Raw genomic sequence first — 66,213 nt, 5'->3', positions numbered from 1 at the left:
TGTGGTGTAGGTTATAATTTGCCCATGCCGAGGATCATGCATCCAAAGGTATGATGCATGCATGTTGTGATAAATAGCCCTCCATTGAGGTTAAAAAAAAAAAAAACACAAGCTTTTGCACTTCACAACTCCACCATATCATTTGGCATCGCCTTGGAGTACTTTTGGACTACTACTTACATATTGATGCAAGGGCCGGCCAGCAATTAGTAGTCAAATAATTAATAAACTGTCAAGATTCGTGTGTGAGTGAGATGGACTGCAATTTTTCTTAGCTGGCTCCATTTGCTCATTTTCCTCCAAAGTTTCTGCACATTGTTTATAGGGCTTCAGGCGGGCTTGAGGCAATATGGTATAAGTTTTAATGTTAGACCTTAATTTTTCAACAATTTCTGTGAATCCAAATTTGGTCCCTTGCTTCTGGCTTAATTCGGTTCAATCTAGTGTAGGTAATGGGGTTCATGATCTACCTAGTTATAAGTTGGTCATGATTTATGGACCCGTACTCAGCTCATGGGGATCTAAAACCATGTATGAGTCATCTCTAAGAAATCATGCAGGGTTTAGCTCTCCCCATTATACTTTTAACTACCAAATTATCACCAACTAGAGTATTACATCTTATCCCTGCGTGGTTTGCACAATGAGAGATGATAAAAAAAAAATAGCGTCAAATAACTTTACTATTCAAAAAGTTTACCTTGCAACAACCATGGCCACTAATGTATTGCACCATCTTCCCACTGTGGTTAGTCTTTGCATATTACTAAAATAATTGTCAACTAACATGGTCAAGTTGTTTCCCACTCAAAAGATAGCATTAATTCTACCTTAGAGCTACCACCACCAAGCTTAGCATCGCCTCGTCCAAGTGACCAATCTGAAGAAGCCTAGTCAACTAACATTGTCAAATAATTTACTGCTTGAAATCAAGACATGCGACCACAATGGAGCAAACCAGGGAAAGAAATTGGCTATCGAATGTAGGGCAATGGTAATAGATGCGTAAGCATGAGGGAGTATCAATTCTTTCCTTGGGTTTTTACTTATTCAGATGGTGTAAGAACTAACTCTCTATTTTGATATTTACTGGTAATTCAATTGCATGATGAAGGTTAGATGATGCTGAGCAATATAACCAGCAAAAAGAGGGTAACACCCTTGCTTGATGCCAATCTTGATTGAGGGTGACTCTGCCACTATAATTGATTGAATCTGGGGATGAGCTAAGGAGGTGTGTACATACCTCCTGTTTTAGAATATATGAAATTTGGTGAGATGATGTATCTCCTTTGGGGTGAGATATATCTACCAGAAAGTGAACGAGACGGCAGATTAAATAGCCTCCCTTGTGGCTAATTACTCCGCTGGGGTGCTCTGAACCAATACAGCATTAGTTCCAAGTGCTTTCGGGGACCTGTTGCTTTCTAACTTTTTTAGATGTATTTATATTAGGGTAGTGTAAAATGTTCGTCTTAGAAAAAAAAAATGGGATAGTATGCACTGTGTGCAATCACACGATATGACAAATAGACCAAATCATGTATGGGCCTCTAAGGCGTAAGACAATAAGAATTTACAACAATAATATACACACACACACACACACACATATATATATAGTATATATATATATATATATATATATATATATATATATATATATATATGTATGTATATATATATATATGTATGTATATGTATGTATGCATGCATGCTTGTGTGTATGTATAACATATATATATATATTGTTGAAAATTAATGGCTAGAAATCGCTATATTGTTAATATAGAATAGTGTTATAAAAGAATAATCTACTAAAATAAATTCAGAAGATTGAAGAGATTTTGTCTAGATTGAGGCATGTGAATAGCATTACCCTAAGAACATGATTCGCACCCAACGTGCGGGTCTGCGGCGATCTTGTCTTCAAGATACAACAATCCAGCTCAACTCAATCCTTCTTTAGCGTGTATAATCGCTAAAAAAATTTGACCTGACCAACTCATTTAGATACCTAGAAAATAAAAAAAAATAGGAAGCAGAAAGTTGAAGAATGAAAAAGCTTTTGAATAATAAAAAAACTCTTTGCTTTTGAAGAATCTTTCAGAAGATAGAGGACGAGTGAGAGAGAGATCGATTTTTTTGAATTAATCCTGGAGGAGTCTATTTATTGACTCTATCCGGATGACCGAAGAAATGCGATAGTTCTAAAGATGCATAATGTTTTGGAAATATTGTATCTTTTTGGAAACCAATATTCTTTTTTGAAGACTCGGAACTCTTCTGAAAGAGATGTTTGACAAAAAAGTATTTTAAAGTATTTAAAATAACTAAAATTTAGAAGATAAAAAAAAAAAATTTAAATTAAAATATGTATGCCAGCTTGTGAGCATCGTTATTAGCAAGTTGGTTATTGCAAAGGCAAACATCTCTGTGTTCTAAAATTTTCTTGAATTAAAATGTTTAAGCTTGTAGCCCATTAACGTATAAATGTAAGTAAACCTACTTCTTAATGTACTAAAGTGTATATATATTATTCATGGAAAACATAATCTTGTGGCTCCCAGGGAACTTTTGATTCACCCGATCATCTTAGATTTATAGATATGAACAAAAAAGAAATCACATCACATACAAATATTAAATCTTAGATTACTATTAGTAGTAAGCCAGCTCTATTTGTTCATGCCCAATAATTTTTCAGGGTATTCCTTCTCTGTCTCTCTTTGAGGATCCGCTTGATTCGTGAGAAGAAGAGAAAGAAAAGTAAGGTCAATGAAAAACTAAAAAAAATACCTTCTATTTAGAGTTTTCAAAGAAGAGAGATAAGAAAGTAGCTTTTTTACGAGAATAAGATTTTCACATTTCATATGAAAGAAAAATTCATGCCAGATATAAAAAAGTCTAATTTCAACCGCCTAAGAATTGAATTTTTTTTTTTCAAAAGTATCCTTAAGCATTTAGATAGAATGAGCTAGGTATTATCTTTTTTTAATTTAGGATATAACATATATTTTATATAATACTCAACCAAACATATGTTATTCTGGAATGTGCTACTTTTTTATACTCAACCAAACATGCAAAAATTACTTTTTAATGCATCATACACTCCAGCATCAGCTTTGTAGTTCTAACGAGAGAAAAAAAAAAAAATCCTTGAACCAAACAAGTTTATAATCTAAAATTCTATGATGAGACTCAAAAATAATCACAAGAGTTCTGCAACTTTAAATCTCTTGGTCCTGACAATGGTTTCTGAAACCGGTACCAGCTGTCAAGCCAACTTATGCCCAGGTTTCCATTAGCCGGATTGGGCTCAAATCAGGCCCTAGGCTCGAGAAAGTTAAGCCTAGACATGCCCCAATATAGTTTGGGCCCAGTTGGGCGTTAGGCCATTAATATGAAGCTGGGCTTAGATTGTCAGGATTTCTTCCGTACGTTTAGACTTGCCAGGCCCACTGATAGCTTTAGGACTGCGTTTCTACTATAAGCTACGATGATGGATCCTAAATTGTGCACAGAGATCCAGGTTAAAAATATGGTATTTTCCTGTTCTTGCAATGATATTTTAAGGCACCTAAACTCTAGTATGTGCATGTTTGGAGCTGTGTTTGTGCTCGTCAAAAATGATTCTGGGTTCAAAATGTAGCTTTTGTCAAAACTTACTTTTTCGCCAAAAGCTACAGCATCCCCAAATTGACCCAATAATGGGTAATTTAGGGCCTTTCTCACTAAGAATTGCAATGCTCTGCAGTCTACAATCTGCTTGAGTTCCACCTGCCATGCATGCTATATGATCATGTCATCTGGTTAGCACTAATCATGTTAATGTTGGGGCAAGAGGGGTGTTTGGGTTTCAAATCGGACATTTTCTTTCAACCTATGATAAACACATCTTATAGCATTAGGGCTACAAATGGGTCTGGTCGGCCATCCAATCTGATTTGATCCAATTAGAACTTTTTCTAGAGCCCGGTGGATGAGGTCGGGTCAAAAGTTGAGCCAAGTTTGGAAACGGGATCATTTGGGTTTTACATTTTCTGACCCAAACCGATCCAATCCAACCCAATTCCAAAATCAATATTATATAAACCCCTTCTCCTTAGGTCTTAATATTTTTCAATCCATTGAATGAATATTTTAGGTCGAAGCCAATGAGATCTAAAACTGAATATTTTAGATTCGGTTTGAGCTATACTTGACCTTGACCCACCTAATTAACCCGTTGGGACTAAAATCTTTTCTCTAGGCTCGACTCGACTTACTCGATCAATCAATGTACTAGATTTAATCCAAGATCCGGACATGAGATTGGATGCCGTTAGGGTCAAACATGCCCCAGTCTAATCAATCCATTTGTGGCTCTATGTAACTCCTTGTGCTTTGTAGGATAGAATCAGGTCCTAAGGATGTTGTTCGTATGATTTGTCTTGGCAAACTGATCAGCGGGCTTACTTCTTTCGTGATAGACGCAAGCGGCCTCGAAGGTGTTCAATGTGCTAAGAGCCCATGGATGAACTAATAGAATAGAATAGTCTATCTCCAACTCAAAGGCTTCTTCCATAACCAAGAGATAGTGGTGCTGGAATAGTCCATAGATCTTGCCAATCCTTCCTTGTATCTGTTATCTCTGAGAGTTGTGTCAAAATTGACTCTACATTCCTAAAGTAAGGAGCCAAGAGGGGCCAAGGCAGTTTTGAGATCCTAGGCTTCTCCAGCAAAGGATACACATCAATGGTGTTTATATAATCCTCGGCTAGGAAGAAAAGACTAGATGTGAAGTTGGTTTCTTCTTGGAAGGCATACTTCTTACAAGCATTCTAGAGTAGCCCAAATGCTTCTGCTTTGTACGGCAACAACAACAACTTGTAAGGCTCGTTTGGTTCACGGGAAGCATTTTTTCTCATAGAAATATGATTTCTGGAAAACAAATTCCTACGAAGAGAATACCTAGGAAAGTACTTTTGGCATATTTGGTTGACTATGGAAAAATGACAAATTTTCAAAGTGCTTATGTTTGGTTGGCCATTCACTTTCGTAGGAAAGTTATGTATAATTGCTATTATGCCCTTAATAAAAATTAGATTTCTAATACCTCTTTAATGCTTCTTCAATGCTGAAGGGATTTTTTGGAAAAAAAAGTAAAAATGGAGTGATTCCTGCCTCATGGAAAAGTAACTTTCGATGAAATATGGGAATTATATTTTCATATGAATACAACTTTCTCTTCCCTCTCATTTGAAAACTCATCTCATTACTTTTTCGTTGACCACACTTTTTCTTCTGTCTTTTCTACGAATCAAACTAGCCCGTAATGCAACAACAGCAAGTTCAGACGTTGCGCAATTTGAAACGTGTCAACGAACATCCAAGATCTATGCCAAATTTCATTGGCATAAGGGCAGATGCAGATATTATGTTTCACTCTCTCGTTAGCTTCGCAAGAATTTGTGTACTTCCGGTGAGAAGATCGCCGCAGCCCGGGCTGTACGCTTGTCAGGATTAACACCGATTGGTAAAGAGTTGTACAATTGTACCAAAAAACGGGAAAAAAAAAAGAAGCTTGTACAAGCTCTTAATTGCAGATTGTTCCACATCTCCGAGTCCCCACCCCAAGGGGAATTCACGTGAAGTTAGAGGAGGCGACGAAGTATTGCAAATTTCTTATGTAGCCTTTTTATTTTTTATTTTTATTGGCCGCATCGTTGTAAAAAAAAAAAAATATTATAAATTTTACGCTCGAAGAATTATAAAGCACACTTTTAGGCTGCTAGTTTTATTTTTTAGTGTTTTCTTAGAACATGCCAGCTGGCATATGCCAGAAAAACTTGTTGGCCCTTGGAGGATCGATAATAAGTTTTTGTTGTCAAATTTGGTGATCGAGCAAAAACTTTTGCTACCATTATACTGTTTAGAAAAGAAGGATAAGAAGCAAGATTACTCTCAAACTGCCCTCTACTGGAAAACTAAAAGCAAAGAACTTAAATTTTTTTTTGAAAGGACCTGAAAGGATAAAAGCAATAATAAATTAAGAATAAAAATAAACTTTGATTGTTTGAGTGGAAAAAGATCCTTTCCCATGATTATAATATAATAATTATAGATGGATTCTGTTAACCAGTAAAATAGGTGCTACTATTTATTTTGATTATTTGTTCTCACCATTATGTACTAACCAATTGTTGCTATGTATTATAAATAGTGCTATCCCTTCCCTCACATCATAAGTATGAAAAAATCGGTACCACAACTTATTTTGAATATTTGTCTTTATTATTGTTTGCTACATAGGTTACTATTGCCGTGCATGATAGGTAGTTTGACTACTCCTTTATATATGGTTAGTGGTAACTATTGGTCAACTATTGTTTTTATACGTCCGCGCTACTCCTCCAAGGCCGATAAATCTCACTCCTTTAAATTTATACTTTCTGGCTTGCATCTTTGGTATATTGGCATGCATCTTGCTTGATATATCGGCCTTTAGATTAGAGTCCTCGGCGTGGATGTATAAACACCTATCACATAGTAATTGACCATCTCTGAACTAAAGTTCGTACGGTAAATCCCACGAATAGGAGTTCAATTCCAAAGGATGTTGATCCTTGCTTTGACTTTGATTGCACCAAGTACTAGATTTGTGAGTGAAGGCTCGGTTGGTCTGCGTGCTGGATACAGGGTAGATTTGTGAGTAAAGCCGGGAGTAGCCCTTCCTAGTCTGAAAAAAACATTGTGAATCACACCTGTGATCAACCTAAGACCATGATCTAAAATAATTTGCTATAACATTGTAAGATCCATTATAATAGTTTTAAAGGAAGTCTAATATATTATAAAACTCTATCCTATTATACATGTTACTTATAATGAATTATCTAAAAAAACGATCATTTTTTATCAGTTATATCATTATAATCGCCATTAGATAACGAGAATAAAAATTCATACATATTAACGAGCCAACACAGTTAATGCATGAGAATCACTCTGCTTGAGCCCATCCAACCGTTCTTTAGGGGATCTCTATCTTTTTTTTTTCTTCTTCTTCTTCTTCTTCTTTTTTTTTTTTCTCTTATCCGTACAACAGTATCTCACACACAACGGTGCATGAGTGTAGCTAACAAATAGAAAAGAAAAATTAGTACAAAATAGAAGAAGTGAATAGATGGTTCTCCTATATGAACCCTTAAGAGTGATGAGCCACCAAGAAAGTAATCTAGTCTATAATATTGTTTGTCTTGCGATAAACATGAGTGATCCGGAAGGAACCACGTACTCTCGAGAATATGCATATATTGTAAAGCAGTGGTAGCTCACTAGTACTGCTTCGCTGGCCACGAATCTATTTGATCACTGTAGTCAGTCTTTCTCGAGAAAAATATACTGGGCATTTAAAATAAATTTAGTATAGGTGATAACCTCTCATGCGGCTCTAAACTATACGGATCCTTATCTCTCTGCCTCGTACGCCCTTGAGCTGGCAGCCTGGCTCCATCAAGCCATGAGTCCTGTAAAAACCCAAACCAAACCGGTCAATAAACCGGCTAATAAAATCTGAAGAGTACTATAAATCCCTAGCCCAAAAAACAATTCGTGTCTTCCAAACCTTTTCGCTTCCTCTCTCTCTTCCCCGAAGCGAAGCGGCGGAAACTCTCTCCCTCTCTTCTCCTCTCCTCTCTTCTTGTCTCCGGTCAGGAAGAAGCCGGCGGTCGCCGGAACCCTAATCGTAGCCGTAGAAAGAAGGAGATGGCGTGGGGCGCAAGCCCAGCCCGTCGGGATTGATTTCTCTCTTCTGGAGCTCGTTTTCGTCCTAAACCCGCGGTCCCTGTTTTCTTCCCCATACATGGCGACCTCCGCGCTTTTCAGAGCCATGAGGCGGCCTTCCTCGCAGTCTGCTCTTAGATATGTAAGTTTTACTCCGAATTTCTTTCCTTCTCCCCTTTTGTTATTGAATTTTTCTTAAAATCGTTTAATGATTCAGTTTGTCAAGAAAACTGGGTTGCATCTTATGGGGGTTTCTAATTTTTACCTTAAGTATATAAATAAGGCTATAATCGACTTATATAGCAAAGGGTGTTCGTTTGGTTGGAAATATGTAGATAGCGGTGAAAATAAAAATATTGACAGCATTATAAGTTGGTTCCGAGTTTGTCGTAAAGGGGGTAATGATCTTTGAATCGATGTTCAAGGTGGTTACTGTCGCTAAAATTTTACTATCCATGAGAACATCTTACCCGATAGTTTGAACTTTCATACCATAATAGAGTATTAAAGAGTTTTGTGGATATATTAAATCTTCATGCTTGGAATTTCGCTTTTTTTGACTTGGGCCTGATGACAAATAAAGTGCGCTAAGCATAAAAATAGAAGAAATAACTTTGATGCAAATAAATAAAAAAAAGATAAATTATATCATCGCGTTTGCTCATTTTACAACAATAATGTGATTTATCAGAGATCAACAATAATGTGGTCATGTTCTTTTCTTCAATACTAGAAAGATAATGTATGTACTTTACCAGCTGGTAGGCCTGCACGAGGGTTTCATAACATTTTTCTGAAGAGGCTTTCTGAGAAAGTCTCTTCTGAGGAAAAGGAAAACAAAGAGGATCGAGGATGGGGGATAATTTTATTGGGATAATATCTGATTCAATAGATATGAAACTAAATGGTTTTACATGTGATTTGCATGATATACATATTATTTGAGTTAGTAAAATAGCAGGACACAAATATAGAGTCAAGGTAAAATTGCATACTTTAGTTGCGGCCAAGTTTTGAATAAGTGACCTACTGTTACAATTTAATCCCTTAGAGCATATAGGTCACACAGTTTTTTAAATAAAAATTACAAATAGAATGAACATTTTAACAAAATTTATACTTACGCAAAATTTAATTTATTGTGCGCAAAGGAAATAATGCAGTATACTGTCTGATTTTTCCCCTGGGCAATAAGTTCAGTCCAAGTTTTTGACAAAAATATTCTCTAGAAATGAAGTCCTTTGAATCCTTTGTCCCCTAGTCCTTTGTAGGGGTGTAAACGAGCAGAACACAAGTGAGCAAGTCCAGCGCTCGAGTTTGGCTTGACCTAAGAAAATCGAGCTCAAGCCTCGGTTGCTCGAAGTCAATCTTGGTGTGTTCTGGCTTGAGATTGTGGAGAGCCGGGGTTTGAGGATGTATTGTTGCCTCGTATGACATAAATGGAGAGGCTTGCATGGAAGATCTTAAGACAATATTGCTAGTGTTGGAGGCTGAACTTATGTTGCTGGAGGATATTGAGATGTCACTTCAAGAAGAAGCCTCACAATTTTGTCACAATTTCTTTATAGTTTTTTGTGGATTAAAAATTTAGGAGTGTAAGAAATACTCTTGGGCACATCTAGATGCCAACAATGAAGAAATTGTGGAATAAAGATGTTATTGTCAATGGGATCTTTAAATTTGTTATGGGATGTGTGTTGCTGTCTCCATCTCCAAGAATATTATATTGTTGACTGAGAAGGTAATACTTTCGGTGGATCTTGTGGAGAGGGCTTACACTTGTTATGATATAACATTGCATTTTATGTTCCCATTTCTTGTATTTATGATTTCAATATGTGGACCTTGGATATTGGTGAAATTGATTTTGATGATTGTATAAACAAATGCTTAGAATTTGAGTTCTAGATCAGACCAGGGGAGATTGATGGCTGGGCTGATGGGGCCCTTTCATGGAGTTTACAGTCAAATTTGAGGGGTGAATGCTTAATTTCCAAGACCTAAACCATGGATAGGCATGTGGGTTCACTGACTTTCCTGACAGAGAGGATAGATATAAATTATGCTTCAATATTGTTTGTAAAAAACTTTAAAAGAAAAATAGAAAGGCCACCTCATCTTGGTTAATTGGTATGATGTATATCCTCTCCTGACTAAGATGAGCTTCTTAATCTATCAAAATCTCTTAAAAAATCAATTACTATTATGGTGACGTGCAACTTATCACTTAAAAGAAAAAGTAGCAAGAGAGAATAAAAAAGATAGCATAAGATTTTTTTTTCCTAAATTGGTAGGACTATAGGTTTTGAAGAGTCCTAAGAACTTACGTCGCACCTTGTAGTAGCTTTTTTGGTTGCCTATAAAATGAAAGAAAATAGATCAACACAAGAAAAAGAAACTTACAATTTTTTTTTGTTTGGATGAATTGAGAAAATTGCAAAGAAACTTTTATGATTAAATTGCTAGAGTTTTTTTTTGTGTGATTTTCTCTTGAAATAACTACATCCTAAAGAAAATGTTAGCCCTTAATTTTTCTTGTTATTTTCACTCCTTGAATATTTTCTTTGTACTGCCAAATGGCAACAAAGTTTCTGCTCTTTCACTTACTCAACAGGCAAACATAGACAAAGACTTTCTAAAATTAAACCTATAATTTGTGAAGTCCAAGATGAATCAAAGATAGTTATGTCTAGCTCTTTACAAACTGATACATTCTTCTGTCATCTCAACACTCTTTAGTATATGTCCTTAAATATCAGATGGTTGAGACACATACCTTGAGTTCTAGACTTTCATTTTTGCAATACTATAGTTTCTTCATTTTGTGGTTACAAGGTTATGTTCTAAGGCTGCCACCTTGTTTTATGCTCTTGAAGATTATTGTTATATAATGGCCTTTCTCACTTGGTGAATCAAAATCATGTTACCAAGCATCATCCTGTCTAATGTCCTAAGTAATTTGAACTGCATTTCTAAGGAATGCGTGCATGACAGTGGCTGTATAAATTAAGCATGGAGCTAGGTGGGCCTCTTCAAATCATGGTACCATGCCACATACCATCAACATTAACCTCTGGAGACATCACATTGGGTATGCTGTATATGAACATCAGGTCCTCTTAGAGAGAGAGAGAGAGAGGAGGGTGGGGGGAGAAAAGCTTCCAAGATCACTTAGTGGGACAAAAACTGGATGCTTTTAATTCTTATTTGTTTATACATATCTGCTTAAAGAAGGGAATAGGAAAAGGGATAGGCAGCAAGTCCTGTCCGTTTGTAGTTAGGACTGTATTGTCTTGCCTCTATTATTCATTACAGTATATAGGAAGAGGTAATAATGCTTTCCTCTAGTAATTCTTTGTAAACTTTATTAATTATAAATGTAAAAATAATTTGTTATTTATTATGCTTATTCATTTTGTAGTTTGGATTTGTCTAAAGATAAATTCTCGGTCATAACTCTATCTGCTTACATCAATATGGTTTTGTCGGTTAGGTAGCAAATATACATTGCCGATTGGCCATGGAAAACAGAAATTTAAGGGCTCGTCAATTTAGTGTCTTCAATGAGTTCTCAAAGCAATTGAAAGGAGAAGCTAAAAGGTCTCGTCACTTTTACCATTTCAAAATTTCTTTAATATAAGTTATATAGCATTGAAGGCTGTGCTATATGGAGAAAGTAGCTCTTATCAAAGGTTTGTTCGTGGCTTATTTCAATGGCTTTATTGCTTCAAGAAAAACATGCTTAAAGTAAATCAATGATATTTTTTAAAAGCTTTAATTCATTTTTCTATCGCTATTTGTTGTTCTTCAAAGATGTAGTCGTTCTTTATAGACGATTTTAGCTGATTTTACATATTTGTCTCGATATCCTTTAGTCGATAGGTGTGCATATTTTTAATATTCCAAAACAAACTTTAATAGCCTGTTTTTGTTTATTTGTTATCTGTGAAGAATCTTTAGAAAAATCAGTCTTCAAAGGCAATATTTTCTTGAATGATCTTTTGCACCATGTCTTTATTAGATTTACTCTAGATCGGAATAAAGTGAAGGAAAGTTCTTGCTCTTAATGTTAATTACATTTTGAATTGCATATATCATGATATCCTATCCATCTATTGGCCTTTAAGGTTTTCAATGACCTGCCTTTCCAATGACTACAGCTGCCTTAGCTAGAATTTTGTTCAACCATTTTGAATGGTTGATGTCAGGTTGAGAGTGGATCGAAGATTATACTAACTTTAACGAATCAAGGCTTGTTGGTTGGTTCTTAAAGTATCAGTGTATTTTTTAGTTTTGATTCATAGGCAAATGCATTAATGAATGCTTTGGTATTTCCTTTAGGCCAAAAAGGGCAGTGCAAATTAGCTTAAATCTTGTTTATGTTAAATTGATCTCTTGTTCATTAGCTTAGTATTTTTCATTATAACAATGCTTGAAATCTTGTTATTGCTATTACAGTGCTTGATTATTTTGATGACTTGTAGCATCTTGGTATAAACCTTCTGGAATTCAATATTGTATTTCTTGTTTCAAGGTGGTGGGGATGGGGGACCTTCAGAACCTTATTGCCTTCTAAAAGTTCTTAGTTTCATAGAAGAGATTTTTGAGATGTCATCTTGAGGTGGAACAATTGTCTTATTCAATTAATTTGAGGTATTGTAATTTCTTAAATCTTAATAAGTCAATAAAATCGTCATAGGCTATGATAATCAGTCATGGAGGAGTTCTAATGTATTTTTTCCCTTTTTTTTTGGAGGGGTTGAGGGAGTTGGTTCATGTTGCCCTGCTTAATTCATGAAATGTTTTGCTTCGTCTGTATATATTTGTGGAGTTAGAATCAGATCACAATCAAATGATCATGTAAAAAATGTTAGGACCTCATCCTGTCTCCCGTGGACTTCCCTTGACCATAAATCTTGTCATGCATCCAGTACAATGCAAGAACTTGCGGATGGCTTCATGCTTATAATGTGACAGACCTATAAAATGGATTGAGTGTTATTCCCTATAATAAAGTATATTTTTGGAGGCGGTTAACATTTGTAGGGATCCTTTAGACAAGTTCTAAGTTTGAGTGAAAAATGTTAAATAAAGCACTCATTTAAATCCACTCCATTGAGTCTAATATTACTTGATGCTCCCTTGTTGATGTGAAAGAATCTTGCGGTTAGTATGCCAGGTTTGCGAGCAAAAGTTAAAAATGAGAATTAAAAAAAGATTTATCAATCATGGGGCAAACTGGGACCTAATTTATTGGTCTCAGTTTATTTGATATTTTTTTTAGTGGGATCATGTATTTTATAGTCTAATGATTGGTGGTTTTGGGAATACTGAAATTTCAAGATGCACATGAGATGTTTGATGAAATGGCTAAGAGCAATTTGAAGCAGTGGAACAACTTGATGTAGTCAATGAATGTCTATTGGGTTGGAAAAGGAGTTTTAAGTGATGTGTGGGTGTTGCTTGATGAGATGCCTGAGAGAACTAGCTGTAGTTGAACTATGCAAGAAACAAACTAATCATGCCTAATGGGGTTAGGGCTGGGCACAAATATAAGATTGGATGCTTTATTGAAGTCATGATTGACGTGTATGACATGGGATTTGGTAATAAGTGTGATTAGGGTTTTAAGTACTGTTGCTGGTCATTTGCTGGTATGATATATTTTGTGTCATGCAAGCACATGTGCGGCATTTTCTTGGGACAACAAAATAAGGATCTAACAGTTTTTTCCAATCTAAAATATATATATAAAAGAGTTAAATAGGTTCCTTGCTGACCCATGCTAAGTATGGCACTAGCCCCAATATATAATTGGCATATGAAACCATTAACGCGATCTAGTGTCAAACAGTATTCGTTTCTTTCTAATCCGTGTCATGCTATCATTTTCTTTCATTTTTTGGTTGCTTTAGTTGATTTATTTAAAAAGGACTTCTAAGTTTTGTTGAAATTAGTTTGGAATGTAACAATTGAGAACAAAATCTATGTTTCCTCCTTGTAGATACCTATCAGACCCCCATAGGAAATTTTGACGCTGCCACTGACTCTGATGGTGTTCCACCTGAGCTGGGTAATTGGATCTTTTTAGTTGAAATCTTCCAGCCGGGTCCTTGCTCTTGCTCTAGCACATATGTCTTGATGCTTATACCCCACTTCCAATTAAACATTTTTTCATTGTTATTGAATATATCATTAAAGTTCATGAGCAAAATAAAATCATTGTAGTCATGATATTTATTATATTGTTATTTTTTATATCCCATTATCATGGACTTTTTTAAAGATGCAACTCCCAAATAACTATACTCTGTATTTAATTATTAATTATTAATTTAATCAAGCAGACAATTTATGACTGAAAAATTACCCAAACAGGGAATAGAATGTTCTATTCATAATGACCCTTGAAATTAAGTTGTGGGAGACTTTAGCCTATCACAATACATCCCTAAAATTTCAATACTACCAAGGCTTGAAGCACCAATTCATGGCAGTCTACACCGAGTGGATCATACAATATCAATAGAGAATCAATACTTGGTAGTCTCTCAATATTTCATATCGTATTGACACATGGTAGTTGATGTCACCTTTGGTATGCCAACACCAATTACCATACCATGTGTCACTACTGGATGATTCGTATAGGTCTTGAATTGTACTAGTCCCCAACCAATACAAGTACGACTACCTGTATTCTACCATTGCATATTGCCTCTTTCTCTCTCTCAGTTTTCTAATACATGCTATAGATGCTTGAATATGATGTTGTGCACATTGAGTGAAATGTGGGGCATATGTACTAATGCTGTGTCATTAGTTATTCATTTTTAGTTAGTATTTTACTAGACATTGTTTAGACTTCACTTAAATTAACAAATATAATAGGTTTCTGAATTCAAAATTTTGGAGGCATTTTATGCTAAGCCTAGTGTTACCCTATGCAGGTGTCTAGGTATCCCCAAGTTTTGGATATTTAATGTCAAAGAATGATGCTGGAACATTTTTTTATACTATATATAAAAATAAAACTCTGTAAATAAGTGAAAACTTTATAAATAGGTAAGCTGACTCATAAATATCACTTTTTATTGAGGAAAACTTATATCTATGCTGCTATAAGACTATAAAAGGAAAAAATAGAAATATATGTGGTGCTTGACTAGAAGATTTGTGGATACTCTGGATGAACCATTTTTTTAGTAGCAGAATAGTTGAGAATTCAAATATTAGTAATTGTAGTAAGGTGCTTTTGGATGGGACATACCAAAAAACCATTCAAAGTGCTAACACCTCTAGTTGATGGAAACAAGACTCACCATTTTTTGAGTTTCATGAAGTGTTATAATGAGCAGTGTCCGGCTGTCCGAAATTGTTGGTGCTTTAGAAATTCTAGTGATTGAAATATCCAGATTGCTTTTCCTGACTCTTAGTTGAATGAGGGCTGAACTATAAAGATGGAAGTAATTCATAAACTATTATATTGAGATAGTTGATGTATCTTTGTTAATTAGATGAGGACACTCCCATTCATGGTTTGCTATGCTGGAACCGGAGCTTGGACCGGTTGCTTGACGGCACGGGTTAGTACGCTCCGATACTGTTCCGTGCCGGGCCATACCGACACAATAGTGGAGGCGGGGGAGAGGGAGAACGGGAGAGAGAAAATGAGAGAGAGAGAGAGTAGGGGAAGAGAGGGAGGGAGAGAGAGAGAGAGTGGCGGAGGCCGACAAGCGCATGGAGGGCTGCAGAGGAGGGGCACCGCCTCCAGTCCATTGTTTCATTCGGAACAGGTCCTCGGAGGAGGCCCCTTTTTAAATTTGCGGTTTTTAAGTGAACGAAAAATAGGGGATCAGAGGCGGAGCTCCTCCTCCGCGGCCCTCCGTGCGCTTGCCGGCCTCAGCTCTTCCTTCCTCCCCCTCCCTCCCCCGCTTGCTCTCTCTCTTTTCCTCTCTTTCCTTCTCCTTCTATCCCTCCGTCGACTTTTATTTCGTTTCGGTTGCCGGAACCGTTCCGGTCTACTGCCGGTATGGCTCGGTACTCTCCGAACCGTCCGGTTCGGGACGGTCTGCCGATCATGCTCCTATTATTATGGGATGCACTCTTTGTAGCTAACTCACTACAATAATAATGTATAAGGAATGACAAACACACGCATACATACACATATATATCAAGAGGTGTGGTCTATTTAATTATTTTAACTATTAGAAATACATAGATTAAAATTAATCAAATAATGGGACTATAAGTGACAAAATTAACTAGCTGTTACGATCCTTACTAGTGGAAGAAAAAAATTAGCTATTCATATGATATACCAATTGCATGTTATGCAATTATTAATGGTTTATGATATCACCTTTTAAAGCAGAGAAGTTAGTGGATTATGCATAGTGGAAGGGCATACAAAGTGGTTTGAAAACCAATTCTTTGTTGGAGAACGTTTTACGTGCAGAGCTCTCAGTCAACAAGGACTTGGAACTGTTACAAGTTCTTCGACTCGTGATGGCTTTCTTGTGGATAAGGAAAGAGAAAATATGGAAAGTGAGAGGGGTAGCCTCATTCGAGAGAGGCAGAATCTTCGAGAGTGATCACAAAGATCGGTTTTCTGTGTTAATATTCATGTCTTAGGAAAGTACATTAAGGACTCTTAAATAGCCAATCGAGTCCATGCATGATTCTACAAGTTAGGATCTGCACGTTACACTAGTACTACCATTACTTCTCATTCCTATTATGTAGGATGAGTCACCAAACAATCTGCACGTTGCATAACAAACATGGAGACCAAGTAAACGAGGAAACAAACTAGAATCCTAAGATAACTGTGTGGGCATCATGGGACACCTGTCCACGCGAGCAAATAGCCCTCTCGGGTGTGTGGTTGCTCTTCATGCAGGTATGTGCATGGGCATGCATGTATCATAATGAGAGGAATATTTAATTGGTAGTTCATGAGAGGTTTGTTCTTGCTGCAGATCCATTAGGAAAATAATGAATACAAAAAGTAAGATAATGGGAAGATGACATATCATCATACTAATGTTGGGGATGTTAGTCTTATAGAGGGAGTGGTGCATGGCATAGTCAATTTCGTACTCCAATTTTCAGAGGGACAGAGGGATGAATATCAAGATTCATGACATCCAGAAAATTTCGACATAATGTTTGCTAATGTGTTAGTCTGATTTGGGAAAGGCATAACTTGGATGGCACAAATAATTCGTGTTCATTATATGGTTAAAATGAAGCTGCAACTTACTTTCAAAAGTGATTTTGATGTGTTGAATTTATTGATGTGTCTTGAAGCGAATTCACTTCATTATTGGAGACCTTTTAAATAATCCTTTCAGCCAAGTTCTTAAAATCGGCGTATAGGCCTCGCTTGGTTGCTGGACGATATGGTATGCAATGCATGGACTCAGGGTACTGGTTGGCACGACTTGAAATATTAAAAAAATGTAAAAATATCATTAAGCTTGGTGCGGAGCTGTATGGGTCAATAAGGGGCCAGTTCTGGGTAGTTGCAGCCAGTTTGCCCTCATTTTGTTCCCAAAGAACTAGGTAGCAGTTCTTTGCTGGTTTTGTATGTACTGTGGTTACTGGCCAATACAGGCGGGTTATTTGTTTTTTAATACGTGTTTTCTAGAATGACTATCAACTTATTGTTGATTCTACCTCTTTTATCTGCCTTACCAAGGTGATTCAGACTGTTGTTGACAGGATAATGCTGAGATCAGGTAAATGTTAAACACTAATTGGAGTTAGGGAGGAAAGATTGTTCCTGAACATCTGTAGCACAAAAATGAAGTTTATGGAATCCAAATTTAGAGGAAATGAATTGACATGAAGCCCTGAATAAAATTAATGGCCAATAGATACTACACTTCGATAATCAAAGAGGATTATCATACTACTCTTTCTTAGTTCATTATCAATGAGGGCCGTAAAATTAAGTCAGCTAGTGCGGGCATTATGTTGTCTTTCTTAAATATGACTCACCAAGTTGCGATTATGGAAATTGCTTAATGGTAGAACTGCTCTTCCAGGGTTTTGTGGACGTAGGATGTGCAAAGCCGTTATACTCCAGATTGTGTGTGGATTTTGCTTCTTATATTGAATTTGCTTCCTATTGCAAGTTGCAATTAAAGCTGCAATATCCAGAATATTTTTTGTCTTTGCTTATTTTTGTTATTTTATGTTATACTAGTTTTACCATTTTAAGTCTGTAAATTTATGATGTGCTATCTTTAACATGAGGGGAACATGACTAACTCTAAATGTTGGCGTTAAAGGAGGCTATTTGCTTTCTTTTGCATTTACATTATCTGTAGAAGACAAGTTTTTTCCCCAAACCATTTTCTTTCATACAAGTATGCTATCTCACTTTTTTTATGTCTCCTTGTTTTTTTGGAAAAATTCACTTGTTTGAATTTATGACAGCAATCCAGAATTCCAACAATCCGTAAAGGAGCTAAATGAGAAAATAGGGGTGGTGAAGGAAGATTTGAAAGTAAGGTCAGTTTAGATCCAAGTTCTTGTCTATCTGTTGCATTTTGCTTTTCTCGTAATAGGTTGAGACATGCATTGTATGTCAATGGGTCACAGATGTTTCAAAAGGAGCTGATTAGATGATATGTGTGAACTGGCTATGCAGAACAAAGAAGACCTCAGATAAGTTATATAAGAGCGTGGATGATGTTTGGGTGGAAGCTGAAGCAACATCAAAGAAGGTTGAGTTGAAGACTTTTGTGTTACAGCCTTGAAGATCTTTTTTCTTATTCTCTCCCTCTTCAGGGGTTTTCCTTTGACAGTCTATTTTGAAATCCATCTCTCACTGAGCTGCTTAATTATAATTATCTGCATTGTGAATTTGGTTGAGTCATGATGAAAAAATGAATCTAATGCTATTGCGTGAATTGCTTGCCCATGCATGCTTATTTGATTTATGAAATTCCAAATCTTTAACTGTTTTATGATTTTGTTGGTACTTAGTCTATTTAATTGTTTGCGTCATGGATAACAGAGCCCCTATAATTTTACAAGTGAAGGATTTCTTTCCAGTTCGTTGTGCTTATGACACATGGGTTTTTTATTTGCTTAAGGTGTCCTTTCAATCTCACCTGAAAGCATTTATTTTCTATGTTAAGGCCCTGCAAGTCCAAAAAAATAAAAAATTGTAATTTCTGCTTGTTCTTGTAAACAGGCATACATAAAGTAAAATTGATTTTTGGGGCTGCTAGTGAAAAAAATGCCATGTCTTTATCAAATATGGTGGTTCTTGGTGGCTATATTTTGCTTCAATTTAGTAGTAAGGTTGATATTTTGAGCGTGTAATAAGCATGGCTATGTAAGCTTAAAACTTTCACTTTGAATCCTTCTCTCTATCAGCTTACCTGTAGTAAGGATTTGCTTTCACCCAAAATTTGGTGCCTTTGAACATAAGTCAATTTAAATAAACAGCAAAAGGATTGTTTTTAGGATTCCGAAGAGGACAAAAAAACAATGACTTATTCAAACCGAGGCTCTGCTTCTGGAGCAAATTTTATGTTCTGTATCTTGTCCGTTCATATTTTTTTTAGATTTGCTTATTGTGGAAAACATTTTACTTCTTTTTTTTTATAGGTTTCTGCAAGTGTGAAAGAGAAGTTGTCAGCTGCTAAAGAAGAGGTAATCATGATGCTACTTCTTTCTGTAGTATGCCTATGGTAGCTTTTCTTTTAGCCCTTCAGTTAGATGCTTTCTTTTTCAATCATGTGTTTGTTTAGGTCAAAGAGACCTTTGGGCTGGGAAAACAAGAACCTTCAGAATCTACATGCAATTCAACAAACACTTCAGCAGCAAGTGATGGAAGCAGTACCACACTTGGAGAGGAGAAATTTCAAAATTTTGGGGCTGACAATTGTAAAGAATCATCTGGACAAGCTGACACACTATACAGCAGGTTCAGGTCAACACTTTCATCTGCCTCCCCAAGAGTTTCTGTAGCATTTGAGAAATTGAAGGAAGCAAAAATCTCAAACTTAGCAAAGAAGGGATATGATATAGTAAAAGATGAGCTAAGTTCTAACCAGACCAGGAAGAAGCGAATGCAGTATGCATCTGCTTCCGCTACTTCTGGACCAAGAAGTACAAGAACTGATATTGTTGTTGTGCCATCTAAAAAATCACTCTTGGGTGAGAAGTGGGAAGCATTCAAGAAGAAGGTAGAATCAACCATTCATGAAATCTTCTCCTTTTGCTTGGCGGTAATATGTTGTTTCTAAGTACATTTGTCTTCTCAGATGCAAAATCATCCTACTTTTAAGCGTGTGAGTGGCTTCAGCCGACCTGTTGTAGATATGGGTAATGAGGTGGGTTTCTCATTATATATATATATATATATATATATATATATATATATATATATATATATTCTGATTGTGAATATTTTTCTACTATACTTTAGATTCTGACATGATTAATAGGATTTTTTATGATGTTCTGAAGCTTTCATCTTATGTTGACAGCTTGCAGAGGACGTGCGAGAGCGATGGGAGACGAGTGATAATCCTGTTGTCCACAAGATTCAGGAGTAATATAAAACATCTCTTCTTTTAAATTTATGCATAAATCATTGTTGCTACTTTTACTTTTCACCATTCATTGTTTGGTACTTTTTGTTCTTGGTATAAGGATTACTGTCATATTGAAGGACTTGGATATGTTGTTGAGTTCTGTCAAACTCTTCTTTGTCCTTTTCTGTTGAAGAGGTATTATTAGATATTTTTACCACCAAAGCAAGGTGGTCCCATAAACTTTATTTTTGTGTCTGCTTTAGGGCCACTTCTGTAATTACCAAAAGAACTTGACTCATTGTTTTCTGCAGCATTGTAGTTTTCATATAGAATGATATTTTGATTTTTAAAATATCTTTAAAAAAAGTCTCTAACCAATTTGAAGGGAAATTTATATTATCAAGCTTTCTGTATCTGGGCATCAAGTGATTCAAAACCTCTCATGAATGTCGCAAAAATGAAAACTACAACTTAAGCATGCTTTTGGAAGCTGTTAAAAGGTGAAGTGTTCCATCATGTTAGGTTTCTTCCATTTTTCATGCAATCTTGCAGGAAATCCATTCAAATTAAATGATTAGCACATCTACCTGTTTCTGCTGTTATGATATAATCTGCCAGTGAGGTTCTTAAAATTTTAATTGCATTCCAAAATGTTCACCTCTTAGTTATAAGTTGTCACTTGTGTTTTTTCAGAACATGCATGTTTTTTGTATAGAAACCTTCCAACCATCTATCTCTGTTTGGACATATCTTCAACTATAGTGGTCCTCTTAGGGGACTTATAGAACCTGCCAATATGCAAAATTTGGATCTGAAAATCTCATGAAGCTTCAGATGCAGATAGTCTTTAAAATGATTTGACGTTATCACCTACTTATACAAAAGTTTAAGATTTTTGTTTAAATATTATCCAATAGAATGGATGCTGGTAAAAGTTGATTTCAGTCTTTTATGCATGTTCCTTTTATCAACGATCGACAATTTTGTAGTATTTTTTATCTAATTTATTGCTAGTGCGGTAATTTGCAGTCACATATTCCAATTTTAATTATGGATTTTGTGATTATGAGTTCCATTGATAACCCTGTGAAATTTCAATAGTGTGGTTGGTCTGTAATTGCACCAGGTCAAGACTTTTGAGTTTGATATGACGGTCTATCGGGCCTGGACATTGACATGGGCATGATTCTATCTAATGTTGATCTGACCAACCTGGCTTGAGCTTGATAAAACTACATCCTGATTTCTTGTTATGCTCAAGCTTAGTTTTGTCTGACTCTATCCAACCTTAGGTTGATGAGGTTAGGGTAGGATATAGTGGTGCACAGTAGAGGACTCAGACAGGCTGTTTTTTTTTCTTTTTTGGGTTTTGAAAAGGGTGGAGGGGTGGGGGGGGCCGGGGTGGTGAGGGGAGGCACCACAAGCGGCCCATTGCCATTGTGTCCTGCTTGCTTGCTTGCTTACAACTGACCACTGTCATTTTCACCACCTATCAGCATTTAACTGCAGTGAGAAAAAGAAAAGAGAGAGGATATCCTGGGTCAACCGTGGATTGATTTTGAGTAAAATGGAATTGAGTCCATTGACTAAATTCACAGAAAAAGAGGAATAGAATGTCATGCCACTTGATCATCTTTTTGTTTTAACTCAACCTGTCTATTTGGCACCGCATGTGGCCCATTGCCATTGTTCCCTGCTTGCTTACAACTGACCATTGTCATTTTCACCACCTATCAGCATTTAACTGCATTAAGTAAAGGAAAAGAGAGAGGATATCCTGGGTCAACTGTGGATTGATTTTGAGTAGAATGGCATTGAGTTCATTGACCAAATTCACAGAAACAGAGGAATAGAATGCCATGTCACTTAATCAGTCATCTTTTTGTATTAACTCAACACGTCTATTTCAGCTTGACTGTATTGTTCATGACGCATTTGCATCCTTAATAATTGGTTGTCCCGTGCTTGTGTAGATCAAGGGTCTGGAAGGAAGGGTCACATGAGTTTTTTTGTGCATTGTTATGAATAACTCTATATGTAAAGGAGAGATTTGTAGCTCGACTAGCATGCCATGCAATCTACTTTTTTTTTTGCATGTATAATCTCACTTCTCCATCATTTTATGAGTATGAGAAACTTCATCCACATGGTTGCTAGCATTGGAAAAGTAGGTGTTCATATTTTAATATTTTTGAATCTTAGTCTGAAGAGAGTGATCACACCCATCCATCTTTCTCTCACATGCATCTCCATGCCCAACAATAGTTGTTTATAATTGGGATATGGCTGAACCTGGTGATAATTTGACCCCTTTGTTTGCTTTCCTTCTAGTTGACCCTTCATCTATTTCCACTAGATGAAATGCTAGCAGAGAGTTGGACCATGTAGTAGTTTGTCAGATCTATATGGTAGGGTTTTCAGGACCTTTATGGAAGCTTTGAATTATTTTTAGAATCAGAGGTTAAGTCTAGAAAATGTGAGAAATATCTTACTTTTACAAATGTTTAACTCTACAGGATATAATATTGTTAACTTTTCTTTTGTGACTATGTTCTCTTGTTAAAATCTCTCAGGTAGAAACACACAATATTTATGTGTTTAGTTAAATATTTGCAGCTTGAATGAAACTGTTTTTGGAGAAAATGCGGCTGCCTTATGTTTCAAGGAAATTCGACGTCGAGACCCGTAAGATACAAACTATTTGTGAACTACCATAAGTTAAATTATAATTTTTACTGATTTGTTGATATTCCGTGAAACTCTGCATGTTGCAGATCTTTTTCTCTGCCAGATTTTGTAGCCGAAGTTCAGGAAATGATCAGACCTGTTTTGGTCGCATACTTCAAAGTAATTTTTGTCATTAATTCAAAATTGATATGTTTTCTCATTTTCTTACCATTTATATCTGCAAGCTGTTTATGTGAACACCTCTTTGATTATAAGCTGTGCCTTTGATTTTGATTTTCTGAAAATGGAACCTAAGCAACATGTTGTGATGTGCAGGCTGATGTGGAAACTTTGAAAAAGTATTGTAGCCGTGAAGTGATTGAACGATGTAAAGGAGAGCACATGGCTTATGAGAGCCAGGGCATGTTTTTTGATAACAAGGTATTAAGGATGGGTTGGAAATTATTTACATGTAATTCAAAAAATATGTGTTTAAGATGCCAATTTGACCTTGCTTGTTGATGAATGATCTACATAATATAGCTGATTTTATACACGTTTTTTTTTGATTGAAGAATAGGCAACAAGCCAGGATTAAAAAGGTTGACAGTCAGTGGTAAAAGGCATATGAAACCGTCAATTGACCCAAATACTTGAGGACAAGGCTTGATATTCATGGGTATGCGGTTATGCCTGTTGCAGTTGTGATGAAAATTAAGCACCAAGGGTAGTGGCATATAAATATCTAGAATAAATTAGGAAACCAAAGAAAGGCCACATATAGGAAAATCCACAAGGAAACTTGTTGTGTTTTAGTTCTAATATATCTTCCATAGTTATCAAACCCAGACTGACCAAGAGGCCGGGTCACTTGGTCTATGGTCCAACTACTGGGTCAACTAGTTGGGTTGAATATCTTAAAAGTTTTAACAGTTGTAAAAATACTAAAAATTTATATAATACAAAAACATGTATACCTAATGATAAATTATTTCTTTTAAATGTTATAAATTCGAAATTATCATCAATAGCTTATATTTTATTATAACTTGTATGGTATCTCAAGTCTCAAATAACGTAATTATCATATTTTATCATACAATATTAGCAATTCATAATATTAATGCTGTTTTGCTCAAAAAATAATCATTAATGTTGTAAAAGGAAAAAGATAAATAGATATATAAATATTATATTTAAATAATTCACCATACCTCTAATTATCATAAATATAAAACATTCTTCATCATTTATTTTTTACAAAATCTAAAATATTACATGTCAATTAAATAAATTACAAAGATATTAATTATATGAACATATCAAGGAGGAAGAAGGGAGAATAGGGTAGGGGAAATCAAAGCAAAGAGGGGAAAAGAGAAGAAGGGGCAGGGTGGGGGAGGGGAATACAGCATGGCCTGTGCTGCTTGTTGTCAGCCATGATGGCAAGCCACAGCCATAGGGGCAGTCAGGAGGCGGGATGGAGGGAAGGCGAGGTTAGTTGGGAGGAGGCCAAGCAATCCTCTGTTGCTAGCCACCGGGCAGGGGAGGCCGGGAAGGAGGTGAAACAACGAGAGAGGAAGGAAAGGGAGAGGGCTGGTAGAGAGGGAGAAAGAGAGGGGGGCTGCATGAGAAACCACCAACATCTGCCACCAGTATCGTGACCGGGTTGTTGGAGAGCAAGGAGCCATTAGGGAGCATATAGAGAAGATACAAAAGGGGATTAGGCTAGATGAGGGTTGAATTAGGCTTTTTCCTATTTTAATTTTATTAATATGAAAATATGTAAATGCTTCTGATTTAAAGAAGAATTGAATTTAAAAATCAGGGGCAAAATGGTTGTTTGACTAAATGAGAAAACTAGCTAGTTTTGAGTGAATTGTTCGGTTCACCAATTTTTTCCTAAAACTGGTCAAGTTGGCAATATTTAGATGGTTTAACTATATTGTCAGTCTTTTTGGGGAACCAGGCCAGCCTAGGGTCCAGTTCGGCAGTTTTTTGGTTGTACAAGCCTGTCCAGATCTGGTTTTATAACTATGATATGTTCAAGTTATTAATAGTATAATCAAGAAAATCAGTATTTGCAGTACCGATTTGCACTTACCTGTATGATGCAACGTATGATACTGACTTGGTAGAATACTGGCATGATACAAGGGCTTAGCATGCCCTTGTAGGCACATCATACAGCTACTGCTTTGACTCCAACAATGTACCATGCGTCTATACAGGACCATACCATACTGACCTGATCTGTACATGTAAGTTGTGTATAGGGTATGGTACTGAGACTAAAAAGCTTGAAGAAAATAATATTCTGTGGTTTCTTAGCAAAGATGAATTTGTCCCATTTGTGTAATTGCACATACAAATGCCTTTTTATGGACTTTAATGGCTAGGGAAAAAACAAATATCTATCTATTTTTATTGGCATGATATAGAGGTAAGCAGCAGTTAAGTCATTTTAGTATTATATGTTTTTCAGCCATCATTAAAAGAGATTCTATTTCATGATCCTATGCTTGTGGTGCTATAAGGTTATTAGTTCACTTGTTATTAGATTACTTCGAGAACACTAGATGCTTTTGCATACTGCAGAACTTGTTCATCCTTCGCATGGTGGGTTTTCAGATAATTCTTCTGCATGTTGATAATATTAAGAAGCTATTAAATTTTCTACCATTTCATATTTGAACATACTCACATTTTGATTGAGATGAACAATGGTCTCAATCTCTCCAGCCTCCTTTTGTTGTATTTTGTATGATAATTGTTGCATTGACAATGATTGACATGTGATTGCAGTAGCTATACTTGTCTGCCGGACATGTGCACTTCTGCTACTGCAACAAAACATTATTTTAAATTTCTTTTTGCTAGCGACAAGCCTCTTGAAGATCCTACAAATGTCTCTTATTTATCGTCATATCCATGTCACTATCTCATGCATTGCACATGCATATCATGTCAGAGCCAAATCAGCGAGTGCCTTGTACTTGGTCCACAGAGTTATGCCATTGCTTGCTTATTATCCACAGTCCTTTTCTCTTAAGTTTAAAGCTCAGACTAACTCTGATATGTGCGGTTATCTTGTTGATCAATGCTTTAGTTTTGTCTTTACCATCTTTGTTGAAGTCTGTAATGTATTTCGTGAAAATAAGAGTATTATTGGCTGCATTTTTCATCATATATATATATATACAATCTATATCTTTACACTCATATTCTTAACCCAACTCTACCAAGAAGTTCTCTTGATTTCATGAAGATCTGTAGCACTGTGAGCTTTTAGTATTAATTGGTTGTGGTCTTTGATTAACTGTAAATGAAGGAAGATTTTGATGATTTTGTAATATAAGAGGTTTCACATTTGATATATCACATTTGTGTATGCATTGATCTTGTCATGTAATACAGTGACACGCTGCATCTGAGACCAGTAAATATTGTAATGTGCTTATCCTTCACTGCATTGTGACCATTTGCATGCATTTTGCATTTTCTCCTTAATTTCCACTTTTAATGGAGAGACTCTCATAATAGCTCAATTTTAATAATCAAATAGTATATAACCCGTGCGATGTGTGGGTTATGGTTTGTTTTCTCCTTTTTTAACTGTTCCTGAAATGCAATATAGCAATGTAATAAGTTATAATAAATAGAAGGCCTCAATAGCCAAATTCTTGTTGCACCTTAAGCAATGAACTTTAATATGGCTGAGCAAAAACTCCCATCATTAGTATCAGCCCAACGCAATGCACGGGTATGGTTTTTTCCTCTGTTTTTCCACTGTTTTTGAAGCACTATAACATTGTAACAAATTATAATAAATAGAAGGCTTCAATAGCCAAATTTTTGTTACATGAGGCAATGAACTTGAATGATGACTGAGCATATTAATACTGGCGTTATTAATATACTTTACACATTAAACAATGAACTTTAATGGCCGAGCATATTAATATTGGTGTTGTTAACACCAGTGTCCATGTAGTGAATGGAGAACTTCGCATAAGCTGAGCCTTCATTTTAGATATATATAAAAGATGATATAATAAGATGTTAGATGTCCTTCATTTTTCTCGTTTATGGTAGGAACCTAGTCATATAAGTCTCTAATTTGTTGGAATGTTCCTGAATAGTTCACAAACTTGAACTGTTGATGCATGCTTTCTTTCCCAAAGAAACATACTTTACCATTTTGTAGTTAATTCGAGAATGTTCTATGATTTTTCTGCAATTTTCCTAGATCCTGTTGAGCCCCTTCTTCCATGCTACATTGCAAATAACTGAAAAAAAAATCAAAAAGACTCTTAACTCTTTTTGCCTTTCTTCACAAATTTTGCAGAATTGAGAGTTTTTAAAGTTCCCCATTTACTTTCTGACCAAATCTTGTTGAGGTCACAATGGTTGGAAGTTACATTCTACTTATAAATCTGACAACTCTGTTAACCTGGTGGACTTATCCTGCTACCATGGAGCACTACATGCCAGTCTGATTCTTTTTTCTGTTTGATGCTGCAGATTCTACATATTTCTGAGGTTGATGTTAGAGAAACCAAAATGATGGGGTCTACTCCCATTATAATCATAGCTGTAAGAATTCTACGTAACTTTGTCGCACTAATTAGTTGTTAATATTTCTTCACATGCTTATTTTTTGTAAAATCATAACTGAGATTGGGAACCTTTTCCTTGGTTGTTGAGCTGTTTTTCGTTCAATTTGAATGGCAGTTTCAAACGCAGCAGATCTACTGTGTGCGTGATAGACAGGGATCAATAACTGCTGGAGGAAAGGTAAAATTAATTAGGTGTCGAAGATTGAGATAAGTTGCATCTATTATCATGCATTCTTTTCGCATGCTTATCTTCATGTGCTGAGATTGTGCACTGTCTGTACAAGTGACTTCAAACATGATCAGAAATACCTTGTATATGGAACATTTAATAAAATATGGGCTCCCTGAAAGTGCTTGCTTGCATCCACCAGAATGCCTAAGGAGGTTAAGAAAAGATGTCTTTTATTCCTTTTAGTTGCAAAGATAGAAAAAGCATAAAATCTTTGCAAAGTGTTAGTATCTTCCTTCCACCATTTTGAGCTTGTTTTTCTTGTTTTCTTAATGAAATCTATATATTCTTATATTTCCAATGATTTCTTTCAAGAGATTACATTTAGTAGTTTCGGATTTAATCAATCTATTAATAAACATTCCATCTCACCTGATGGAATCTTGTTTTTAAGTTTTCACATCCAACTTGCTCACCATTTTTAATTTCTTGTTCTTGATTATTGATGCTTTGAGTCAAACAGTCAACTTAGTTGATGCTCTAAACCAATATGGAAACTTGTGAGTGTAGTTCTTATTGGATATGAATGGTATCTTCGAGGGTTCTCTGATAGTCTTTGGTATAGATTCGGCCTTTGAAAGCAAAAAGAGGGGAATATTTAGAAAAAATCATGTCGTATATCAGGTATCTAGAAGAGACTGCACTCCTTTTGCCTCTTTGAGGGGGCATATCTCCTTATGTGATTTGTTTCAGTCAAGATCCGCCGTATCAACCGTACCGACGTACTGGTGGGCACCGCTACCGGTTCGGACCGATACCAAACCAGTACTACTGGTTCGGTTTTGTTCACGCATTCAAAAGCTTCAAAAAAAATTTGAAACCGGTACGGGCCGGTACGACATTCCTTGGTTTCAATGATCTTCCATTTCCTTGTAAACTTTAGATGTTTAACCCTTTCTTTATAATATATCGTTATACCTATGTATTAGTATTACTATTAGGAGATACATTTACCATATTTGAATTTATCAAGTCCAGCCACACATTTCATATCTGTTGATTTTTTTATGAAGGTCCCAACAACTCAAGATAACAAAGTTAATTAAGTGGAATATAAGACTTCATTAATGAAGTAATTTTCCTTTTTGCTCACACTTTTTCACATGATGTTGTTCTATCCATACTTTGGATAAGGGGGTTTGTTAGCAGTAAGTAAAAGAGATGGGCATGAATCTCAAGTGTTTGAAGGGTCTTGTAGTGTTGATCCATGTTCTAAAATCCTGATACTAGTTCTAAGAACTATTGCAGACAGGTCTTATACTTTGTACACCACAGTTCAATTTATCATATTCTTCACTTATGTTAAAAATATGAGAAAGCTTTATTTTGGAGCCCCATCTTAGAAATAAAGAAGCTTTCCTTTTGCATTCCTCCTGCACCATTAAATATTTTTTTCAGATAGTTCATACTGCAGTATGACAAAATTCTAGCTTATTTATATGGAAATGAAGCATAATACTTATTTTTGGTGGGATGTATCATGAACTATATGTAACATATTTTAAATGAACTTCGTTCATACAAACATTTCTTCTGTGTTTATGTGCATGCACATGTCCTACATGTATGGAATTCCTTGCATGTACAGTCGCAGTTCTCGTAACATTCTTTTGTGTAGCCTACAAATACTTAATGAGGAATAGGACTTCTGCTGGAATATTATAGATACGTCGTTTGGTTCTTGGACCTCTCTGGACTCTCTTCTGCTTAAGTTTTCTATAATTTCTGCTGATGTTTTTTTTTTTATTTAAGCCGTTTTCCTTTCATGCAGAGATTGATTCCATAGATGTTGTTTATGCCCCTCTTATATTGTCTTGCGACAGCTACAAGGTTACTTACAAGTTTGCCACATCGGTCAATACCATACTGTATTGGGCGTACCATATTGGTATTAAACTGGTTCTTAGTTTCGTACTGTATCGACACTCAGTATGACTCACCGTCTCGTACTATATTCGTACCATACTGACATTCGGTACATCTCACCGTCTAGTAGCATACCGCGTACCAATACTGTAATAAGATGGTGCCAATATGGGATCCGGTACTGAGATGACGAACCTTGGTTACTTGTATATCTTCCAGAGACATTATATACAAGTGAGATTTACTGTAAACTATATTTCTTTTTAGACCATAGGATAGCAAGGGACTGATTAGATGAACTAAGGCTGTTCTATGGGGATCCAAAGGTTAACAGTAGGTCATGTCTCGCAAATTGTCCTTACATAGATTTTGGCCCCCCTCCCTCCCCGCTTCGTGGATATAGAGCCCAAGCTGCCCCTCTCTCCTACCTTTACTATTCTATTATTTTGTTCCTTTTCTTTCGCCCGCATTATTTCTGTTCGTTTCTTCTTCAAAACTGTGCTGGTGGTTGTCTTGGTTTCCTTCCAGCCTTTTCACCACCTCGTCTTTGCTTGTCCCCAGTCAAGTGCAGTGATTTTGCCTTACGTACCCAGTAAGGTTTCTGACCCCCTTCTCTTTCTCCATCCAGATGTTCTTGCCTATTTTTTACCATGATGTCCTAGGGGTCCGTGTTCTTTTTGTTCGCTTTCGATTGACATCTTTATGATAGATTTCATTGTTTTTTGGTCGTATTTCTTTTTCCACCTATTTAGGCTTATAGGTTCCTTATTATTTTGGGTTATTCAGTTTTGCTGTGTTTGTGGTCTCTTCTAGATTTACTTCTGAAATCCCTTTGTTATTTGCTTTTTAAACCAAACTTTATTGTTGAGAATCAAAAGTTTTGCATCACTTCATAGATGGATTACAGAAAGTCAGTCATAATTGTCAAACCTAGTTCTTGTGCATGTAAGATAGATTACACTAACATCTTCAAAACCTAACATATTTAAAGCAGAATGGATCTGACAAGTTGACATAAGTACCATGATAACTAGAACTATCCAGTCTTCATAAGATTAGCAGTATGCAACTTTTCTTTTTATCATATTAGCTAAATTTCACTTGTGAATACATTTGCTTAGAGAGAGTTGCATAAACTGATAGGGTGAAGACCAATATAGTAACAGCATGCGGGATGAAGATTTGGTCAGGGCTAGGAAAGGAGAGGGCACCAACATATGTTGATGGGTGAGGAATGAAGGTGTGGGTTTATCATAATATGGATGTAGCCTCTAATGAAAATTTTGCCTGAGGATTCTTAATTCTGATTTCCAGATTATTGGCTTGAGGGTCATTCCATGTTTCTGGATTTTAGAAATTGGTGTATACTGCTCCAATTATTGATCTATTTGCCATCTCTATCTTGTTTTCTTACGATTTTACAAATGATGAAATCTTTCCTTCTGAATTAAATTATTTGGTGTTTTTTCTGCAGGATACAATCCATACCGTATATTATGCTTGGGCTATGCAACAAATGGATGTCGAGGAGCTTGGAGAGGGAGCTTATTACCCTGTGTGGAAGTTACGAGAAATGCAGCAACTTGGTGTTCAATCTCTGATCTAAAGTAGGCCATTTAATTCATACTTCCGTGGCCTGGATATGTTTTCTTTAGGGCCATCATTGCATTGTCAGAGAAGAGTCTGTGATGATTTTGAGAGTAGCTGATATTTGGATTCATATTTCCTTTTTTTTAATTGATATTATTTTTCCCTAGATTTTCCTATCAGCTGAAGCCTTCCTCTGTTGCAGGAGATTATCTATACATCTTTTTTTTTTCCCCTCAAGTTACAGTACATTACTCCTGAAAAGAGCAGGTGGTCTTTTTGCTGTGTATGAATAACATGCTTGATTGTCAATCACTAACATAAATGTATAATTTTCGTGTAACAGTTAATGTTGAGTTGTTGTACTGAACATTCATTTGGAAAGCTACTTGTTATATCTCTTTATTTTCTTTTCATGTTCTTTTTCTTGCAAGATGTTTGATTTCCCTCACATGAGACATTGGTGGCCTGGAGCTCGCCCTGAGCTTTGAGAAACTTGTAATGTTATGCATCGGTTTTTTCTTGTATCAGCTGCTGCCGAGCAATATGCATGTCACTTACATTTGTATAGAGTATCATATGGTGGTCAAAATGAAGAGCTGTCTTTGATGTAGTCATCATAAAGTTGTAGTAAAATTTTCCATTATCACAAATTCATATCAGCAGACTTCAGATGTTGGCAATCCTTTAGAATTGATCTGCCTTATCATCTCCATCTATTCTCAGGGAAGAGATTTTTAATAACAGTGTTCATAGGGGGTAAATCCCTTCTTTCTTCATTTTTGCATGGTGGTGGCTGGAGTTTGGACACATAGTTTGAAGCCAGCGGACAACTGCTTACTGTCAAATGATTTTTGTTTCCTTTGGGCCTCTCATGATAATTCTGATTTCTTTAAAGATCGGGTAGTGCTCTCTCTCTCTCTCTCTCTCTCTGTGTGTGTGTGTGTGTATTATAGCTACATGGATTTGGAATTTGTTAAAGCAGTGTTTGTTACTTGATTCTGTTTCTGTTTATTTAAATAAATCTGCTTCATGACAAGTATCTCAAATCTTTTGTCAGCTTGTCCATTTGTTCATAGCCATGTGTTGGCTCACTTCTCTTTCCTGATGGATGTTTTTGGATTTTTGATCTTTAGTTTTGTTTAGATATGTACCATGTGTTTGTGAAGTTCTACTTTCATGAGTTGGCTTGTTGTAACTTTTCTGACCTTTATATGATTTGCCACATGGTTATGATGATGTGACCATATGTTTTTCTTTAGGTTCATTTTCTTGAATGTTAGTGTTCTGATGTTCTATTTTCTTTTAATCTTGGATGGAATGCCTATTTTTCGTCGATGTGCCAATAATCTTGGATTTTACCGTCACAAAGCTTTTTGAACATTTGTTTGCACAGAAGTATCCTGAATCATGAAAGGATTTCCAATGTGATTGGTTCACGTGTAAAATCAATATCATGAAGAAAGAGAATAGAAAGAAGGAAACTTGAGCAGTTGATTGTGTCACTACATCTTGGGCTATATTCCAGGTGTGTGAGAGAAAGGACAGATGACTTAATTCAAGTTCATCACACACCAAAATGTTAATATAATCTTGCATGCTAAAACATTATGCTACTTTGTCTCAAGGCTAACAAGAAGTGCAAAATAGAAGATAAGGAATTAATGAAAATGTTTAAATTTAAAAAGATTTTTAAACGTATCTACCTGGCTGCTTTTATTGAATTGCACATTTGTAGGTTGGTTATTTGTTTTATGCAGAATTTCTGCATCATATTTAATATATTAGTCTTTTTAGAAGAGCCATTTTTAGATATTACGATGGCATATACAATGTTATTGAAACCTTATTTTTGATAATCATATAATAAATATGTTTAGAAAAATCAACATTAAAACTAATTTTACAGATTTATATAGTAACATCATTGAGCATTGGCTGCTGTGATACTTACCTAACCCCTTTATAACTGTCAATTTTGTAATCTACTCTCATTCGTATGCTGTTTTGCGACTCCTTTATAACTGTCAAATTTAATTCGTATTCTAGTTTATTTCTGCACAGCCAACTTTATTCTGTCAATAGACCATGTATGAGTCCCAAATTAGACCAATGGAATTCTGTCCGCTAGAATAAGAAAAAAAAAGTGCTTTCGAATTGATCAGTCTCAATATCATTTTCAACATCTGATTGTCAATGTAAAAGGCTTAGTGTTTATGTTGCTTATTTTATCACAGGCTGTTCACCTAAAAACTGCAGAATGATCCCCCATTACATTGTTTTTATAGTGGCCATAAGCTTTGTCAGATATTGTGGACTTATACTATGTTTGTATTTGTCAGGTGAAGAATGACTGTATGTTGACTAAGAGATATGTATTGTAATAAGTCAGGCATAGTATTAGATGCCATATCGAAATGGCGCTATTATAGAATTATGCTTTTCAAAGACACCTGAGGTTGTAGTATGTGATGATTAGATAGCTCTGTTGTCTTCTGAATAGTTCGACTCTATTCTTTATATGACCATTTTGTGGCAGAGCTAGTTGAGCGGCGATAATGTTATGGTGGTTTTCAGGCTTCATGCTATTTAAGGCCATTTTTCTGTTGCTGCAGCTGAGTATCTTGCGCTGTTTTCCTGTTTGCTTGTGAAATGAATATGCTCAACCAAGTATTGCTTTAATTTATGCACATATAGACCGATTGTATAGGTTAAACTTCACGGAGAACTGTTGCTAAAGATTAAGTGATGGGCTTGTACCAGTTTCATGTCTTGGTGTATGTGGACCTTAATTCTGTGCTATGGCTGAATTTCTGTCTCATAAGCAAAATATCATCTTCTGATTGTTTTGTTATTTTTGCTGCGATAACACATCTATTTGTTTTAGTTACTGCATCGACTATCAGATATCAGCACATGATTATCCTAAGATTCTGCTAATGCAGTACAGAAGATGTTTGCCTCCTTATTTTTGGACAGTTTATATTACAGTTGAACTATCAGATTATGCTTGTGTAGAACTGCTCCATTTTCATGCTATATTTTTTTGTGCATGTGAGCTTCATGTTTTCATTGTTCATTTGTTGCTTCATCTTTATAGGGGAGAATTTTGCTATGGTTAATTAGACCTTGTCTACTCCAAAAGTAGAGGCTTATTATGGGGATCTAGCACAATCCCTTTTGTATATAAAATCATTATATTTCGATGCTGCACCTAGTTATCTAAGTTTGAGCATTGCATTTTAATTATCTGTTGTTTTTTTTTTTAACTTTTTGTGATTGTTTTTGTACCGGCTATTCCTGTGGCTGGAAGATGCTAATAGCAACTTGAGTTTCCAGGGTCATGGGGAGATCACAGACTAGTTGCTCCTCAAATTGTCAACTACGCAAAGAGATCAGTTGCTGGGTTTCTGAGGTAGTCTGCAAAGGGGAGCTCCATGATAGCATTCAGGTGCAGTTAGAAGCCGACGGTCGGATGGACAAGGGAGGTTCTTTTTTCTTTTATTATTATTTTTTTAAAGGAGCCAGAGAGCCAGAGAAGGGGGGACTCAAGTTCCAAATACTTGGAATTCACCATCTCAATTTAAATGCAGAGGTTCACCGCTGGCTTCTAATCAGAGATGTTACTACTGGGCTGACATTGGCATGGAAAGCAGAATCCATCTTGTCTGTGCTCAGTTTCCATAGGTTTTGTTTCTCCAACTGGTAAATCATCAACTTCCTCAGTCGAAAGACAAATCCAAATCTATGTCATAGAATTGATTTTGTTGCTAAATACCTTGAATTCCCTAAAGTATTATATGCAGGTGCATGTATTACGAACTACTGCAACTTGGTTTTCATCAGGCTGGAATCAAGTTGTACAGATTCTGTTAAAATTAACTATCATTGCTAGCCTTCCATCTTCCCAGATTAAATAATTCTGTTCAGCTGAGATCTGAATTAAGCAATAATTGATGACTCTAATATGCCATGCGACAACACGACCCAAGAAATTTTAGGACATGAAGGGTACATGTTTTACGACATTTTTTTTTCCTCCTGGAAATCCACCAACGAAAATTAGTCCTTGGAATCTGACAAGAAGCAACTTGAGAGACCAAAACCAAGCAGAAGAGGCTTTCTATAAATTTCACCTATTCAAACGCAGTCACATATCCCCAAAGCGTGCAAGTAAACAACGGGCATAGGACTACGACAATACCAACAGTGAAACACGGAAGCGGGTATTCCTTTCTAGGCCCACAACTTTTTGTGGACATCCCGTACTTTTTCCCTCAATATGTGTAACTTGAGAGTTAAAAATATGCAACAAGGCTCACTCGATAAAACAATCTTTAAAAAACATTCGTAGTACCTTCTGAAAGGGTTTTAAGTTAGATTTTAGTATCTGATGTGCAGCTAATCTTGGTGCTCAGCTCTTTTGCACTTTATTAGGTTGGAAATCCGGCAATAAGGAAACCCTGAAACTGCAATGCAAAAAGCATGTTGAAACCATTATCAGTGGTAGGAGCTTATCTTATTCGTTTGGATTGCAAAAAGAGGAGGTGAAAAAGTATGGTCAATAGAAAAATAGAAAAATACCTTATATTAGGTTAGAGCTTTCAGAAAAAAAGAAATAGAAAAGTAGCTTTTTCATGGAAATGACATTCCTACATTTCATAGCAAAGAAAAATTTGAGAGACATAAAAAAGTCTAATTTCTATCGGATGAGAATTGAGGTAATTCTTTGTTAAAAAATATAAGCTTTTAGATAGAATGTGGTCTGATCTTTCTCTTTATTAAAGACATTATATGTATTTCACATAACTTTTTCAAAAAAATAAATGCTCGACCAAATATAAACTATTCTGAAATGTGTCACCTTTTTATGGTCAACCAAATGGGTAAAAATTTTTTTTTTGGACATTATGTACTCAGACACCACCTTCTCGAAAAAAAATATCCGCGAGAAAAAATTCTTCCCACGAACCAAACCAGTCCTAAGTGACAAAGAATCAGTCCTTTTCCTTTATGTACATGAAAACAAGACATTTAGCATCGTGGGCCAAAGTTTACTGACCTCGCTGGCACGAACAAGAGCCAAATGACCAACCACGATTTAGATCTTGCGGTGGTATGAGATCCTCCACAACCTCAATGCTTTCAAGGGCGTGATCTGGGATCCCTGCTGAGGCACTGGTGGGCTATCTGAGCAACCTTCTTCACCCGTTTAATTAAATAGTTGAGCTCTTGGCGAGGATCTACTAGTTGGTACAACCTCAGCCTATGCCCAAAATATGGTCTAGCCCAGGATTTTATTCCCCATTAGGCCACTTTTTCGTCCACAGATCTTTGACAAGTTAAAATCTCAAGTATCACAAGACCGAAACTGTAAACATCACTCTTAGATGTCAAATTCCCTGAGTTGCGTTTCCATATGGCCTTTTTTAACTTTTTTTTTTTTGTGAAATCAGTCTTCTTGTATCAAACGGAAAAAAATAAAGGAAACCGGTTGCCTATTCTAGTTCTGAAAAAACGAAAAGATTGTCGCACATTATACTTGTGTAACAGGCTTACTGGTCTTTGATACAAATTTAAGATTAGGATCAAAGATATAGATGCGGTTTCTTTAGTGCTTTTTCAATGTAATGAGATTGAGATAAAATTAAACTAACATTATCTTTACAAATTCTTATTCGTATTATAACATCAGCTATATATACACATATCCTTTATAGCAAAATTACTAGATAAAACTTTTTAGGATTTGCAACTTGTTCTAAAAGTAGCAAATATTAGTATATCATCCGTATATAAACAAATAATAACACCTTTTCCATTATTAAATTTACTATAATATATATATATAAAACCCATTTATCCTGTAGAGCTAGTACAACTTGATCAAACTTTAAATGTTATATCTCAAAAACTTAATGGATCTTAAACGTTTGATTTTGATAATGCAAAATATTTAAATAAAAAGTTTATTAATCAGTTGCCTTGAGTATACTTGAATGTTTACAGAAAGCTAAGAAAGTAACTCTCAAATTAAGATTAATTATCCAAAGCTTCATACAAAGAAAATCGATTCTAAAAAGGCCTTGAAGCAACCTTTAAATGTTTACCTACAAATACAGAAAATTCCGACTTGGACTATCTTAAGAGTTGATCCTTGAGTTACATTAAGATTAATTATCCAAAGTTCCATACAAAGAAAATCGATTCTAAAAAGGCCTTGAAGCAATCTTTAAATGTTTACATACAAATACAGAAAATTCCGACTTGGACTATCTTAAGAGTTGATCCTTGAGTTACAATAAGTCGACCATAGTATCCAGCGGCACAACTTGGAAGAACAAGACTGAAATAGGGCTCCTCTTTTTCGGATGAAAATTCCAGCAATTTGGCGGCCCAAATCAAGCCAAAAGTTTGCTAAAATACTAGGAAAGGAAGGAGAAGAAGACAGAATACTCACCTTGGTTTGGCGTAGTTCCAGCGGCTCTTTCCGGGCATTAAAATCCCAGTCAATGGAAACTAAAAATTATAGTCCGGTCAATGCGGGACCAGCTATCAATTTACTGTATATCTATTTGGCCACCTATGTACAAAATTGTCAACAAGTGCATATGCATCCATAGTAGACCCATCGGAATTATTAACAGTCTAGGTTGGACCCATTTGAGAAGACAAAACTTCTTGCAACTGCAGCAGAAGATCTCAAAATAGAGTATTACAGCCGGACTTTCCTAGAAAACATCATGGTCAAAATTTCCTCGGATGGTGGAATTCTGCAGAGCCTGTTTGAGATGCATTGCTAGTGTGTAATTGTTTAATTCGAGTGTCCTTAATTGTTCCTGATACCGTGAGACCATCTGTTTCAACTGTGCCAATTCTTGGTTCCCTGCTTCGCAATCTTTCTGACGCTCATTCTGGATTGCGACTGCACGCTTCAATATAGTGTTCTCACGAAGCAATGCTTCCACCTGCTCCTTCAGCTTCTTACTTTCCTGGCCACATTTAGACACAGAAGGATAAATATATTTTCTTAGTAAAACCGGCAGATATGTTACATGAAACATTATTAATTCATGATGCAATGCAAACAACTGAGACTCCTTTCACTTTCCGGGCATGAAATACCTCTTGAAAGCTATATGCTGCTTCAGCACCTCTACGAGCCTTGATGGATTTCTCCAACAATTCTAGCACTCTGGAAGTACGAGATCTTGCATCATCCACGTGAGAGGCATTCATCATTTCTCTGACAAATAGCTCTATCCATCCAGAGCCATCTGGTGGGAGGTTCTCTGCAGAAAATGAGTTCCTAGCTGCTGCATCTCCATCACAAGCAACCAAAAATACCAATCAAAGTTTTGCAGGTGAAGAATACTGTATAAACGTTCTATGGTGCAAGTATAATAGAGAACAGAAAGAAAATTTGCTTTTGAGGCACTAATTTGAGTCCTTGGTCTGGAACTAAAACTTGTGCCTATGAACATTGCTTTTGTTTATAATTGTTGAACATCTATGATAATTTTGTAAAAGATGGTGGCTAGCTGAAAATGGCAGCCCACTTGAAAGAGGGTATACCACCCATGAAATGTACAGATAAAACCAAACAGATGATCTCAAATAATTTGGAGACAATAATGAAGATACTGCGAAAGAAAACAAAGAAAGTGATATATAAATTTATTCCCAGCTCCTTCTGATTTCATTATTTTTCCAGACTGGAAATAATTATAGAGTGATGTCATGAAAAGCATAAAATTAGCGGAAAAAAAATCACTAGCAATACCAAAAATTTTAGCACAATAATACTGATCCCAGCACGTATTCTTTTCTTCCAATGTTCTCAAAACTATTTCCCTTCCTTCATTCACAATTTTAATACATAGCTGGCATGTCTGAAGACAGGAAATGTTTTAGTATCAGGTATAATAGAAGAAACATGGCAGATTTAGGTTGACTGCATCATTTCTCACTTAGCAAGGACAGCCATTGTTTTATTTCTTTGCAAAGGCGTGATATCATATAACCTTTGAAATTCGGTATGCTAATCCCATGACTCTAGAGGACCCAACTTGTTCAGCTGTTGTTTTTGTTTTTCATGGCTTTGACTAAAATTTATGAAACTGACTCTAAATCAGAGCTTAGCAAACAAACTGTCTGGCAGTTTTTTTTACTTCTAATGCTATATCTGGGAGTCTGATCATCCTAGCGACTTACTTCAAGAATAAGCCTTTCATGACAAATTCATGGTCACCTGATGTGCCTGATTATATATAAAACCATTCTTAATAAAAGAGTTGCTATCAGAAAAATTTATGGTCTACAACCTCGACAATTTTAATACCCATATCTAACTACTAGCTATGAATTTGTTTTTGCCTTCTGCAGTAGCTCAAAAACAGGTCAATTATGGTATCCAAAATCTATACTTTGAACTAGACATGTGGCACAATAATTTCTAGCTCTAGTCGCTCCAAAATCCAAAGTTTTATCAAATATGATGAATGAAAGAAGTTGGACATGAATAGCCTTTAGTCAATTAACTCCACTCTCATACATACATACATGCATGCATACATACATACATACATATATGATGTGTGCGTGCGTCTGATTGATTAATTGAGTTTTACCATAAAAAATAGACCTCCAACCTCATGGCTCTCTTGCTTTTGGATAACAGACACACCATAGAAAATGGCTTTGGTTTATACGCTCAACCCATGAAACATATGGAAAAAAGAATAGACTATGAAGTCTAGGTTTCAACAAAGGGGATTGTAGTAAGGCATAAAGCACTTTCAATACGAACAAGCATTAGGATCCAAAGACCATGCACAAGAACTTGCACCTACACTATAAACTGATTAGGAAGGATGGATCCTGCTAATGATGTGAATGATATATACAAAGATTGTATATGACTGAACCTGGGTACGAGGTTTCAAGATGTGATGTTTTGGTAAGGGGACCTGTGTGATCTACAACGAAATGGGCAGATCAGGTAATATTTCCAAAATTACTTGGCATCTATCTCTTCCATCAAGTAACCTTCATCAAGTTATATAACACAATTTGCATATATGGAGAATTTATTACAAAAGAACATCATAACCAAAAAGTACAATGCCCTAATAAGCTCAATGATTTGTACTTATATATTTTATTTTAAATTTAGATAACTGTTGTTTAAATCTCATGCATGGTGAATTATTTATTTGAGCTAGAATTTTACTAACTAGTATCAACACCTAAGAGAATACTTGAGATTCTAGGCAGGTCAGATGTCTCCTCTTGTAGAAACGTTCGTAAGCCATTACTAATTTGTAATTACAAATATATCATTGAATTGAATTTCTACTGCAAACATTCTACTTAAATTATTGTTCAAAGTTCTGTCTTGTATCAGTGGAACAATAGATAAGAGATCACATTTCTTCATTTAACAACAGGGATTGACGGTCTCAGATGTAGTTATCAATCTGAAATGACACATTAGGTTGGGGCATGGATTCAAACACTGATTCAATGACTCTTCAACCTCTTAATCTTTGTCATTCTTCTTTTATCATGCGACGGAAGAAACAAGGAATAGTTAGGTCAGTAAACTATGAAACTTTCTGCAGGATGCTGTCAGAAGGAATGAGAATCATGTTCCATAACTTCTGATTGTGTTACTAGATCATTAAAAAGAAGTCAAATTCATTGAACTCTAACCGGAGGACACCATAAGGTTGAACAACATTTGGAGCAAAACTCAATCTAATGTAATAACTGATGGTTGGGAGACTCCAATAAAAATGCTAAATCTTTTAAAGATCAAGAAGATTCAACAATATACTGAGGTTAAAGAAAGCCTACAAAAAATAAAAATAGATATATCAAGGTTCACCGTCTCGGTACCGGACCGGTACTGGTGCTACACTAGCACTGTCAGTACGGTACAATATAGTATAGAATCTTTTCGGCATACTAAGTGTCGGTACGCCACCTGTACCGAGTACCAGTATCATTTCGATATGCCCCATATTGTCCGGTTCAGGCCGGTACAACGAACCATGCAACATGTGATACAACTAATTGCACCAGGTTTAGATCATACCTTCTGATGACAAGAGAATATTTGTGCCCATTTTCACTGAAGCTTTGCTTGAAGCAGAACAGAAGTTTCTCCCTGCAGCTCCTGATTGAAGTTCATTCAAACTCTTGATTGCTGCATCCATATTACTGCTACATGCTTCAAGGGCCCTTTGAAGAATCTGGAACAGTTCAGTTATAGATTATTGGTGAACTTAAATATGGTATGCCCTTGATGGCTCAATAAAGGTATATTTTGAGGGGTTCAAGAAAAGCAGGCAGTCTTCTGACTTGCAAAGAAAGATTTCACAATTAAACAAGAATTTTCAACATAACGTACCAAAATAGACTAGAAGAATGGACATTAGGTAGGCCACTCACCATTAAATAATGAATAAACAAGTGAAAACATGAAAGAATGGTAAAAAGAAAGATGATAGCCGCTACTTTTCCATTTGTAAAACTCAAAAAAAAAAGAAAAAAAAAGAAAAAAAAAGAAAAAAAGAGAGTCTGCTAACTGCTTCTTCCCAATATACCAGAAATTGGAGTATCATGAAACGAAAGTAATAACAGGACTAGGGTGAAAAGTGGGGAGGCAGCAACCTTTAGAGAGAAAGGAAGCAAGGCAACCTAAGAAGCTCTTGAACCACAACTATTATATTTGAAAAAAATCATACAGCTAACTAGTCTGAGAGGTGCTTATATATATATATATATATATATAGTACTGTTAACAGGTAGAGGCAAATCACAATGGCTTCATTGGTGGTATGGTATGAAGAACAAGTGGTTCGCTCATCAAAAATCTCAGAAGCAAGGATAGATGAAGGAGCAGGAGCATGGTATTGGAACAGTTGCAGGAACAAAAAGTAGAAGGTTCCTACAACCAAGGGTAACAAGTTAGTTTGGATGGTTATATTTTTTATCGACATTGAAAAAGAAAACACTCAGGTGCCAATGTCTGCAGAGAAGGAATTCTAATTTCATTTAACTGAAAGTTATTGTAAAATACGCAAGTACTTAAATTTCACTTGAGTGCACGAATAAGTATATATGGATACAATAAGAGATATTGCACTGCAACTTCAGAATACAACTAAACAAGTGCCAAAATGTTCTGTACTTCTATGGTACATGGGACAAAATAAGAAGAGTTGATCATAAGGCTTAAATCAAAATTGGATAGGTCCCAAGCTAGAAAAAAATCTTCCTTTTCACTTTTTTTAATTTTCTGAATCATTATTAGGCAGCTCTATTGCCGTATCACAGAATTTGAACACCTAAAGGTATGTAGCTTCTTCATTGACTGTCTATGGGTTAATAACAATAATCCTTACATTGAAGTGGTCATGAATCATCCATTATGAGTTTGAAGTGGTCATGAATCATCCATTATGAGTTTGAGGTGTTGTTCACAACCCAATAAAACCTATGTTTTCTCACACCCATGTTCGTATCCCCACCTTTTAGTCTTCTTTAACTGCTCAAAATGTATTAGCTTCTTTCATCACCTTAATCTTCTTTAATTTCTTACAATGTGTTTTCTTCTTTGCCCACTTTAATCTTCTTTAACTGCTCCCAACGCATTAGCTTCTCAAGAGAAAGCTCCAGCAAAAGAAACAAACTTTTATATTCTTGAAGGGCTTGCAGGACTATCTAAAGAAAAGAAATTAATCTAATTGAAGAAAGCTTCTCTTTAAGAAGATGATACGGTTCCTCTGCTAAATAGGAAGCCCAAGCCACCAAGAACTCTAATTCCAATGTCTCTTTGCCACAATCAAAGAGTTTGATGATTAGCTTCTTATGTATCTCCATTAGTCGTTGCTTTTGCAGATAATTCAACTTGACTTATATGAAAAAAGTTTATAGTATCCATGTCAAACTTCAAGCCTCCACTTGTGCATCTCTTTTTGAAAGTCACTGGTTACTTCTAGCATTCCTAGCATCAGCTCTTTTGTGAGGAACATCAAGAAAGGGCCTTCATAAGCTTTAAAATCTCCAACCATAATCACTGAATAGATCTTGATGTTTTTTTTTCTTCATCAGGTAGATCCTTTAGTTGCTCCTTCGATGACTTAATGGCTTGATCAATTTGTTGAAGATTCACCTGTGGCTAAATAGGCTTGATGTTGAGTTCTTCAATTGAATCTTTAATTGCTTCATCTTCAAATGATGCATTCTTAATTTGCAAAGTTTCAATCATAAGTTCAACTTAAGCTGAATCATCTTCATTTTTCTTTCTCACATCCTCATCACAATGATCTTTTCCCCTCTCGAAATCCAGCAGTTCATCATACAGATCTTTCGAGGGTAAAAAGCCATTGGTTGTATCGGATTTCATCATTGAACCTTTTTTCTCTACTTGTGCACAAGAAAAAGCGACTTTTTCGTGCAAGGTTGGCACAACTTAATGGTATCTAGATGAAGACCTACATTGAACATTCATACTATTTATCTTTTGGACCAATTATGTGCACAATTGGCTAGTGCTCAAACTGAATCTGGTACTCCAGAATGGTAATCATTCAACAAAGTCCTGCAAGCTCATCATCAATGTTCTCATATTTAGATTTAAAAAAAAAATGAACCTTATTGGCACTTCAAGCTGCAATTTGTTGGGCAAGAGTGGTCACCATCTCCTTCAACACAAGTAGCTAATTAGTTGAAGCAATTCACCCATTGAACCGGCCATCATATTATTGTTGAGATGAACTCCTTGAAGTCATGTTGTAAGGCTTCGAATATCCATGAGATTGCTGCTCTAATACCAAGGTGACGGGAACCCAATTTCTATTTGAAAGAAACCAAAATTTCCAACTATAAGGATGATTTGAAACATACCTTGCGGAAGCGCATGATCATATGTTCAGGACCTTTTTTTGGCTAGGATTACATGCTTTGAACTCCACATTGTGTTCTTGAATATTCTCTTTGGTGTAGAACAAATTCGAGGCCGGGAATCCGTTTACGATTGAAATGGAAACTCTTTCCCACAACCCAAGAGTCTTTTGGGTTCACGGATGGCAGAGGGAGATTAGAGAGAGGAGAAAAGATTCATGTCCAATCTCTCCCATGTCTGATCCCTTATCTATCATCACAAAGGAGTTGAGCTTTGGGGAGTTTGTAGAAGTTGTGAAACTACACAAAATAATTATGACCATGCGACAACTCCCACATAAACCATAGCTCGAACCGGACTTGGGCATGCCCTCATGGGCACCCAACCATCGTTTCCAACATCTCCCACTCGCACATGATGGAAATAACCATGCCTCTGTCTGCCAAATCCTGAATCTCATTCATACAGACAAATGGGTCATGCGACTGATAAATACACCTACACTTGGGAGCTCCAAACTAGAAATCCATTAGGGCCAATATGCAGACATCAACCCAAAAGAAAGAAGAAAGAAAGTAAATATGGTATATGTTGTACTCCAGGTTCATTTAGTTACACTGGATTAAGCATCTCTCATGCTCTCAAGAGATCCATGCTCAACCCTCCTCTCTAACTTCACATGGATCCACAGTTATGTCCATCTCAAAAGAATGACATAACAGGCTAGTCAGTGAATACAACTGTGTGGTGTAATTTCATATTTGCCTTCCTTTCATCCTAATGCTACTTGGATTCCAATTGACTACTTTCCTAGTAATGTTCCTTTAGGCCGAATCACTCATGACCATGGATAACATACTAGAGTAGCTAACATCAACTCCACTTTGTGACAGTCAAAAGTCACATAGGGTACCACTGAGATCAAACCCATGATCTCTAGGACTCACACAATGAGGAAGAAGGAATCCATTCATGCACTTCTTGATTGGTCGCTAAGCACATGCAGTATGAAATGCATGCTCTAGTGGAGATTCTCTATTTCATAGAGTGTCTGTCTTTACTCAAAACACCATACAGGTCTTAGTTCAATCGCATCTCAAGTGCCTAACTCGAGTTCTTCATTTGCTCACTCTCAACAACGCCAAATGAATTTCTCGCACCTGGCTTTATATTGGCTTCATGGATGATGGAGAGATATCCACATCCACTCTTAAATCTTAATTACATAAAAAGCCACATCTTGGTCTTCACCAAGGCGATATTTTAAAGATTTGAGATAAACTCGCTCTCTTGGTGCTATAGCTCAACTATGTCTCATCTTTGCTCTCTCTATTAGCAATAGAGATGATTGCTCATGTAAGTGAGTCAATCTTAGCCAATCGACAAACATAACTAGTTGTGCTAGTTGTAACTCATCCTTAATGCCATAAACATAACTAGCAATATGCTAGTTGATCTTATACATCCTGATTTTTTGAATTCTTAGATGTATTCTTCTTGTTTTAAGGTGACTCTTCAACCATATATATACAGAGCTGAAGATGAATAATGCCTAGTGAAGTTCAAGGAGGAGAAACAACATAATTCAAAGGCAGCAAGTCCATATGCAATGCCTCAAAGTTGAAATGAAGCCTTCCTTCCGGATGTTACTTCTCTAATGCTGGAAGGAGGGGATAAAAATACAACAAAGAAGAAAGGTTGCAACAGGTGGATAAAACACAGAGCATTGATCCCGTTTTGTGATAGAAGAAGAGAAAAGAAGCTTCATTCATTCACCAGTGAAATTTGAGCCAAATGTATTTGAAGAAAGCAAGAAAAAATGGTCTTGTTCCTTGTTAGGAAAATTTTTAGGTAGAAAAGTGGACATTGGTTATTCTCTAGGCCAATAGAATTGGCAGATGGAGAAACCATTTCTAGTGCCAGATACTGCAAAAGAAATCTATCTCTTCATGTTTCAATCAGAGGAAGAATTTGGATTGCCATCATGCCATATCATGTCATCTTCAAGGATCCAAAAGTGTTAACCCTCCAGAATTCTAAAAATTGAAGCATCTAGCACTGATGTTTCAATAGTTCATAAGCTAGACTTGTAAGTAAATAACTCCCTAGAAAATATTAATTAAATAGGTAAAAAAGTTAGACCTAAAACACCAATGGCACACTCGTTGATCCATGGACCCCATCATTCACTGGAATGCATCAGAAATAATATCTTAGTGAGTTCATATAAGATGCAGCAGGAAAATACGTTTGGCTAACAGCTTTGCAATGATATAAGCACCATGAAATTAATTAACTTTTTTTCCAAATTTTCCCTGATATATTTGTGCATAACAATGGCAGGGTACTTCCACTAATCAACCAAAATGTGTTGACAAATTTTTATCAAAAAGAGTTGATTAAAATTACATGAAAAATCCTTCGTTTGCACAGACTACTACTACTATAAAAACAAAAATAAAAGCCTAGCCACTGCCCTAAAACTCTAAAAGAAGAACTTCAATTATCTGTAACTGTCCAAAATGTGATCTTTTTATCCATAGGACTAATGCCACTGTAATATACTGATTATCGACATGAGATCATCACCCAAAAAAAAAAAATCTTTGAAAATAAAAGACATCGAGATTGGCATTTTCTTTAAGAATAATAAGAAATGCAAATCCAGTACCCATAAAATCCATCAAAATTTGCAAAATAACAGACAAAGAGGAAGCGCCTTTGATAGCATTAAACAAAATTGAGAATACCCATATGAGCTAAAGATTTAAAGAACAAAGAACGAGAGAAAGGGCATCCGGGCCAAGAACGAACCTGAGGGTCCATCTCCGGGAAGAGGAATCTGAGATGCGCAATGGGAGACGAAAGTTCTCCCCCACTGTCGTTCTCGCTGTGATTGACGGAGGAGGAAGGGGAAAGGGAGGGTTGGAGAGGGGACGAGAGGGCGGCGGCGGCGGAGCAGCGGATCCTCTTCGAGCTGGGAGGAGGGGTGTGGGGCAGCTCCTCGAAGACGGAAGAAGACCTCTTCCCGCAGACTAGGGCGGACATGATGGCCTCCGCTGCCGCCGCGGTGTCCTCGGAGCGGATGACTTCTCTCACCGGAGGCGCCTCCGTTATATTCGCTGTTACTCCCCTTCGATCCATCGCCGGAGATCGATCTCTGTCTGGTTTCTTCTTCGAATTCGATCGACGGCGAGGTCGACGAGGGGCGTCCGCAATGGGGTAGAAGGGGGGTAACGTACGCGGGCAAAGATTTTGCTTTTAAACAGGAGAATTTTACACATGAGTACCTAACAACTTCTTGATTTGTATATGACTACCTTTCTTGAGGGGTGTCAAAGTTCTTGTATTTTTTTTTTTGGTACATAACTCCCTGAATTTTTATTTTTGTAGGAGTATACATGAAATAGATTATACCATAAAAAGATTACATATTAATACTATATAAATATAAAATTTTATAGTATTAAGTAGATTATATGCAAATAAAGTATATTTAAGGAGTGACATGCAAAAATAAATTATAAACAGTAACAACAAGGTTAGATATTATTAATTTTAGGGCATGTTTTGATGCATGCCTGGAGATAAAATTAGAGAGAGAGATAGAAATAATTAAATGCCATGACATACTCCAGCATGCTTTTGATTTATGAGACAATGATTTGATGGATAAATTTGTTAACCATTTTGGAAGAGAGGGCAACTCAATTACTGTGTGGCATCAAATTTTTATTGGTAAATAGTGACAAATAGTTGAACTTAGCAGAATTACAAGCAAACTAACATTATTTACCAAACAAGATATGTACCATTATTATACATAATACTAAAATTTTCAAAATATTAGAGTCACCCTTTTATAAACAAAGCCCTCTATTCCAATAGTCACAAAAAAAGCCCTCTATTTCAATGAGATACAAGTTCTATAAACTCTTGGATTAGAGGAAATTCAAGCAGAGTAATAATTTGAAGATTTTAGATAATACAAAAAAAAACCTATCCAATATTATATTTATTCAAGTTTAGAATATTTTGTAGTGAACAATATATGACTCGAAGAATTTTATTAGATGAAGGGGTATGACTACTAGAGTGGCTCCCAAATTATCCAATTCTGAATTATCAAGCTGATATCTCAAATATAAAGTAACTTATTCTTGCTCGAGATGTACTTAGATCCATAAAAGATTAATCTTCTCATACATTCAAATTTATTCCTTTTTCTTATTTTAACCAGCTAGTAATTAAAGTATAATGGTTTTGATTTTACTTTTGTATGTTCTTTCTAATATTGGAATGCATGTCTTAAAACTTAGGAGGGCAATCATCGCTTTGTTTATATAAAATATTTTAGAAAAATAGTTTCCAATGATAGTCAAATCAAAGAATAACTTGAACAAGTAATTTCTATGTTTCCAATGATAATCAAATCAAAGAATAACTTGAACAAGTAATTCCTAAACACGAATATTGTGATCAACCATTCAAATAGATCCCAAGGTTGTGTAAAGAGAGGATTAAAGGAAGGAAAAAAAAGCTTTTGACCTCTCAATTTACCCATTTTCACATTTATCCTATCATTTTAAAAATTTTAAATCGAGCCTTTAAGTTACTTAAGTACTCCAATGTGTTACTTCCTTCCAACTCCATTAAATCGTTGTTAGTAAAAGACCAATTTGACTATCATGTAAGTCTTAAATATGTGAATACTTCTAAAATATCCAAGGTATATAAAGGAAGAGAAAGAATGAGTAGTGGGAAGTCTTCATCCACCATTGCTGATGCACTCAACCTATCCTCGACGCCCCTTGTCTCTTCATCCCTAATATCGCCCACTTGCAGTCATCTAACTAGCGATCCCATCGGATCAAACTATTCAACATCCATCCTAGTCATCCCATGCCATATATCCCTACTTTCCTTAGCCAGGCGCCAGCCTTCCACCAACCTGGTTGGTCTAACCACTAAACATTGCTTGAGTATTTTCCGTTATAGGCAAACCTTTCCTTATAGCCGAACATAAGACTCCTTAGTGATAAGTTGACCCATCAATCTCTCCTCTCCTTGACCTACAAGCTAGAAAGGAAAGAATAGCGATTGTCGAGAAGTTTGCCAGTGAAAAATAATGAGCCACTCTTTCTACTATATCCATATTTTTTTTCGTTAGTTGTTAAGCAAGCAAGGATCCTACATTTGCCTAAGTAGTGGGGCCATATATAAGTCCTTTGTCGACCTTTTAGGTAGAGTGCCTAGCCCCACCCCTCCCCATCTCCCTCAATGCCAGTGATCGCTCAACAAATGGCTTGGTAGTTAGCATCCCCTAGCTTGATTTAAATCAAAACCATAAACCATCCAAAACTGAAGTCCATCAGCAGCTAGTGCCACATTCTTCCGTGTCTCACCTAACGGTCCTACCCAGAGGAAAGACACAATACCACATAATACCGCCTTGCATCATCAGACCCACTTCTCACCTTTGACTTCTCTGTTGAAGTAACAATGGATGTTTGAACTATTACCACGTCCCCCATATGCAAGTCTAGATAATAGAAGCAAAGACAAAGGAATAAAACCATGATGTTTGACAAAACATTGCACACATCACTAGAAAAGGAAAATCCAAGATCTGGAGGGTCTTCGAAGGAAATCAAAAAGCCGTGGTGCTTCCACCAAGGCCAATGCCCCCACGATGACCCTTCTTGTATTCTAGAGCGTACTATAGCACGGGCTAATTGGGATTGACCATGAACCAATAATGGTGCTTGTAATTAGATTTGAATTGATTCGAATTTTTGCCTAACGAAGATGCTATAACTTAAATAGAGAAAATATGTGTAAACCCGTACGGATATATATTTAGTCTCATATCAGCTATACACCAGATAGATTTTAGATACTTATACAGAGCCACGAAATCTAAATAATACTTTTAGTTAGTCTTTTAGGTGAGGTCACTACATCTACTAAATATCCTCTCTAAACACATTAGCGACTGAATTACCCCATGGTACTCTATGCCTCCTTCAAATACATTTACTTGAAAGACCCTAATGCATCCTGTACAACTCCACATTTCACATGCCACTAATTTGCTGTAATCAACGCAAGAGTGAATCCACCGGCTTAAAAGTCATAATCCAATTCTCAGATATCCAAGAACTTCAACATGCTATATATCTACCATATGTTTCTTAGCATTTTTATTTAGAGGAAGAATGGTTATGTTCGGGTCCTTCTTGATTTTTAGCAAATTAATTACCAGATTTCCTCGGATTGTAACGGTCAATTTATTCGAGACCGGCACAAAAATAGCAATTCGATCAATAAATGTCCGAAGAAGCTGGTTAATTAAGAAACGATGCTAACACAATCAATTTTGCTTGCACGTACCAAATTATTTTTGTAATTAATAACAGACTGATCAGTGGACTTGCGCGGATAAGCTCACAAGACAAGGAACATAATTTCCATTTCTAGTTGCTCCTCTTGTTAACTCCTATTTTGCCATTGAATCTTTGAGCTTACATCAATTATGATTTAAGATGTCACGAGCTACTATGAATTAAAATGAATTTTCTCACTATTTTCTCAAATTCATATCGTTGCATTAGATTCCTACCTCTCCAAGTCATGAATAACGTCGACTAACATTCCTTACCTAAAGCCGCTGTGCCAAGCGAGCCCAGTTGCAAACATAATCTCAGCATAATATACCTCATATCAATCTTCAAAAATCATAAAATTCAATCATCATATTCAAAATTAATATTTATACCAAATCATAAAATTTTACTATTATATTATATTACATGTACTTTTTGATTTTTTTTTGTAATCATAAAATTTCATTATTATATTCTACTACATTTAGAATGTAAAGCACATCAGTAACAAAAAATTCTTTCAGATGCAACTGAAATTTTCCAAATGCAAAAAGGTCCACATACGTACAAACACGCAAAGTTGAGGAGATCCAAAAAATATAATTCTCACTGAAAAGAAAACCCAAAGGAATTCTCTTGAACTGCCAGAATTTGCAGTCCCTTCACCTTGGTTACAAGGCATAGGAAACAAAGAATATTTCAAGCTAGCAACCATCTACAGTGGCTTTGATCTCCTCGGGGAGACAAAATATTCTTCGCATATTACTGAATATTCACTTCATCAGCTTAAGAGGACAAAGTTGAGATGCTCAGGCTATCAACCAAGCATGCAAACATTTATACCTAAACTATATTGGCCCCTGAAGTTCCTACTAAGAATGTTCTAAAAGAAAATTCAAACATTCAGGATAAATGACATCCTGGCAAGAAAGAGGTGCATCACTGGGGTCTCCAACTAGAGCCTCAATAATGGGAATTTCTAAAATTTAAACGTGGACATTTATTCAAGTGCAGAGGGTGCATGTAAATCCATTTTGGCAACATGAAACTTAAGACCATGGAGAAGAACGCCGAAAATTATATAGAAGACATGCGGATTTGTCTACGGAACTGCAGTGCTCTCACAGGATCCTAAGAAGCTATTTTGTTTTTTTTTTCCTGTCTATCGTAATGGATAAAATGCTACAGCTGCTAGCCTCAGCAATGACTCGAAGATTTCGTTGCTACATCGGCTTGCAAACTTCTCAGAGCAGAGAATACCGACGCAAGTTTACCTGGCAAACAAGGTAGAAACAACCAGATTATAAGCATGCAGAATTCGTCTATGCTTCTATGCGTTAAAACAATCGAGATATTTAAGTTATGACTGCAACAAAGAATTAAGAAATAAATCCCGAACTAAGATCGCAAGCATGTAATCTTATTTTGCACTGGTCTTCAAGCGCAATAATATGACGATGCAAACCTGATTATGAAGTTTTAGCGACGGCACTCTACGAGTATATAAACAGGCTTTCCATTCAGTCTGCATCGGCCCTGTTAAATACAGAGCAATCATCAGGAAACCACTCAAAAAGATCATGTTAAGAATGTTCCATAATTCCAATATAAGCAACTTTTGAGTTAGGATACAGAATGCTATGAATCATTCCAACTAGAGGATGGTCTAGGAAAAATGAATCTCAAGCAACCTGAGTAATTGCAATTTATTAATTATAAGGGCCAGGAAACACAATCAAGAATATATCAGCACTATGCTAAAAATATCATATAATTTACAACATTAGATTCTACCAGCTGTGAAAACGTTTAAATGCCTTACAAGCATATAATTGAAGAAAGATATCAAGGAATGAGCTTATGGAGAAAGGAACAAGTAGCTTAATAGAGCAGGAAAGAGAGAACGCATAGATAACTACACTGCAAAGGAATCTCAGTAAACAAACATGGATACCCAAAGCATCAATTGCTCCCAAATAAAAGGTAAGAATTCATATAAAATTCAATGGTAAAGAAGGGGAAAAGCAAACTGGCATCTGATGCGGATACGAGGAGCTAGGCTAGAGTAAAATGAAAATAAATCAGGGGACTTCAGTAACCCACTCTTCCTTCATTACTTCAACAAGCCGATCAATGCTTCCTATAGAATTTTGTGTAAATTTCAGTTTGTATCTTGCATTGTCGACCAACAAGTTTTATCTCATCCATGTATGTCAAAACTATCTAAATCCTTATTTGCCAACATATACACAAAGTGCCATACCTATTACTGTAAATAGCATCCAGACCACAACAAGATTTCAAAAGATAGATTTCCAAGCATGCTATTGCAGATCTTGAGAAAATGGAATATATCATATTATTGTGTCTGAGTGGCAATGCTTTGGTATTGTACAGAATTGTCACTTTTGCAATCGCACACTTGCTTAATATATGATGCTCATCACCTTTGTTGTACCGAGCAAGCAAACAAACAAACATTAATGGCAGACACAAGTAGCTTATAAATAAACATTTGTTTTGGAAGAATATGAGTTTGTATAAAAAACAAGAAAAAAAATCTCCATAAACTAGCTCCTAAGACAGTTTTAACATTTGATATTTATCTTTCACCAGAACTATGGAAACAATAATTTAGCCATTGATACTAATGCAACTGTATGTGTTTAGCTGGCATTTTTTTAAACTAGAACAGTAAAACCAGAAATGGAATGAACAATAAAGGTCATTTATAAGATGGGTAGTTGAGTAATCATTTCGGAAACATGAAAAATAGAATACCTTAAATTTAGGTAACCCAACAACACATGCACATTCGACCACTTCAGCTCCAGCACGTTCTAGAAATGCACAGCATTGGAAGTGGATGAATATGACAATCAGAATAAACCAAGAGGGCAGTGAGCAAGCAGTTGACCAACAGCCACATATACACAACCATATATAATTGTAAACCAAGAGGCGAATGCAATATTTTTCACATAAACAAATAAAGTATGTTCAGAAAGAAAAAATTACTTGAAGCTTGTGCACTGCCATTAACCGATTTAGTGTTGCCAGTTTACCAAGCTGGTAAGTCTCTTGGTGGTTGCACAAAAGACCTGGGTCCAAATCCCACCTTCACCAGGATTTGCGGTGTTACGGGTGTTTGGATGAGGGGTACACCTTGTTTATAGCTCATTGCCTATGCACAGGTTCTATACAAGAAAAGAAAACAGATCTAACTTTTAAATAGTTAACATCATTAAATTTTCGACAATCCAAACACCTTAGGTACATTACAAATGTCCTTACAATTATATATGTACACTGCAGCGTCTTTTTTGAAGATTCTACTTTCTTGAACTTCAGCATCAGCAATGCAATGGTGATGTTTCTTTTTTACTTCCAACCTTCCAATTAATACCTGACGTAAACCTTATGTTATACCTAACAATGAGGGTGGACATCTTAGCCATTGTCACATTTATTGTATTATCAATTTTGCTTATCATTTTATACCTGTTGATCATTATGATGTCACAAAATTATTAGCTCTAACAGGAGAGACCACATAGGAACATCTGGGCACGGGATTTTGAATGGTTGACCACTAGATGTTCCATGCCCATTACCGCAGAGTCCTGGGGTCCCAAATTAAATTTGTGCTTGCATGGGAACAATATAGCAGAACTCTGCTCTCTCTAGTGTTATAATTGTCCAAATATATTTCATAGTCCTGATAGTATGTTTTGGAGAGAGAGGGAGGGAGGCCCATTACACTATAATTACCTAGGTCTCAGTATTTGGGATGCACCTGACTCACCCATGATTCGAGCCCACAACCTTTGGTTCGAACCCATGATTCGAACCCGATCCTACCTATTTGGATCAGGTTTGGATCAAGGGTTTTATTAGTTAAGATCAACTATGGGCTAGACTTCCTAATTTGAAATTTTAAATTGGTCAGATATGGGGCAAAGCTTTGAACCAATCCAATTCATGAGGTTAGAGGACTGAGACACGGCTCGGTCTCCCACGGGGGGCAGCGAATGAAGGGAAGCTCGAAGAGCTTTCTCCGCCAGCGGCTTATGTAGTGGTCGGCATTCCTATCGAATCACATCCGGCGATTCGCGTTACGAATCAATGCCCCGGAGTTTCATCCTTGCGCCGAGTAGTAAAGTTTCTATTTGGGTTGAAAAAATTAGGTTGGGTAGACTTGTAACCTTGGATAAGAATTTTTTGGGTGATTGGTCTTCTTCTTGATAGTGGTAGTTTAAATCATTTTGAAAATTAGCTGGTTAGAACTATAAATAGGCTAGCTTAGGTTTATTAGGGATTGCGTCTTGCAAATAGATTAGATTAGGGTCAAATTGGTGATCTGAAACCCATGGGTAGGTATGGGTTGAGATCTTGATCTGACGTTGGGTCAAATCCGGTAGAGCTCAAGGTTTTGCATGTTGGTATCCATTCTCGACTTGACTCGACCCATTGCCAATCCTAGTTGCTAGGTTCCTGTGCTATCATGGTTCCATTTAACTTCTTTACAAATCTGATTTTTCAACATAATTACTAGAAAACACCTAAAGTTGACAATTAGGATTTTTAGTTTACAGAATATCTATGTGAAAACACTTCATCATATATTTAGGCCATTATCATTGTGTTTGACTTGCACATCGGATTTCAACCATATGCTAATACTAGCATCGGTTCACCACTTATCACAATTTCTCATGTGGTAGATTTTGCTCACCATGAGTTTAGCAATTTGTTATCTACATGTTTATATTGAAGAAAGGGCGAACTTAATTAGAACAGCATGTAAAATATTGATAAGACATTCTGAACAAGGAATTATAAAGCTTATCATGTCAAGAATATCTCAAGACCAAGAATCATTTAAATTAAAAATTCTGCAATAACTTTAGCATGCAACTTGCAGATATAGCTACTTGATCACAGCATAATAATTAAACTATATTATCTTATATATATATATATATATATATATATATATATATATATAAGACATTCTGATATCAAAGAATCCTTGGCAGAACTAGCTGGTGGAAGTGGTTCAGCAACTTGCTTTCCACACAAATATGTCCTATCCCATAGATGGACTTTCACAAGCATACCTAGAAGTCGTATTGCTGCACAAAGCGTCCCACCAGTGGCAACTAGGTCATCAATAACCAATACCCGCTCCCCTGGATGAACAGCTCCAACATGCATTTCCAGGCAGTCAGTACCATATTCAAGCTCATAAGCTTCTGAGAAAACTTCACCTGTATGCCCTTGTGAATAGTTAGAACTACCAAACAACTGAAGTGCATATATTCAAATATACATATGTGTGTGCCTTGACACACTCCCTACCATTATAAAAAAAAAGGAACTTCATTAGAAGTTTGCTGAAACTAAAGTAGTTGAGTACTTAGAACATTCATATCTTGCACCTCAATGGAATGAAAAAAAAAACAAAGGATTTATTAGTATTGTTTCTGGTAGACAGATAATTTATCAGTATATCGGTACTTTTTCCTCGCATTTACCATAGGAAAGTGAGAATAAAGACTTGTCGCCCTTCAAGCAAACAGGGCATCAGTACAGTAGACTCAAGAAAATATGGTCATAGAACAAACAAGAGGAAGCAGAGATATAAAGAAGGAAAGAGAATGAAGCCCACTATCAAGACATCTGGAACTTAGAAAGTTAGCTCTTAGCGAAAGGAAACTGGGATAGATGCTAAAGAGAAACTTGACTGCAACTCAGGCAGCTCAAAAAAGGAGAGACGGAAACAATTGATGCCCATTTTACTCAGCCATATTAAGCTTTCAGTATGTTTTCACTGAAAGTTTTATTACATTATGAGTCTTTTTATTTCCATTTAAACTAGTGTTTGATGCAGTCATTACTTATATAGTAAGCATGCTTCGAATGGACTTGTGATAAAAGTTTTAATCTGAAGTTTCTTGCTTGCACCTACCATCTAATTTGTAGGTACACAGTTTTACAATTGCATTCCTATCATTTAAATGCCTCTCAGAATTTAACGTGTATGCTACAGCAGCTGTCCTTAATTTATAAGCTTGCATACTGAAAATTTACCAGAATATGGTGAAGATTAAGTGCGGAGGAAGTGATTTTAAAAATATTTATTGGAGGATAAAATGATCAAGATAAAGCACTCTAAATGAATATTCTTGCGAAAATTTTTATACAAGTAAAATGGCATGCTTCCAAATGCTTAGTCAGATAGTTGCCATTCATGTGAAATAAATTACTTAACATAATATATCTTAATTATATGTGATATAAGCTAAAACTAACACAATGCTTTTAAGCAATATAATAATAAAATAGGCTCCATATTCTTATGAACTACACTCACAAGAAAGACCACAAACTCTTAATTTTAATAAACAACAATATTCAAGTCAAATCAAATATGGTATATAAGAAAAGGGATGATGAATACCTGGCAATTTCTTAGGTTTACGCAATGGTATAAACTTTGCACCAATAGCTAACGCAATTGAGGGGCCAAATATGAATCCTCTAGCTTCAATTCCTATTGTAAGAGCGACATTTGATTAAGTAGCTTATATTAACTTTTGCATTAACAATCACCATATAAATAATAGGATCAAAAATTATTACTGAAAATTCAACTCGTGCAATGCACTTAAACATAATTCTACTTTGAACAAATCATGAAAGAGAGAAGGAAAATGATATCAACTGATAAACTATAAATACGCACTGTAATAATATTATGGAAAAAGAGAGAAACATTAAAGCCAAAAGACTTTTCCATAGTAAATAATGGTAGCTGTTAAAATATCCAGAAAGAAAAAAAAGGACTTGATAGAGACAATTCAAGCATCCCTATGCTCCATGACTAGAAAGAGCACATACTGGAATGATTAGAAACGCCAACCCCCATAAGACACAACCTATGTAGATCCAAGAAACCCTTCACCAAATCCATATAAGAGCCAAATCCACTAACAACATAGCAATGGATACCCTTCCACCCACAAGCCCTTTCATTAAGGGCCTGTTCTGTAACATTGTTATCTTTCTGTTTTTGTTTCTCAACAAATTAGTGACCTATCACACATTCACATGGAGATTGGTGAATATAGCATTTCCGCAAAATTACTTCTATTCCCTGTTTCTATTTTCACATTTTTTTGAAAGCAATAAATTTTTACTCATTGCTACCAAAAATTTCAGGATTTTATAAACAATTTTTTTAAAAAAGGGGTTTCATCATACATGGTCAATGTAGTTCGTTTTTCTTCTTGGAGTTTGAAACAAAAACAGAAAACAAAAGAGATACCAAACATGCCCTATGCTCGTAGTCATTAAGAAATTAAGGTACTAAATCAAGATATGGCTAACCCATACCCATATATCCACTGCGAGTTCTTGCTCGGTTCATTTAGACCCATCCATACCCCGAAAAGAACAAAAAGATTCTTAGTAAAAATCAATCTCACCTTTTAAAAAACATTGGAAAATCTGTTAGAAAACCTAGTTGACCATAACCAAGGTAAAAGACAAGGAGATAGAGGATATCCTTGTATTAGGTATAACAACCCAAGACCTCACCCAATATGGCTAGCCGGAAGGTATGATTTGGATTTCTTAGTCCTGTATTAGTACTCAAGATCTTCTCAGCGAATAACCAATGTGGAACTAAACGCACGCCCGCACGGGTCCTCACATACTCTCTCCGTTTAAGCTTTAACGTCCTCATCAGGCTAAGAGTTTCAATCCATTCAAATCTAATCACATGCACCACGATAGGCCCGTAGTCAGCCTCTATTTAATCCGTGTTGCAGTGTCCCCTAGTCCACAGACTACGGGCCGAGTTCGCTCTGATACCATTTATAACAACCAAGGACCTCACCCAAAATGGCTAGTCCGAAGGTATTATTTGGATTTCTTAGTCCTGTATAAGTACTCAAGATCTCTTCGGCGAATAACCAATGTGGAACTAAACACATGCTCGCACAGGTCCTCACATTTGGTCCTCTTAATTTCAAATATTCTATAATCATGGGCATCCAATACATACAAACAAATGCCACCATGATGATCCTTTCCCTAGTTCTGAGGTCAGGAGGGTTTTAACAACAATACCAACCTACAAGTACATATGAACAAGTGATAAAAATACAAGCATTCAGCTTTTGTATGGAGTGTCATATGCCTTTACCAAGCCCAATTTTCGGGTAAAACCTAGAATTAGATTCAGAGCTAGCATCAATAGGCTGCATGCAACCACTACACTGTAAAGAAAAACGGTTCCCACATGCTCATCTTGATTTGGCAAGATTAGTTTCCAACTCAAATGTTTAAAGAGAATAGCTAGCTCTCTTTGGATGACATAATAAATACATTTATAAGGCAATGACTTCAAAGTGAACAGACATTCAGCCATCTCATTCTTTGCTAATCAAGTATTGAAATTCTCAGTTAATCCCCATAATAGAATATCTCATTCCAATACTCAACCTTCAAGAACCCCATAAGGGACCCTTTTGGTGTTGCCATAGAAAGACCAAGAAAATAGCAGAGACAAGCCATCAAGCCCAAATGCTTTTTGCCACACCCCTATTTATCTCTGAAATTTCATTAATTTCAGTAGTAATGGTATCTAAAAATCCATTAAACTAACAACATATATCCCTAAGAAATTCACCAACCACGTCGTTGATCCCTGGATTTTTCTATGCAAAAACAACACATGAGCCCTACATTCTACCACAATCAGCTTGCCCCATATGAAGAAAACATATTAGTAAAGATGGAGCATGGCACAATCATATCATCCAAACCACTTGCAAACTTGCAAGCCTTCGATAGCCCCTGCAGCTTCGACGAGTCATATCCAACTCAGTGAGTCAACTCAGCTTCCAAATTAATCTGTTCTTGCTTGTGAACTAAGATTCCAGACCTCCACCCAACCAGCCCGGAAAAATTATTCCAAAGATCACGATCCAACTATAGGAAGAGAATAAAAATTCAGCAAAAAAAAAACACCAAGATTTTTTTTTTTCACAAACACTTGGATATATCAACCCCAAGCCTTCAACCCCAACAAAAATCCCAGCTTGGCCATGGAAGGAGCACGCTCAACAAAGTCGAAAAGTATTTCCCATCCATAAAATTTTATCCAATCATCCTAAAGAAAGGGTGGGAGGAGGGAGAGGGTGAAAAAAGAAAAAGAAAAAAAAATAAGAGCAAGAAGGAAAGGAAGAGGCCATGGTACCGGCGACGGCAGAGATTTCCATGTCCCGGTAGCGGTCGACGAAGATCTCAACTACGTCTTTGAATACTTTCGGGTGGAGCAGCAACGTGGTGATGTCGTTGAACATGATCCCTGTTCTCCCCAACCCACATACCCCAAACAACCCCCCCACAAAAAAAAAAAAAAAACACAGAAAGCATAGAGAAAATGGAGAGCGTCTCAAAAAGAACAAAGACCGAACCAAATCCAAACGAAGGAGAGCAAAGAAGAAAGAAGCTACCTGGCTTGGGAAAGTGGGGAACTACCCGGATGGCGGCCGAGATGGCCTGCAGCCTTGGGTCTACCCCGTTCTCCTCTTCCAACATATCCTCCTCCTCTTCTTCTCTACCCCTCTCTTCCCCTATTGTCCCTGTTTCTTCTGTCTCGACCAGCTTGCTTTCTCTCTATCTTCCACCGAGCACTGATATTGGGTGTGAAAATATATGGCTGTGTGTGTATATATAGGCGTCGTATTGCCCACCGAAGAAGCTTAGCTATCGTTATTCCCCCAAAAAAACACTGAACAGGAGCACTTACTCTCCCTGCTCTCGTGATGAGGGCAAGCTTTCAAATAAGGCCCGTTACCAAATTATAACAGGTGTAATAACAAATATATTTGTTTGCAAATAATAATGAGCACTATTTATTCCTTATCTTATTAGCTGTTTATGTAACTAAAAGTAATTTTTTAAATTAACTTTCTTCACTTTAGTAGAACATTTAAGATCTTATTTGATAAAAGGTGATTGGACATGACAGTCTTCTTATTTTCCATCATTATTCAGTACTTTTTCATCGCGATGACTTATAATAGTCATTATAATAATCATTAAACTCCATGGAAGATAAGTTCTGAAATTATCACTATAATAATTTCAAAGGCTGAAATAAAAAATAAAATGTCAATTTCTACCTCCATAGCTGTTGTACAGATATACATTCACTTTCAATAAACCCAATAAAAAACTAATTTGGCAACAAACGGCCATTATTTAGTGCTCATCATAAGGTCCATGTCGTAATTTTCCACCCAGGAGTTACTGTTCACTGGTTACTACTGAGTGGAAGAGTACTGACTCCGGTCTCTGCAACTTCTCTCTCTTTGTGTCCTTCTTACTATTGTATTATTATTTCTCTCTCTAAATATCTTTGCGCTTTTTTTCTTTGGGACTTGGGATAGATCGAAGAACGAGAGATGCGAATCGACGTTTCGGCCGCAGATGATTCGGGGCAGGGGATCGAGTTGGAGGAAGAGGAGGCAGCGAGATCCCCCAGAGATCTTGCCGTGGTCCCGCCTTGGGCGTGTGCTGCAGCGCTGCCTCAGAGCCCATGGTTTTAATGCTGTGGGGGGAGGTGCGGAGAGGTTTTAATTAATGGTTTGGGTCGGGGGGTTTAGTACAGTAGGTATGGGAGTTAGGGTGGGCGTATCTAAGAATAATGGCAGTGGATTTGGTTGGGACTTGGGAGGATAAATATTAGCATAGTTTAATATGGGGATGTTTGTCTTTGGATGAAGCACTAGAGTGACATATACTATCACATTGGTAGATTTGACTGAGAGGGCTGGATTTGCTATGTTTTGGCAAATATCACGGTCCTTGCGCAACCAATATCTAGGCGCCACGTTTTCTTTAAAGATTTGGTTTTGCGAGAGATTTTGGTGGACAAGCCATTTGTCTGCTTGTGCGCGGAGCTGTGGTCGGGTCAGCGGTTGTGACTTCTAAATAAAACGTAACTTTCTGCAAGGAAGTATATATAAAGAAAAAAATCTAGCAAAAATCTTGGGAGTCTTAAACTAGTGTGAACTTAGATAATGCCCGTACTTATCATTGCCACTTTACCAAATACGAAGCTAGTAGTCAATAATAATTTAGGAAAGGAAAGAGGGAAAGCGAAAGATACCCAAAGATAAGACAGCCGCAAAGATCCTTGCATATCATGGGATCAAACCAAGCCTCTAGATATGTCTGGATTTTTACTCCCCTTGATTCTTGGATTTCTCTAGCAGTATATTGTAAAATAAATGAACCCAACGTGAGAATATATATATATATATATGTCACTCGAAAATGAATGAAAACAAGTTTATTGTGATACCTATTCTTGGGCTTCACTTTTGTCTATATTTATGTTAAAGAAGGAAAAGGGGTCACATACAAGTTGAGGAAAGATTGGAACTATAAAATAAAAAAGAGATTGCATTCTATCAGTTATAACAGGACATTCAGGAAGTGACAAGCAATGTCAAAATGTGAGAGCAGTAGGTATGTGGATTTAGATGAAACCCCACTATGATTGAATACTCTAGTTGATAAGGGAAAAGTTGTTGGAATGATGGCAGCTAGAGATGCTTATCAATCAATTAGCGAAGTGTTAGTACCAAGAAACAAAAAAAGAAAAGAAAAACGTTGCAAGAGAATCGCTGCGTCAGAATAAAAAGGTCTCTTTCTATTAATTCACCAAGAAATTGCCATCATAAGAAAGTTGATTTAAACTTGATTCCCTCAATCTCACATTTTTTTTCTAAAAAACTAAATATAAAGATTACAATAAAATCTTTACCTTTGCTGGTCTCGGAGAACAACAACAACGCAACCTTACAAAATAACCTTGCGAGACAATCAAACTTAAAATCCAGTGAAACCCTTGAGGAACAATGGAAGCAATAAAAAGAATGATACAAAAACAATTGCATCGCTTGCACAACCTTAGATATTTGAATTTAAACTAAGTAGGTTGTTATAACTAAACAACTACCACATCATGTTTAAAATTAGATTTCTATAAGTATGATATACATACTAGAGGCCCTTCAAAACAGTCACATTATTTAGATTTTGTACACAACCACCTCACTATGGTAGCTTTCTCTTTCTTTTTTTCTTTCCCCCTCTAGAAATTGATTTCCTCAGTATATATACCTTATCCTTACGTAGTAGTAGGCCGAGCCCAAGCCTCTCCGACCGGACACAAACCCAGAGCCTGAGGTCCCTCGCCCCCCGGCGGCGGGCCCCACCACCACCGGAGAGCGAGAGGAGAACGACAAAAGAAGCACGTCACGTGATCACGGCCCTCCTCCCCCTCCTAAAAAAGGGCCGTTGGGCGGGCCCCAGCGCGCATGCGCGACCGCCGCTCGTCCGGCGGGCCCGAGTGCACACCCTCAGCCGTTCGATCCCTACCGGACGGCGACGATCATCCCTCGGTTTCCTCTGATGGGCTTGGTTATTGGGATCTTTTTAGCTGTTCTCCCTCTCTTTTTTTTTTTTTTTTTCTCTCCTCCGGTACGCGAGTCAACGTCACCAGCTTTTTCCATATTCCGTGTGTTGCAGCGCCACTGAAAAGAAGTCCAATTTATCTCTTTCTTCCACAACCCGGAGATCTCAAGGATCTTTTGGGACCATCTTTGAAAGCAAAGTTTCATAAAAACAAAAATAACTGCTCTTGTTGCCTTCCCTCGGTCCGTTCTCTCTTTTTCACATGTAAACAAACATACATATGCATACATGGCAAAGCTTTCAAATAATGATGATAGCGTTATTTAACTAGAATGACCCATAATATAATAAGAATAAAATAGTTAATTTATATTTTTTTACAGTTATTTGACTTATTTTAATATTTTTTAAATTAAAATGCATTCTGCTGTTGCTCGCTTATTATTATATGTTATTATTTTGCTGTAGTGGTTGATAGTAGCAATTGTACATCTAGGTGAACCGAACAAATTACTATTATTATTTGGGATGCTGTTAGGTTTACCAAATAATCTTTTGAGAGGTAGAGTTACGAGAATCCATACAGGTATGCATTTAATTCCATATTTACTAGATAGATTTTGAATACTTATATAGGACTAAGAAACCTAAATAATATTTTACTGCCGGTATTTTTTGAATTAAGTTCTAAGTTGTGATAAAATGGTATTAAAGCGAATTCGGTCCATGTTCTGTATAGACTAAGGAATACTGCAGCACGAATTTATGGAGGCGGATCACGAACCGATCGTGGTGCTTGTGATTAGATTTATACAGTGCCAAAGAACTCAAGTAATATTTTTTGGCTAGTCTTTTTGAAATAAGGTCCGATCATAATGATTGTGATTAGATTTAAATGAATTTAAATTCTTAACCTCCTGGTGAGGATGCTTGGGCTTAAACAGGAGAGTATATAGGAATTCATGTTGGTGTGTGTTTAGTCTTAAATCAGTTATACATTATGTAGATTTTGGGTACTTATATAGTGGCAAATGAGGTTGGCCGTGATAGGAGTAAACCTAATTATTGGGTACCACATATGATGGATAGATGGTTTATGAAGGGTTGAAATGCCAGCTTTGCTTCTAACCTACCATTCAGAGAAAACTATGAGTTGAACAAGTTTCTAGAAGATATTAGAAGAGACAAAGCATTCATTTTTTCTATTAATTCTCACAAGATGGCATCAAATTTCTTGTGTAGATCTCTTATTTATTAAGCATTTAAATTATCAGTCTTTAGCAAGTGCAATGCAGAGGAGTGATAAAGATAAAGGGGAAACAAATACATGTAAGAACAGAGGCACTGGGATAGTTCTGAAAAATATTTCAAAAGTCGAGAGCCCTCGGTTGCCTCTGAGAGTTTTCATTATTAAAAAGGGTTGATTATTATTCAAGAGTGTTGTTCCACTGTAAATTCCTCTATTTCTGCTGCTTGTTTAATAAAATAATATTTTTAAATTAAAAGTTTCACACTATTCCTAGATGATTTATCAAAAATGTCATTTTTTTATAATTACTGTTAGATTTTCTTCCTTCTACAACGGCTTATTGCAGCCATTATTATAATGAAAAATACTTCGTTTCTATTAAACTCAGTCCACACTCCTGAGCAGATAACGGCGAATTGCTTTTATAATTCTGCTATTCAAAGTTTCCAGAGAGGGTCTGTTTTTCCGTGGTCTTTGATTTGTTCCTGTTAAGTTTGGTGGCCGCATCAAGCCTCCTTTTGGCTTTGTATGTTTCAGCCAGGGCAAGGCACATGCCATGGTCCAAGTGATATAAATAAAAAGAATATTGAAGGGACCCACCTATAAATTTGTCTTGCTGTGATCAGGTAACTGGATGGACAAGATGCCACTGGAAAAGTGTGATCATGTCTTTTTTGTACAAGTTAGGCCAATAATATAGTCCTTGAGAGTTAAGTCCTTTCTTTTAATAGTCTCAGGGAAATAATGTAATCCTTATAAAAACAAAGGTTGATGTGCAAAATGGGAGTCAAGTTGGAAATAGTCAGTCAGCAAATCTAGCAACTGCTTGAGGTGCTTGCACATTGGTCTAGCCTACAAGACTATTTTTCCTTTGTTATGATGTGACCAGCACGCAAAAGTCTTGCAGAATATTTCCTTCTTTACTTATGTGTATTGTGGATGATCATGGGACTACAAATCTTATAAATTTAATCTCCATGTATGACTCAAAGTTGGATCATAACAACCATCAAAGTAATTCATTTTCCACAGCTTATCAATTGTCATCTCGGAATCTCCTCCGAAATGATCTATAAGCTTGAATTTGTGTTGACATAGTATTCACAGCACAAATCCAGGGAAAAAGAGATGAAGGTGGAGTAGCATTAAGAAGTTAAATGCAACTTGGTGGATTGCATTTGGTTATTTTGGTTGTAGAGTGGGTGATGGTTGGTTTTGGAATGAATGGTGTATTTTGGGTTTGGACTGGCCAAATGGGCCACTTGGGCATATCCATCCATTCACCATCTGATGTTTAAGGCTGAGGCAGTGGTAAGTTTGGACCTTTCTTTTATGCATCTCAGTGCCACTTACTTCAAAAATAAAAAATTTTCTAATTTAGTTTAAGGAGTGTCAACAAGCTTATCCCACTAGTTCATGATATAAAATAGCCTCCTTGCTGTTTGCATTTGGTTGTTTTTTCCTGTCGTGTCGTTAATACCGGCAAGACCCAGCTAGATGATGATGTCTGCTGGTTAGTAGTGAGAGGACTCTTAATCTCCGCAAAAAAAAAAAAAAAGTTTTTTTCTCCATCAATATTTTTCTTATTCATTTTGATTTTTCAAAGGATCTAAATTAATGATACTTAATTAAGATTAACTACCATAAAAATAAAAAATAGTTCTTTTTCTATTTTTATTGGCAATAAAATAACCACTCATTATTAATAATCCGTATTGCTCACAGGAGAATTGATGATTGCATCAAAAATGGACTATTAGTACATCATCTCAAAATTCTTAATTAGCTATTTACAAAAGATTAAAATGGATCTACGCTGAGGTATTGCCCGTGAATCTCAAATATCATACTCTAAAAAATAAA

At 36.2% G+C, this 66,213-nt stretch overlaps 3 protein-coding genes across 5 annotated transcripts; 1 reads left to right on the top strand and 2 right to left on the bottom strand.

Annotated features, from left to right (window-relative positions):
- The first annotated feature begins 7,599 nt into the window (after nt 1–7,599).
- LOC103704321 (mitochondrial import inner membrane translocase subunit TIM44-2) lies at nt 7,600–35,195 on the top strand. Its single transcript, XM_008787553.4, has 14 exons — nt 7,600–7,912; nt 11,264–11,370; nt 18,220–18,294; nt 18,434–18,509; nt 19,402–19,446; nt 19,545–19,982; nt 20,061–20,129; nt 20,286–20,350; nt 22,950–23,018; nt 23,108–23,180; nt 23,337–23,441; nt 27,525–27,596; nt 27,735–27,797; nt 31,189–35,195. The coding sequence occupies exons 1-14, from the start codon at nt 7,850–7,852 to the stop codon at nt 31,318–31,320; spliced, it is 1,452 nt and encodes a 483-aa protein (XP_008785775.1). The 5' UTR covers nt 7,600–7,849; the 3' UTR covers nt 31,321–35,195.
- Nucleotides 35,196–37,362: 2,167 nt separating this feature from the next.
- Nucleotides 37,363–47,437, bottom strand: LOC103704320. Of its 2 annotated transcripts, none has more exons than XM_039131631.1 (4): nt 47,029–47,437; nt 41,401–41,557; nt 38,427–38,614; nt 37,363–38,293 (listed from the first exon to the last, which is right to left on the bottom strand). In XM_039131631.1, the coding sequence occupies exons 1-4, from the start codon at nt 47,356–47,358 to the stop codon at nt 38,033–38,035; spliced, it is 936 nt and encodes a 311-aa protein (XP_038987559.1). In that variant the 5' UTR covers nt 47,359–47,437; the 3' UTR covers nt 37,363–38,032. The 2 variants fall into 2 exon arrangements, with proteins under 2 accessions (XP_038987559.1, XP_008785774.2); XM_008787552.4 differs by having other exon boundaries at nt 37,364–38,293; nt 38,427–38,617.
- A 4,098-nt stretch (nt 47,438–51,535) lies between these two features.
- Nucleotides 51,536–60,434, bottom strand: LOC103704319 (adenine phosphoribosyltransferase 2). Of its 2 annotated transcripts, XM_008787551.3 has the most exons (7): nt 60,128–60,430; nt 59,869–59,979; nt 57,064–57,156; nt 55,721–55,870; nt 53,382–53,440; nt 52,066–52,136; nt 51,536–51,874 (listed from the first exon to the last, which is right to left on the bottom strand). In XM_008787551.3, exons 1-6 carry the CDS (start codon nt 60,210–60,212, stop codon nt 52,080–52,082), a joined length of 555 nt encoding a protein of 184 aa, XP_008785773.1. In that variant the 5' UTR covers nt 60,213–60,430; the 3' UTR covers nt 51,536–51,874; nt 52,066–52,079. The 2 variants fall into 2 exon arrangements, with proteins under 2 accessions (XP_008785773.1, XP_026659339.1); XM_026803538.2 differs by lacking the exon at nt 53,382–53,440 and having other exon boundaries at nt 60,128–60,434.
- Nucleotides 60,435–66,213: the final 5,779 nt, after the last annotated feature.

This window comes from Phoenix dactylifera, chromosome 1, assembly GCF_009389715.1.
Source record: "Phoenix dactylifera cultivar Barhee BC4 chromosome 1, palm_55x_up_171113_PBpolish2nd_filt_p, whole genome shotgun sequence".
NCBI lineage: Eukaryota > Viridiplantae > Streptophyta > Magnoliopsida > Arecales > Arecaceae > Phoenix > Phoenix dactylifera.
This window is presented reverse-complemented; position numbering and strand designations above follow the sequence as displayed.

What these genes read in the sequence shown, in the direction of transcription:
- LOC103704319 (XM_008787551.3), bottom strand. Translation starts at nt 60,212, where the DNA reads ATGTTGGAAGAGGAGAACGGGGTAGACCCAAGGCTGCAGGCCATCTCG. An exon ending in TAAACCTAAGAAATTGCCAG is followed by an intron (nt 55,871 to 57,063) that starts GTATTCATCATC and finishes AAGGGCATACAG; the next exon opens with GTGAAGTTTTCTCAGAAGCT. An exon ending in TGCAGCAATACGACTTCTAG is followed by an intron (nt 53,441 to 55,720) that starts GTATGCTTGTGA and finishes GTGCATTTCTAG; the next exon opens with AACGTGCTGGAGCTGAAGTG.
- LOC103704320 (XM_008787552.4), bottom strand. Translation starts at nt 47,358, where the DNA reads ATGGATCGAAGGGGAGTAACAGCGAATATAACGGAGGCGCCTCCGGTG. An exon ending in TCCCGGAGATGGACCCTCAG is followed by an intron (nt 41,558 to 47,028) that starts GTTCGTTCTTGG and finishes GAACTGTTCCAG; the next exon opens with ATTCTTCAAAGGGCCCTTGA. An exon ending in CAGCATATAGCTTTCAAGAG is followed by an intron (nt 38,294 to 38,426) that starts GTATTTCATGCC and finishes AAATGTGGCCAG; the next exon opens with GAAAGTAAGAAGCTGAAGGA.
- LOC103704321 (XM_008787553.4), top strand. Translation starts at nt 7,850, where the DNA reads ATGGCGACCTCCGCGCTTTTCAGAGCCATGAGGCGGCCTTCCTCGCAG. An exon ending in GTTGTCCACAAGATTCAGGA is followed by an intron (nt 20,351 to 22,949) that starts GTAATATAAAAC and finishes AAATATTTGCAG; the next exon opens with CTTGAATGAAACTGTTTTTG. An exon ending in CAATAACTGCTGGAGGAAAG is followed by an intron (nt 27,798 to 31,188) that starts GTAAAATTAATT and finishes TTTTTTCTGCAG; the next exon opens with GATACAATCCATACCGTATA.